Source organism: Panthera uncia (genome assembly GCF_023721935.1).
Source record: "Panthera uncia isolate 11264 chromosome C1 unlocalized genomic scaffold, Puncia_PCG_1.0 HiC_scaffold_4, whole genome shotgun sequence".
NCBI lineage: Eukaryota > Metazoa > Chordata > Mammalia > Carnivora > Felidae > Panthera > Panthera uncia.
In genome coordinates, this window is record NW_026057585.1 from 57,952,364 (window position 1) to 58,024,452 (window position 72,089).

The 72,089-nt window shown below is 39.3% G+C and overlaps 1 protein-coding gene and 1 long non-coding RNA gene across 4 annotated transcripts in view; both read left to right on the forward strand.

The window, feature by feature from the left end:
* Positions 1 to 6,470, forward strand: part of LOC125912548 (uncharacterized) — a 7,699-nt gene extending 1,229 nt beyond the window's left edge. The window contains exons 2-3 of the long non-coding RNA XR_007454775.1: positions 5,241 to 5,313; positions 6,308 to 6,470. This is a non-coding gene — a long non-coding RNA (uncharacterized LOC125912548). The remainder of the gene's footprint in view (positions 1 to 5,240; positions 5,314 to 6,307) is intronic.
* Positions 6,471 to 20,181: 13,711 nt separating this feature from the next.
* Positions 20,182 to 59,313, forward strand: MYSM1 (Myb like, SWIRM and MPN domains 1). Of its 3 annotated transcripts, none has more exons than XM_049617077.1 (20): positions 20,182 to 20,288; positions 25,066 to 25,141; positions 26,853 to 26,923; positions 28,742 to 28,819; positions 28,912 to 28,935; positions 30,036 to 30,114; positions 33,265 to 33,363; positions 35,150 to 35,922; positions 39,968 to 40,098; positions 41,203 to 41,306; positions 42,739 to 42,816; positions 44,521 to 44,606; positions 47,573 to 47,627; positions 47,972 to 48,022; positions 48,715 to 48,789; positions 49,418 to 49,606; positions 50,548 to 50,680; positions 52,347 to 52,452; positions 52,631 to 52,688; positions 53,747 to 59,313. In XM_049617077.1, the coding sequence occupies exons 1-20, from the start codon at positions 20,206 to 20,208 to the stop codon at positions 53,912 to 53,914; spliced, it is 2,517 nt and encodes an 838-aa protein (XP_049473034.1). In that variant the 5' UTR covers positions 20,182 to 20,205; the 3' UTR covers positions 53,915 to 59,313. The 3 variants fall into 3 exon arrangements, with proteins under 3 accessions (XP_049473034.1, XP_049473035.1, XP_049473037.1); XM_049617078.1 differs by having other exon boundaries at positions 52,634 to 52,688; XM_049617080.1 differs by lacking the exons at positions 26,853 to 26,923; positions 28,742 to 28,819; positions 28,912 to 28,935; positions 30,036 to 30,114.
* Positions 59,314 to 72,089: the final 12,776 nt, after the last annotated feature.

A 72,089-nucleotide genomic window follows, 5' to 3' on the forward strand; every position in this document is an offset into this window, starting at 1 on the left:
CTGGGTTCAAATCCAGACTCACACACATATAGTGGAAGGGTGTCCCAAGAGTCTTCTCATACACTTTTGATCTATTAGATGGTAAGTAAAACAAGAAAGAAAAATTATGTCGCCAAACCCAGGTGTCATTTTCCATGGGGGGGGAAGCATATCTCTGCAGGCAATTCAACCTGGTAACAGCACCAAGCCGCATGTTCAACTTTGCTGGACGTCTCAAACTGCTGCCCATGTGGCAACATGTCATAGGTTGGATAGCAAATATATCTGATGACACAAAATCTCAGCTATAATGGATGAGCCAGCACTTTAACTCCATCCAATTTCTGGATTTTGTCTGGGTCAAACATGTTCGCCAAGCTTGTGTATCACTGTGCTGGAGGGATCCATACTTAGGGTTGACCAAAGCTGGGCAGTGAGGTTCAGAAAACTTGCAACCAACTGAACCAACTGAAAAGATGGACCTCTCATCATTCCACGAGTCCTACACCTTCTCCCTGTGCCTGAGTCAGCCTTGGCTGATGCACCAAATGTGGCTTGTGAAGCATCTCACCCATTGTCAATCTCTTGGCCTTGGCATTCACAGATGTGTTCAGCCACCACCTTTACTCTCAAGCCTGTTTTCCAGAAGAAACCCAGAAATACTTGAATTTCATTTTCATCATGATATATCTGGAGGACTAAACAACATAAAATGTGCTCAAAGGGCAGATAATATGGACACCTTGAAACAAACTTCAAAATGATACTAAACCTGCTTAGATACCATTGACTCAAAATAAGTTTTGACACACGCCAGATTTCAGTCCTTAGGCAAGCCTCCTAATATCCCTAGGCTTCGGTTTCCTCACTATAAATTGTGAGTGATAATTTCCATTGCGAGACCTCAGTGGAGTGTATTAACATACCTAGCATATAGTAGATACCCAGTAAACAATGTCTACAATTATGTATCTCAAAGTTCTACCTTTCACGGAATATACTTTCTTCTTTGGTACCATGTACACAGAGTGTCCTCACCTACTTAGCGGGCAAAATAAAACCAAATTCACAGGATTTTTAGGGCTAACTTAGATAGGACACATAAAATTATAAGCTCATCACAATTCCCATTTGCATTATCCTAAAATGCAACATGCTTCCATTAGACTTCTAATTGCTCCCAAAGTGTTTATTATGTGTCTATATTGTTCATACAGCTACACATTCTTTGAGTTTCTCGTGTGTATCTTGAAAAAGGATGGTTGAGTGATATGTGTTGAGAATTTACCATGAGCCAGGCCCGCAAAGGGTGTTTTTGATCCACTGTCTTGTTGGTTCTTCCCTAGCCTCTGTAAGGAGGATGTTGGATCCCAACACAAGGTGGGCGTACTGATGCTATGAAGGTCAAAGTCCTCAGACCAGTGTGATGCCATGTTCTCTGCATCACTCTGTAGCTTAAGTGAGGCAAAAGCAGGCATTCAATAAATGTGGAAGAATTCTCCAGGTGATGAGGCACCTGTGCCAATGCTGAATGCTCGCTAAGGCTCAGCACTTGAGAGCAAGCACTCTAGAGCCAAAATGCCTTGTTTCTTTCACTTTTCCAGCTATCTGACTTTTGATAGGTTCTTAACCACTCCATGCCTCAGTTTAAATCAATTGCAAAGTAGAAATCATAATTGCATCTACCTCACATTATTGTTTGTTTTAAGAACAAAATATAATAGTGTATGTTGATTATTTCATACAGTGCCTGGCATACAGTAAGTGCTCAATAAATGTCTCCCTTAAATATTCAGTCTCAGAGCCTCTGAATGGCACCACTGGAGACACTCAGGAAGCTGCCCCTTGAGCTGTGGCAGGCCCAGGCCTCAGGAGCCTGCAGAAACGTGGATGCTGTTGCCATTGGGAAGTGAAGCCCATCTCCAGCTATAATGGCTTCACAGCTGACAAAGGGACACTGTTCATTTCCTTCAAAAGTTGTTTTGCTCTCTTTCCAAGGCTTTAGGGCAACTGCTGCTTCAATAGGAAGCTCTCTCAAGTAGTGAGTCAACAGACACTCATCCTAGGAGGTGATTCACACACCAGAGTGTGTGGTCCACAAATGGTGTGGGGGTGGTACCTCTTGGGGAGAGACTGACGTGCCCCTAAATGAGTTGTTTGTGATCGCAGGCTGCTCACCGAGCAGACATGGGAACAGATGCGCTAATTAAGTACTTGTCATGTCCCTCCGCACTCCTTCAGGAGGGGTGCAAATGGTCCTCGAAAAGATGCTGAACTTGGAGATAAGAAGTGTCATTGCCCCCCATCCCCCAGGCCTCTTCAAAATGAGGGCCAGTTAAGAGTCAGACAGAATGAGGAACTGGAGGCTTGCATGGTTTCAAGACTTGCACTGTTTGTGTGGAGATAAAATGAGAGAATTCCTGAAAAGCTGGAGCTGAGGGCAATTTCAACGGGGTGACAGTCTTGTCCCTAAATTTTTACTCAATGATAAAAATTTTATCAAGATAAAAAAGTAATTAACCTATTATTTATCCATTTCTTCCAACGGACTGCGCATGTTCTAGAGGTACTATAAATCTTATTCTGTATCCATTACAGCCAAGAGGGTTGCATGGACAGTGCCAAAATGCTTGGATCTGAAGCAGAGCACTGGGAAATTCCTAAATCTCTCAGTGCCTCAGCTTCCTAACCTATAATATGGGTACTCTGAATAATACCTACCTGATAGGGTTGTGAACATTAATTGATCTAATACAGTGCTACTCAAAATGGGATCCACCCACCAGAGCTCATCTACAAACTTTCTTGTCCTCTGTCAGTTACGTACAAAAAGTAATAGTAACTGGGGTGCCTGGATGGCTCAGTCCGTTAAGCGTCTGACTCTTGTTTTCTGCTCAGGGCATGATTTCACGGTTCATGGGATCGATACCCACATCAGGCTCTGCACTTGGGATTCTCTGTCTCCCTCTCTCTCTGCCCCTCCCCTGTGTGTGCTCTCTTTCTCTCTCTCTCTCTCTCCCTCTCTCTTTCAAAATAAACATTTAAAAAAGTAAGAGTTGGGTCGCCTGGGTGGCTCAGTCAGTTAACCATCCAACTTTGGCTCGGGTCATGATCTCATGGTCTGTGGGTTCGAGTCCCACGTGGGGCTCTGTGCTGACAGCTCGGAGCCTGGAGCCTGCTTCAGATTCTGTGTCTCCCTCTCTCTCTCTCTGCCCCTCCCCCGCTCACGCTCTGTCTCTGTCTCTCTCTCTCCTCAAAAAGAAATAAACATTAAAAAAAAAAAAAAAGTAAGAGTAACCTTTTGGGAACCTTTATCCCAACTGCCCATTACAGCAACTGTTTTATTATATTTTACAAAAGTATCAGTTTGAAGTAGATAAAACATTTTTTAAAAAAATACTGGCCCTTCATCACAGTTTGAGAACAACTAATGGTGTACATCTTAAAATGTAGATGTGTCGCAGTATCTACTTTTTAATTTTTTTATGTTTATTTATTTTTGAGAGAGAGAGACAGAGCATGAGCAGGGGAGGGACAGAGAGAGGGAGACAGGCATTTAAGGTACCCTCAGTTTTCTCTTCCATAAAGTGAGAGATTCAAAACAAATGTACGTATGATAGTGTAGTGTAGCAGAAGGAGCAGAAATTTTGGAAATAGGCGTAACTGTGTTTGGTCTTTCACTCCGCTGCCTACTGCTTGAGAGTCACTTTCTGGGCCTCAGCTTCCTCACTAGCAAAACGGGGATAGTACCACTGAACTTTGTTGGGTCTTTGTGAGAATGAGCAGTGATACTTGCAGTGTGCCCTTGACATAGAGTATTTCAATAATCGTTAGCTTCCATCTCCCTGCCCTCCTGTTGCCAGGAAGGAACTTCTGAGAAGTAAAAATTAAAGATGGTCACAAATGTTTTGCTATTCTCCTCACTGAGAGGTTTGGAATCTAGATCCCCCTCCCCTTGAATCTGAGCTGGGCTTAGTCACTTGCTTGACCACAGCATGTAGCAGAAGTCATGTTCTAGGACCTACAAAGCTAGGTCATAGGAAACCTTGCAGTTTTCACCTGGGCTTCTTGGAAATCTTGCAGTGGAGGAAGCCATCTGCCATGTAAGTTTCTGATTTCTCTGTTCTCCATGCTTCGAGGAGCCCAAGCTAGAGAAGGCAGTGGAGGAGAGATGCCCAGCTAGTTCCCAGCTGGCCCATGTGCCAGACATGAATGAAGAAGTCTTCTGATGAGTCCAATGCCAGCCATTATCTCTGACAATAGCCACGTGAAAGACTCTAAGCAAGAACCACCCAGTTAAGGCCGTCAACAGGCAGAACTATAAGAAAAAATACTGTATTGTTGTTTTAGCCACTGCATTATGGGATGGTTTGCTAAGCAGCAGTAGATAGCCAAAAACATTCTGCTGGAGTACAACTCCTGGTCTTTCCGCCCATTCCTAACTTATGAGTGGTTGCTGGTTTGCCAATAATTTAAACTGCATTAGTCCACAATCTTGTACTGGCCAGGAGTAAAGTGTTTAAGGTTGCTCTTCTCACATGGCCTGCCCTTGTTTCCCATTCTGTGATCTATGAGCATTCTCTTCCGTCTCCTCTGTGATTTGAGTGCCCGTTCTGGGGTGGGTGGGGAGGAGGCTGCTTGCCTCACTGATCTTGCCTGTCTATGACTGGGTAGGTAAGTGAGTGGAAACCAATTTGGCTTCATGCTGAGGTTACTTTCTCCAGTCTCGATCTGGTATTTTGACCTCCTTCTCTTTGACTCAACTGGGTTAGAACCACTAGTGGGGAGCATTGGGACTGGCACTTCAGAGAGACCCCCAATGTCCCTTATAGCTCTGACATTCTGTAGGGCAAATAGTTAGGTATGGAGCAGCTTCCTACTTTCCCTGTACCCTTGCTGATATGGAACTCTTGCCTACATTGCTAATAATGTGTTTAACTTCCTCAAACTTCCAAACAGGCTAAAGCAATTATAATCATGGTTAGTAAGTTTCTGGTTTTCTCTTGACACTTTTGATGGTTTGCTTATATTAGTTCCCACAAAGATCATGACAAAAACTTTCTACCAAAGCCAAGCTGATAAACAGAGCCCTGGAGACTGCCATCACATCCTGTACATGACTCAAATATGACTTCTAATTTCCTCAGCCCCTGGGAAGATGACAGTGTGCATCCACTTTATTAAATTCTGTTGGGCCTTCAATATTTATTTATTTATTTTTAGTGATTGTTGTATTGCTTCCAATCATTCTTGTTGCTCAGGACACAGAAGGAGAATGGAAATTCTGTTAAGGTTGCAAATATGGTGGTTTTCTGCCTTCTCTCCACGACAATGGTAAGTCATATTCGTCCAACCATCCATCCAGTCATTCATTCAGCATGTCTTTATTGGGAGGTTTCTCTGAACCGAGTCAGGTGCTGAGCCCTGGACATATAACTGTAAGTGAGATCCTTGTAAGCCCTTTCCTCAAAGGGAGTACATCTAGTGATGGAGCACCTGAGCAGAGAGTGGCAATGCTGTGTAATGCGTGTTCCAACAAGGAAATACATATACACATACACATTCTTCTGAAGGAGGAAAGCAGAGGCACTGAGGACACCATCCTCTGATAGCCATCTCCTCTGAGTATTCAAGTTTAAGCACAAAATTTGAACATTTTTTGTGACTCAGCTCATGGGCAAATTTCACCATTGCATTTTGCATCCTTCATGCACCTTAAGATTTACAAAATCTTAAGCAACACAATTGCTGGAGGTGGAAAATCAGTCTCTAATAAAATGCATTAACATGGTGATTGCAATATACATTAGCTTACTTAAGCCGCACCACAGCCCTGTGAAGCAGCCCTCTATATAGAAGCCTCTATAGGTTAAGTTACTTGCCTAAGATCACACAGCCAGGGAATGGCAGAAACAAGGTATGAAAACAGGTCTGTATGAGTCCAATTCCATCCTCTCTCTATCGTACTGCACAACAGGAAAATGTCTACAGAAAGAGCAACTCCATATTATTTTAAATAATAAAATAATTTAAAAATAATAAAACCCTTATTGGGGAAACAACAAAAGACAAATAGGAAGAATGGTAATGGTCTAATAATGTTAAGATACAAAAAAAAAATGCAAATGTTATGGGCTTAATGTTTGTGTCCCCCCCAAAAAGTCTTAGATTGAAGTCCTAGTCCCCAATATGATGGATGGTATTTGAGGTGGAGCCTTTAGAGGGTTATTAGTTTTATATGAAGTCAGGAGGGTGGGACCTGTATGATGGGATTAGTGCCTTTATGAAAAGAGGAAGAGAGAGAGATGATCCATCTCTTTATCTCCAGGAATATGAACCAAGGAAAAGCCATATGAGGACACATGGATAAGGTGGCCTTCTGCAAGCCAGGAAGTGTCTCTCCCAGTCACCAAATCTGCCAGCACCTTGATCTTGGACTTCCCAGCTTCTAAAACTGTGAGGAATAAATGTCTGTTGTTCAGGCCACTCAATCTATGGTATTTTGTTATAACAGCCCAAGAAGACCAAGACAGCAGAATACAAAATTCAGTACAAGCATAACAACGTAACACAAAGTGTACAAAACAGAGCAAAACAAAACAAAATAGAAAAAAAGCCTTAAAATGTTAACTCTGTTCTAAGTGATAAAAAATACTTTTTTCAAATTCTTCTATATTTTCTAAAATGTTTATAAAACAGCTCATATGAGCTCCAACTGCTCAAAGGCTAATGTTTATTGAGCATTTAACTCCATGCCAGGATCCATAATTTCAGTTGGTCCTCACAACAATCATATGGGGCAAGAACTACAGATTCCTCTATTTTACATGAGGAAAAAGTGAGGCCAAGAGAAGTTAAGTCATTTGTTAAAGATCACACATCTGGGAAATGACAGAGTAGGTATTCAAACTTCACTCTGTATGGCTCTACAACTAACCTGCTTATTCCAAAAACAATAAACTCTATGCTCTTCCTTGGCTTCATCCTAAATTTAGACTCCAAAACTGTTATGTTACTACAAAATTTTAACCTTCATTTGTACATTTATATTTTGACACTGGGAAGACAATAAGCCTGCAGAGGTGGCTCAAAAGTACAGACTACCCTGAGGGAGTAAATTCCTTAGTGTGAGGACATGAATTAATTCTTAAAGACCACTTAGTAATTTGTTTAATCTCAGGGGGCCTCCTTCATCCTTTCCAGCTTTTCCTTTCTGTTACCCTTCTCATTGGCTGACCTATTGAATCACAGGACCCTAAGGTTGGAAGGACCACAGAGACCATCTAGTCAGATTCCCCAGGTGATGCTGGAGGCCTTCTTTAACCTTCCCAGCAAGGGTCCTCTAACTATACCTTGAATACAGGTCTGTATGAGTCCATCTTGAATATATCTTGAAGACACCTCCAGGGCAATTGCCGCCTTTAACACCATGATCCCAGCATCACCCAGCTCTTAACTGGGACCATGTTCTGGCTTTCAGGGAATTTATAACAACCACATTATCTGCAGAGACAAATGAAGCAAATACAGTGCTGTCCTTGCTTTTCCCTCATGGAAAAGGAATTTTAATGTGCTGCAGTAAATTGCTTGTCCAGCATATTCAAGACATTAGTGCCTGACTATGGAAGAAATTGTTGTCTATACTCAGCCAAGAGGCATCTTGCATCAGGCCAGGCTGCCTCTGACCAAGGCTTCTTCTTCAGGCTGCTCCTGCTCCAGTCTTCCACATCTCAGTAAACGACACCTACATCCTAGCATCGCTCAAGCCAAAAACCTAGGAGTTATTCTTGTTGCCTCCTTCTTCCTCACCCCCACAGACAATCTGTCACCAAATCCTGTTGATTATACCTCTAAAATATAACTCAATTTCATCTACTTCTCTCATCAACTCATGTCCAAACAACTAACATTTCCCATCTGGACCCCTGGGCTCCCCCACTTTGGCAATACTCCCCCCCCCCAAAACACACACACACACACACACCATAATCCATTAACTGTCCAATACCCAAAGTGATCTTTTAGAAAAATATGCTAGGTCATATCACTTTTCTCCTTAAAATCCAAAAATGGCTTTCCATTGCCCTCATAATACCATTAAAAACACTTCCTGATACTTCCAAAGCCCCTATAATGGCCTCAGCCACCTCTTGGCTTCATCTCAACAGACAGCTTTCAATTCCTGCCTGCCTCAGGGCTCTCACCTCCTACCATCCTGGAATGTTTCCCCTGCACTGCCCATCTCCTTCCCTGACCTTTGTTTGGCTGGTTCCTATTCATTCTTCAAATGTCAGCTTAAATGTCACTTCCTCAGAGAGGTCTTCCATGATTTCCCAATCTATATTAGCTCCCTGTGGAGGTCAGGGCTCTTGCCTTGCAAATAACAAAAACTTAACTCTAAATGATTTAATTAAATAAACAGTTTTTCTTGGATAAATTAACATTTGACCCATGGAGCTGAGAAGTCTAGAAATGATCTTGCTTCAGACACAGTAGATCCAACATTCAAATGATGTCATCAGAACTGTGTTTGACTCCATCTTTTCATTCAATCTTATATTTAAAGAATATTTATTGAGTATCTAGTAGATACCAGGCACAGTTCTAGGTGTTAGGATGTATCAGTTAAGAAAATTACCTTCATGGAGCTGTTATGCTAACAAAAAAAGATGCACAAAGAATAGTAAAGATAGTAAACGAGGAGAGTATACTGAATATTAGAAAATGTAGAACAAGATAAAGTAGATTGGTAGTGCAGAGAGAGGGAACGGGGCTTGCAATTTTAAATAGGGTAGTCATAGTAGACTTCTATGATAAGGCGACATTCGAGCAAAGATTTGGAGGTGAGGAAGCAAGTCCTGTAAGTATCTGAGCTGGTAAGCTTTCCAGGCTGAGGGAATGGCCAGTGAAAATGCCCCACACAAGAGTGTGTCTGCCATCCTCAGGACCACCACCAGCAAAGGAGCAAAAGTGACCAAAAAAAGGAATAGGTGAGGGAAGAGAACAGGAGGTCATAGGTAGCAGGAGTCCCATCCGAGAGAGCCTCATGAGCCATTGGAAGGTTTTTGAGTAGAAGAGTTAAAAATTTGACTTCTGAATGAATCACTCTGTGTTGAGTGAAGATTTCAGGGGAAGGCAAGAGTAGAAGCAGGGGTACCAGTTAGGCCCCTATCACAGTCTTCCAAAGGAGAGTAACGGGGACTTTGGACCATAGTGAAAGCAGTGAAATGGTGAGAAGGGGCTGGACACTGGACACATTTGACAGATTGGATGTGGGGTGTGCCAGAAACCCAGGATAAAGGCTTCATTTTCCAGCCTCTCTGAAGGTAGGGGGAGTCACCAAATTCTAAGTTTTGGCTCGTGGGACATAAGCAGAAGGAGGTGGGCAACTTCTCAAAGGGAAGAGGCATGCCCTCCACTTTGCCTCTTACCTCTGCCTTGCTGGCTGACTTTCAGCTGTAACACGGGTAGCTGTCTTGTATGTTGCCATCTTGGATCCCTCCAGGGGAGCCACAGAGTGACCCAGGGAGGAGCTGTCACAGCAGCCCTGATCTGCCAATGCCTGGCGATGAGAAAGGAAGACATCTCCATGTATATGAGCCCTTCTACTTTAAATCTCTGCACAAGAGGGAAAATGCCTATCATATGTAAGACAATGGCCATGTGAGCTTCATCTCACATATGCCAACAGGACTTTATATTGAATGTGAAAGTCTAGGGTCAACCCAAGGGAAATGTTTTGATGGCAGAAATTTTAGAAGTTTTAGAAGTTACTAAAAGGAAGCTTTACTTCCCATAATGAACTATTTCATTCACAAAATATTTTTTTAATTGAATTATAGTTGACATACAATGATATATATTAATTTTAGGTTCACAACATAGTGGTTTGACAATTCTATACATTCACAAAATACTTTTAACTACATTATTTCCTTTAATTCTTGAAGCAACACTGTGAGCAGAGTGTTATTCTCCACTCTATTGTGATCACCCGGTGGATAGGGACTGTATTTTAATCATCTTTATAACCACATCCCCTGTATCTTCAGTCCAGGGTCTAGCATCCAAATGTGTTTAGTAGATACCTGATTAATAAATGGGTTTGCAAATGCTTGGATGCGTGAAAAATATGGTTCCCCCATTTTCAAGATATTCAAAAAAATACCAAGATGGTAAGTGACTTGCTCCGGGTCACACAGTTTGTAAGAGATCAAGTCGGAAAGCTAGGCTCTCTGAGTTGACACTTTGCTTTGGATTTTACCCAAAGAAGAGAGCAGGCAGGAGAAACATGGGGAAAGGGGGAGCAAGAGCTGAGGGAAGATAAAGGAAGAGAGAAGACGGGGAATAAGCAGGGACCTTACCCGTTGACTGGGTCATATTGCCTGAAGGGAAGAAAACAAATGCAGTAGGGATTTCCTCACTTGGAGTCCTGGGGTAGAGCATGACGACATGGTAAAGGCACATCAAAAGCCGGCCTCTCTCGGGAGGGAAGCACGCCTTCTGAGGCCCGCTTGGCGCTCTCAGCTGTCTGAACTCCAGAGCTGCTCTGAGTCACTTTCCCGCTGGCAGATTCCCGACACAGATACTCTCTCTGGGTAATGGATCCTTCTGTAAGAAAGATCATTTAAGAAAACCAGACCAGTAAAGCACAAGCTGCTTGTGTTTGCCGGGAACAGAAACAAGTGTGTCTTTTCCTTTAAATCGTTCTCGTGTGACTTTAAACCTTCCTGCTTGCACAACCTGAAAGGGAATTATGAGACCCAGATTTTTTTTTTTTTTAATCATTCTGCAGCTTTAAAGTTTGGCTGCCTTATTCATTTAGTGGGGAGAATGTGGGCAGGGTTGCATGATATAAAGTAAGCAACAAGGCCATGATATTCATCTCAGGCCACAACTGACAGCACGGAGCCATGATGACCAGAAATCACAGAGCTCTCCTCCCTGGGCAGGTGGCAAAGGCCGGTAGCTGGTGGTCTTAGCCACACCTTGCAGGCAGGCTAGTGCCCATTTGAAGGAGGAGCTATTTTGAGCACAGACCTATAGCAGGCGTTAGGGTCAAAACCAACCCAGTGGGTATGGAGCGCAGCAATAACCTAGACGGACTGTAGCCCGAGGCAGCCATGTTTGTTAAGTACCTACCACGCACCAGACCCTGGGCTGGGCTGTTCCATTTCCATTATCTTTAGGTCATTTTGTTTCATATCATTTCATCCTTCCAACAGCCCTCTGAGGTAGGGATGCTGACCCACCATTACAGATGGTGAAACTGGGTCTCAGGAACAAGTACCTTTCAAATGCATCCTGCTAATAAATGCAAAGCCAGAATTCCCTCCTGTTCACTTTGCACTCCACCGTTCGTTGTCTACCCCAGCAAGCATCACCTTTGCCATTCTGAGGATCCACCTAAACTCCTATGGGAGCAGACGAAGGAGAAATAAAGATGAAATCTCTGCAGCCTGGGAAGCATAGTGTGGGTGTGTGCCTGTCTGGACTCCCCTGGGAAGCAGTTCAGTGACTCTGTGCTGCCTTCCCAAGACCCCGCAGCCAGAATGGGAAGATGTAGACCACAGGGGAAAGGGAGGAAGGCAGCCCCTGCTCTGCGGCTAATGAGGTGTAACCACTGCACCCCAGGCACCGAGCCCTCCAAGGTCTCTGGAACCTCACGGCAGGTCCACTAAAGCTGCAAATCCGAGTGGCCATAGTATATTTTCAAAGGCTTAGCCAGCTCAGTAAGAAGAATGCCCTAGAATCTTCACTAATTCCGTGAGGTCTGTTTCCAAGACATGGGGCTTAGAGTCCAAGAATCTTACTGAATATCATCTGGGCTGCTTAACAGAGGAAAATCACAGCAAGTTCAAGGTGTCGGTGACTGTGATGGAAATGGGCTCCAGTGAGCATGAAATTAAATCAAATAAAAGCGTGGAAAACCTTGAAAAACCCCTTCCTGTCTTAAATGAAAACCACAGAAAATGTATGTGAATAATTCCTTGATGTCCAGTTTTTTTCTATCCAAGTAAATCCTTTCAAAGGGTTGGAAGAGTTAGGGATAGCATGTGGCCGTGCAAATACACCCTCACATGTAAATAATTAACACAATATCTCTACTTTCAAAATTATTTTTACTACCACATTTACCTAAACCATTTTTTTTAAAAGAAGTCCTTGGTTTTCTTATGAATGTGATGGAATATAATCCATGGCATTGAAACAAACATACATAAAACACATTATGGATAATCACACATGTTAAATCTTGAGTCAGTATGAACAAAAAGATGGTAATATGATATTTTTTTGATGCTGAATCGTAGTGGGTCTATTTCATGATACTTTGCAGGTTTCTGAGGTGGATGATGGAATTTCTTTTTAAAGATTTTATTTTTAAGTAATCTCTACCCCCAATACAGAGATTGAACTCACAACCCCAAGATCAAGAGTCACACGTTCCACTGACTGAGCCAGACAAGCGCCCTGGATGATGAAATTTTAATCCCATGAACTCTCCTATGCCAAGGAGGGTAAGGATACATAGAAATCTGTTCTGTTTCATCCAACAAACATTTGCTGAACACATATCAACCATACACGTATCAGGAACTGTATCAAGTATTAGAAAGAATCAAGGTTGAACAAGTCAAATCACTGTTCACCACCCTGGGATTCACAATCGGGGGTGGGGGTGGAATAAAATTGCAGGCATCAATTTTAAGTGATACATTTTCTCAAATCTCTGGAATCAGGATGCAATTACAATCCACAATATGTCAAAATATAATTGACACCACTTATTCTTTCTCAATGGCGCATAAAATAAGGGAATAGCTACTATCCATGATAATGAAGTTTAGATTCGATGAAATATGATAATTATTGCACAAGACAGAACATAGTGCTGAAACAAAGAGGTCCAAAATTTCCTTTCAAGCCGAAATGTACCATCCCGTCCATGGAAGAGTAGCTGTGGTTGAAGAACTTATGTCCAAGTGGGTAATTAAGGGTAAATAAGATAGACGTACTTATAAATTGTTTTGTTCATAATAACAAAACAATAAAAATGCACTGCTATTTTATGTAACTTTAATTAATAATAATGGGTATTACATAATTCATTTCTATTTACTTCACTTCCTTGAAATTTTTCAGGATCCCCTCTCCTTTGGTCACAATAAAATGGCTGTAAATTTGTTTTATGTACCTGCTGATAATATGCACATTGAGAGCAGTGTTAGTTTCCAGAATTTGGTCTTTCACCCAAATATTCAATTTTGTCTTGAGTGCATGGCTCACAGTTATTACTCAGTCCATGGGCCACTGATTTCCTAGAGATGAAGAATACTATTAATGCTTTTTTTAAATAGCATTTTATTTTATTTTTTAAGTAGGCTCCATGCCCAATGTGGGGCTCAAACTCACGACCCTGATCAAGAGTTGCACACTCTACTGTCTGAACCAGCCAGTCACCCCTAGAACCACGTGAATGCTTATGGGACAAACAACAAACACAACGTTGGGGTACCATTTTTTCAATATTTTCAGTCTAGTGTATCCGACAGGTATCTCTCAACGAACAAATCTTGCCACTTGCTTTCTTCTGCTCATGTCCTCTATACACCCCATGCTTTGGCCACAGCAGCTTGCTGCAACTCCCTCACCCTGTCTTCTTGTACCATCCATGCCTCCTTGTCTTCTCTTCTGCATTTTGTTTTCTTTTGCCTGGAGTGCACTTTCACTCTCTCTACACTTGGAAAGCTCTTGCTCAACTTTCAAAGCCCAGGTCTAACAACAGGGTCTTATCTTGGGCTTCCTGAGGAAAAAAGCCCTGAGATCAGGGCTTCAGACACTCATGTATTTGGGAAGTAGTCCCAAGGATTATGAAGAAGGACTGGAAAGAGCGTAATAGTAAAGGAGGGAAAGTCATGGCAAGGGTAAGTTATTGCTCTGTTCCACTCTGTGGCCAACTGGGGCTCCATCCCACAGGGATTTGCTCCCCATTGGTGATCTGTTGTCTCCTTGTCTCATGGGGTGTTAATACCCTTGCTTTCCTAGACTGTGCATGTGTGCACTTTCTGGTGCAGAGAGTGAGAGACGCACGGTGCTCTCAGGTTATATCTGTATGACACTGGTTGCCATGGCTAATATCTATCTTCAATCTCACTGGTTGCTACAATGACTTCTTGATTTGCTCGGAATGAAAAGTAACGTCCTTACAATGACACCTAAAGCTCTATAGCATGTGGTCCTGTTACCTGTCTGGCCTCCTCTCCTCCTACTCTCCCTTCGTTCATTTTCTCCACCCGGCTGGCCTCCACCAGGCACATTCCTGCCCAGAATCTTTGTGCTGGCCATTGCTTCCACCTGAACACTTTCTCCTGACATCAGTTTGGCACCTCCCTCAGCTTGGCAAGACTCTGCTCAAATGCTACCTTCCCAACAGCTCTACACTGAAAGTCCTATTTAAAACCTGCGCCACTCCACCACTCTGAGCACTTGGGATCCATATCCTGCTCTACTTTTTTTTTCTTGTTCCATAGCACTCAATCATCTCTAACAAATATATAATTAATTTATTATGTCTATTGTGTATTTTCTTTCCCCCTCTGCTAATATATAAGTTCTATCAGGGTAGGAACTTAGGCTTTTTTATTTATTGGAGTATCCCAAGCATGCAGAATAGTGTCTGGCACATAGTAGGTGTTCAATAAACATTTACTGAATTGAACGAAATATCTTGAAGTTTTGACATAACAAGATGCTTCATAATATAGAGGACATGTCGTTCATCCAAACATTGATAGGGCACCTACTATGTGATAGGTGTGGATAGCATGGACATGATCCCTGTCCTCAAGGAGGTCCCAGGCTAGTGTGGACACAGGCAGGCCCACAGACAATTACTGGCCAGAGTTATGGGCACTCTGACACAAGCATACACTTGTGGCTATAGGGTCACAGAGGAGGGGGTTTATGTGGATGGTCAGGAAGATATAAGAAAGGACACAACACTGAAGCTGGCTTTTCATATAGAAAGGGAGCTACCTAGGGGCGCCTGGGTGACTCAGTCAGATAAGTGTCCAACTTCGGCTCAGGTCATGATCTCATGGCTGGTAAGTTCAAGCTGCTGTGCTGACAGCTCAGAGCCTGGAGCCTGCTTCAGATTCTGTGTGCGTGTCTTTCTCTGCCCCTAACCCACTTGCGCTCTGTTTGTGTGTGTGTGTGTGTGTGTGTGTGTGTGTGTGTGTGAATAATAAATAAACCTTAAAGATTCTCTTATGATTTGTTTCCCTCTCTTAAAAAAAGAACGAAAGTGAGCTACCTAGACAATAAGGACATTGGACTGGATTTTATGTACACACACTCAATCATGTGTGAGCTATAGAACTGAGAGGTTTACACTTCATCTTAAACAGCCCTTCAGAATAAACACAGAATGAACTTTTCCTTTCAACTTGGTTATTTGCCTTCTTCCTAGCCTCAATTCCCTCCAAAAGTATAGGCAGTGCACAAAATAAATAGGCAGGCAATAGAACTTCATACATCTTCATATATCTCTTTCACTAATGAGAAAGGACTTTGGGAATCTATTTAAGTTTATAATTTTTCCTATCTCTGTTGGGATGTATACTTTTTGTCAGGATCATAATGCAACTGTTATATATATATGTGTGTGTGCATATATATATATGTATATTTATTTATATTGTTCTCATTTAAAATATCCATTGATTACATGTTTATAAAGTAAGTTTTCTGTATTCAATTAAAAGAAAAATCTCTGACTTTGTTCTTTGTAGTTGGTTTGCTCATTCAACAAAAAATTGTTAAGTGATTATTATGTGCCAGGCATTGTGCTACGTGTGAGGGATGCAAAGAGGAACAGAAACATGGGGCACCTGGGTGGCTCAGCTGGTTGAGCATCTGATTCATGATTTCAGCTCAGGTCATGATTCCAGGGTCATGGGATTGAGCCCTGCATCAGGCTCCCTACTGAGCTCGGAGCCTGCTCAGGATTCTCTCTCTCTCTTTCTCTCTCTGCCCTTCTCCCACTTGCATGTGCACACGCTCTCTCTTTAAAAAAGAAAAAAAGAAACATGTTCCCTGCCCTTAAGAAGACTTTAGTCTAGTGCCATACTCAGACCTGTGAAAAATAAGAACACTGAAATGTTACATGTAGTGCAAAAGAAAGATTTAGGGCAACAGTCACAAGCTGCAGGTCAGATGCAGCCCACATAAGTGTTTGTTTGGCTTAATAGTGTTTTGTTTTGTTTTTTAATTTGAATTGTTTTTCACAAATTAATCTTGATTTCTGGCTTGTCTTAAAAGAAAAATCAGAAGATCTGGTAACTCTGTTGCCAAAATGGCAACAGTTGACTAAAGCTGAGTCAGAACCAGCTCTTTCAGAGGGAAAGGGGGGGGGTGAGAGAGCGGCAGAGCGCCCCAGAATGTGGATGGGCTGGGAGTGGGGGAAGGGTTGCCGATTCCAGGCAGAGGGAATATTTTGTTTATGGCCCGTCCTTAACTAAGCAGCCAACCATACACAACCCCATGCAAACTTCCACAATTCCAACCCCGTTTTGTCTACAACAATGTTCCTACATGTCCATGAAATGAATAAGAATGTGATGAAAGAATTTTACCTCTGGAGGAGATTATTTCATAGGTCGTTTTATAAATGAAGAAGCAACAGTCTAGAGAGGTTGAGTAATTTGCCCGATGTAGGGCTGACATGAGCCTGTAGCTGTTAACAGATTGTACTAAGGGCCTGAGGAAACAGAGGGGACTTGAAACACAGAGCAGTATAGTGGGCATCTGTTGTTTTACTTACCCAGCCTCCATTCTTCCTCTCTCTGGAAACAGTACCCTTATTTTGCTTGGGGAGCCACCGCTCCTCCTTATTCCACGTGATGCTAGTGGAATTGAGTCCACCTGGCTTCTTGGATGGCACGTGACCCAAGCCTGGCCAGCTATACCCATCCTCCCGGAGCTGTTAAGAAAGAGGCATAATCCTTTCAGTGGGGGTTGCTGAGAAGAAAAAATGCAATTCTAAATGGTGCTATTAGAACCTAACCTAAGATAGCACGATGTCAGGAAAAAACGATAAGCTACCGTTCCTTGGGTAAATTGCTCAACTATTCTGAACCTCAGTTACTGCATCTGTAAGTGGAAATAATAATTCCTTACCTCAAAGAGCTATAAGGAAATAATGTATGTAAAATGGCTGGCACACAGTAGGAGCTCATTAATATTGGCATCTTTTCTTTCCCTTCCAAATAATGTCAGATGGATGTAACATTACTGTAATTAAAATGTAAGAAGTGCATTGGCAGACGTTCCTTACAACATATTGAGAACAGCTTTTTCAGTAGCTACCTTATGTGATTTCAGGGAACTGGGGAGGGAAAATAAAATAAAATGCAGCTTGTTTTCCTGGAACAATTCAAGCCATATCCACTGCCTGCCAAGTGTAGCCCATAAGTAAGTCTACGTCTGCATTCATCTATTATCTCACCTCTGTATAGATAAAGTGGTTTTCCTATCTCATCACTGGCCATTTTATTTTTCAAATGGGAACTCTTTTGAATCCCTGGCAGTCACTTAGCTGACAGCTCGGATCATAACATAACAATAACATTAGTGAGCAGTTGTGTGACTGCTTTTAAAAAGCACTTTACAAATCTGAGCTAATTAGCATGAATGCTAACATGCTAGCTTTTTACGGATTAATATTGCAATTATACTTTGCTTTTTCAATAAAAATGCAGTGATCTTTTTTCACCAGAAATGGGGAGAAACGAAACCATAAACTGCCTCTCCAATGGATTCAAACACAATGTAGTTAAAATGTGAGACACTTTATTGACTGAACGTTCCTCTAACAACATTTGTGAGGATTTGCAGATATGGCACCTCTTACTAATTCTGTTTTAGGACCAACGAAGGAAATAGAGTGTATTAATGGGGGACAGAAAAAGAATTTGTTAACCCAAGATAAGTTTCCAACCTTCAAAATATACTTTCTACTCACTTCTAGACTTAAGCACCTCAAAGAGATCAGAAAAAGTATCTGGTTATAATTTACTCTTAAACCAAATGAGAAGATACCAGTTCACATAGTATTCCAAAAGACCCTATTCTTTTTGTTGTGAATTAGAATATAATAGAGTGAGGTAGAGAGGGATAAAGACTTGGATTGAAATCTCACCTCTAGTACTCAGCTGTATAACTGTAACTCTATGAATTTTGTTTTCCTTGCCTCTAAAATGAGGTGGGGGCGGGGGGTAAGGGGTGATAATATTTACTTTGCAGATTTCCTGGGAAGCCCAAAAGTGATTCTATCCTACACAATATCTGGGATATGGGAGGTGATCATACTAGCCATGACCCATCCTCTCTGTTTGTAAGTCATCCTCTTCCCTTTCTACTCTAAAGTTATTCTGACATTCATTCGATTTCAGTTTATGGAAAGCAGAGCATCATAATGAACTAAAATGTTCTTCTCATGTTTGTGTTAGCTATTACAAATAACTAAATTTACAGGGATTGGAATAATTACAAAAGTTCATTTTGATGCGAAAAATCTAAACATAGGATAATTCAAAAACTTTCTTTTAATATACTATGAAATTGTAGAGATATGGCAGTTAAATTTTGTTATTTTGTCCTCTGTTCTTTGTACCAACTTAGCAAAAAGTGATAGGAGGAGGTATGACAGTGGAGAGGATGCCTGGGTCAGTTAGAAGGCTGTCTTGAGCACACTTAAATTGTTTCATTCATTCATTCATTCATCACTTCAATATTTATTGAGCATCTATGACGTGTCAGACACCATGCTGAATGTTGGTGGTATAGGGACTAGTATGTAGACTAGCAGATATAGCCTTTGTCCTTAAAGAATTCATAGTTCAGAGCTAGAAGGAGACAAGTGAATAAACAGTTATAGTAATGTGAGTTGATAAATGCTAAGGTACATGAATACTTTAAAAAAATTTTTTTTAATTTATTTTGAGAGAGAGAGAGCATGAGCAGGGGGAGGGGCAGAGGGAGAGAGACAGAGTTCAAGCAGGCCGCACGCTCAGCGTGGAGCCTGATGCAGAGCTGTAACCCACCAACCATGGTGAGATCATGACCTGAGCCAAAATCAAGAGTCAGCACTTAACCCACTGGGCCACCCGGGTGCCCCTAAGGTAGATGAATACTTAAGGCCAATATCTAATTTCTTGAGAAGTCAAAATTTCTTTGAGAGAAATGGTGTTTATCTTTCACAGTTCCTAACATGATTTGTAGAGGGTGAGCACTCAGTAAAGGGTCAAAAGACCCAGATTCTGGTCCTAGCTCTGTCTTTGACTAGCTATATATCCTTTGATAGTCATTTCAATCTTTTTTTTTTTTTAATTTTTTAATGTTTATTCATTTTTGAGAGAGAGAGAGAGAGACAGAGACAGAGCCTGAGTGGGGGAGGGGCAGAGAGAGAGAGGGAGACGCAGAATCCGAATCAGGCTCCAGGCTCTGAGCTGTCAGCACAGAGCCCAACGCAGGGCTCGAACTCACGAACCGTGAGATCATGACCTGAGCTGAAGTCGGACACTTAACCGACTGAACCACCCAGGCGCCCCAGTCATTTCAATTTTCTGAGCCTGTTCCTTCATCTGTAAAATGTGACTGATGATACCAGTCCTTACTGGGTTATTGTAAAGATCAATGGTTATGAATGTGAATTTTTAATTAATTGTAAAGATCTCTATAAAATCAGTTACATTCTTAAATATTTTTTGAATTTTAAAATAGAAACTGTTCACTACTTCATATAATCGCTGAATGATCCTTTTCCTTAAAGAAAAAAGAAAAGGAAAGGAAAGGAAAAAAAGAAAACCAGCAGCAGGTAAGGGTCTTTCATTGTTGTCACCTTTCATTGTTCAAAGCAGGTCTGGTTTGAACTTTTCAGCACTCCAGATACTTACCATTATTCCCATTTTACCAATGAGACAAGTGAGGAGCCAAGAATTTGTCCGAGGGCACAATCTCTTCAAAGAAAGCCTAAACTGCTTCCAAAGGACTTTACACACTGGGTCCAACGAACCAAGGTGCACATTACTGTGGTCCTTTTTTTCTCTGGAGGCCCCGCCTCCACTGCACGGAAGGGGCTGGACGAGGCTTCAACTCCGCCCCGTGACGCCTGAGACCCCACCCCAATCCTTCCACCTCTCGCGGGATCTCTCGGGAGGACGGATGGGTTTAGGTCCCATCATGGCGGCTGAAGAGGCGGATGTGGATGTTGAAGGGGACGTGGTGCCATCCACGGCACAGCCAGGGTGAGGCGTGGAGACCGAGTGTCGCTGGGATGGGGAGGAGCGCGGGTGCGAGGAGAGTAACCTGGAAAGGCTGCGGGTCCGTCAAGGAACAGGGAAGCGGAAGACCATCCGCTGGGCCAGGGTCTCCTGGTGGCCAGGGAGGCGCCGCGCCCATCCCGCCTGTAAGATACACCTGAGCTCCGCGGGCGGGGACCTGAGGCCAGTGTCGGACGGCTGTTTAACCTTTTACCGGGATGTTGCGAGGGCTCCGACTTTGCCTAGCACATTGCACTCTCTGCAACAATTAGATTCCTTCTTCCTTTAGCTCCACCGCAGAATCTCGCCAGAATCCGCCCACTTGCCCCCTCCGGACAATAACTAAAACAAGGGCGAACTCTGGGTGGGACCTGAGCTCTAGAATCCTTAATTCTGTCGCTTGTAAGCCGTGTGACCTTGGGCGTGTCGTTTCATCCCTACTGACCATAGGTTTCACTTGGGGTTAGTTGTGAAAAACTTCCTGAAAGGCAGCTTGACTTGAAGGGATAGGACTTTAGGACAGCTCTGGGTTCTCCTGCATCGGCCGGACTTGCCAGTTGCTAGCAGTGTGACTGACCTTGTGTAAACTGACAGTCATGGTGTGTGCCTCATGTGGTTGTTCTGAACATCAGATGAAGTAATCATGGGATGTGCTGTAGCATACAGTACAAGCTATGTAAATGTTTTATTCTTCACTGTCTCCTTACCCCCGTGGAAGGTACTATGTGGACCTAGTGAGGGGTCACTAATACTTGCAGATTCTTGGAGAACAGGCCAATGTGGTTTTAAGCAACAATCTCCAGCTTGAGAGATCTAGCCTTTTGGCTGCTTGCTTTCCAAGTAAGAAATTGATACGTACTATTTTTTTTTTTCAACGTTTTTTATTTATTTTTGGGACAGAGAGAGACAGAGCATGAACGGGGGAGGGGCAGAGAGAGAGGGAGACACAGAATCGGAAACAGGCTCCAGGCTCCAAGCCATCAGCCCAGAGCCTGACGCGGGGCTCGAAATCACGGACCGCGAGATCGTGACCTGGCTGAAGTCGGACGCTTAACCGACTGCGCCACCCAGGCGCCCCGATACGTACTATTTTTAAAATGTGCTTCCCCAGTCACCTTTTAGAAGTGGAAGAGGCATAGACAGGTCGGGAATCAGGTCAGGAATAGGAAGACCTCAGTTCTAAACTCAGCCAGTTATGTTGCTTATAAATGCCAACAGCCTCCTTAGAAGTCTGTTAGGTTGAGTGAACCATGTGGATTTGCTAGTCTTAGACCATTTCTTGACTTAAAAAATGGCAATTTCATATGGTCCAAAGTAATATTAGGGCCTCTGTAAATTTTGGAGAACAGTACCAACCTTGCCAGTGAGGGATTAAGATAGTGCGTCTAAAATTCTACTGAACACTAAAGCAGTATAAAAATGTGAGGAGTAATTAAATTCATATAGTCATTCTTTTCCAAACTATTAGGCAAAACTGTACAGATGAGTAAGGAGCCTTTAATAACAATCATTGTTCGTATTTGTGTAGATCAAGTTAATTTTGACCAAGTGCTCTTGCATGGATGACTTAATTTACTTGTCCCAATAAGTCCATGTGATGAGCAAGGGATACTTATCTGCAGTCCATAGAGAAGTGAGTTGGCCTCGGAAACTCAAAATATCTGAGAGCATTGGCTCTACCCCTTTACCATAGGTTCTTTATTTTTCTGATTGTGTTTAATTTTTCTGCCTTTTTCCTTTCTCTTGCTAATGTGCTTGAGCCTTGGGTCTGCTAGTGACATCTATGATCATCTTAGATTCATGCAAGCAGGACTACAAAAGTTACTGGTTCCTGATGGTCAGAGCCATTGCCTTACCCAACTCCAAGGAGCATCATTAACATTATATTCTGCTGAGTGGTGTTCCCTGATGTTGGAGCTCCAGGCGTATGGAATGTAGTGTGAATGGTGCCCCTTGAAGTATGTAGTTACAGCTAATGACAACGTCTGTGGAACCGTTGAGGTTTAATTGAAAACACACTTCTTTTTTTTTTTTTTTTTAATTTTTTTTTTCAATGTTTTTTATTTATTTTTGGGACAGAGAGAGACAAAGCATGAACGGGGGAGGGGCAGAGAGAGAGGGAGACACAGAATCGGAAACAGGCTCCAGGCTCCGAGCCATCAGCCCAGAGCCCGACGCGGGGCTCGAACTCACGGACCGCGAGATCGTGACCTGGCTGAAGTCGGACGCTTAACCGACTGCGCCACCCAGGCGCCCCTGAAAACACACTTCTAAGTACTTGCTAAACTCTAGCTACCAAAGTTAGAAGGTGGCATTGAAACTTTGGTTTCCCTTTTACTTCTACCTTTCGTTTTCATCTTCCTTTTCTTCTTCTTCTGCTTGTCCTTAAAGTGTTCCATGGGGTTTTGTCATCAGACAAAACTAACAAAAACTAACACTAGCCACGCAGCCCCTGGTTATGCCATCTCTCAAGATTTAAAATTGCTCTCTGGTAGATTGGAACGTGTAAAATATTGCCAATGTTCAACCATTTTTTACCATAAAAAAAAAAAATGACAGTTATTTCAAGTTACACCTTAAAACATGCTGATGTTTCCCAAATCCGTCACCAACTCACATCTCTCCTGAGCTTGAGATCCATTTATCTAGTTCTCTGAATCTGTTTTTGGATGTTTCATAAGCACCTCAATCTCAGCTTACAAACTTTTCCCAGCACACCTGCCATCTGCCTCTCCAAGTTCCCTAGTTCAATAAATGGCACCATCCACTCAGTAATTCAAGGCACAGACCTAGACTTTATCCCTTTTCCTTACCTCTCTTCTTTCACTCCTTCTGTCCTGTTGGTTGCTAAAGGTCTGTTGATTCTAAGTATCCTCTCAAGTTTATTCACTTCTTCCTGTTCATACTGCTTGTTCCCTAGGTCTAAATTACTGTCACCTCTCTTAATATTTAATCACTCACTCTCAACTTGTCTCTTTGTCCCCCTTCTATTCCTTACTGAAGTTAGATCAGTCTTTCTTACATCCAAATCTGATCATGCTGTTCCCTTCAGTCCCTAATTTGGTTTATGATAAAATTCTCATTCCGTAACTCTATAGACCTGGGTGACCCATGTTCCACCTATCTTGTTCATTCATTCAACAAATCTTGATTGAGCACCTTTTATATGGCAAGGCCTACATATATAGCAGTTATCAAAGTAACTCCTTGCTCTCCTAGAACTAACATTCTTATTGGGTGAGAGACAGTAAAACTTACATATGGGCCAGATGGGGATACATGGAAAAAGATAAGGGGAAGTGGATGACATGTCAGCTTTATCTTATGCACTTACCCAGGAAAAGTGGGTCTGAAACTACAGGACCTTAAGAGGTCAGCGTGGATATAGTGGAAGGACTGGATTTGAAAAGGGAGGAAGCCACAGGGTTGGCAACGAATTGAATGTCCATTGTGAGGAAATAAGGGCAGGCTCAGATTTCTGGCTTGGGCAACTAGGGGAATTAATATGTTTTGAGATAGGGAATAATGGAAGAGTAGCAGATGTGGGTGGAATTTCTCAACTAAGATTTAAACATGTTAATTTATGCCTACCTGTGGAGATTCAGGTAGGTGTCCAGATGTATACACCAGAGGTGTGGAAGTTGGTAATCCTTATGGAGGAGCACTGTAAAAAGATACCTGCATTGAACCTGAAGTGATACTAGTCCCACCTCCTGCACCCTTGGCAGACTTCCTTACGCAAAGGTTTCCTTCTGCTGATACAAGTCTCAGAATCCTGTGGAATGCTACCAAATCACAGTTAACACCTAAGTTAAAACCTTTTTGCCATCAACAGCAGAGAGAAATTAATTGCTTTTAGTTCATTGTACGTAATCCATTAGTCCCACAATTTATAACTACTGTAGAACTAATTGAGGATTCAAAAGTATAAACCTGTAGATAGGTTTTTGCAGCCTAAGGTACAAAATTCTTACCTCTAGAGTAGGTCTGGGAAAAGTCAGTAATTTTCTAGGAAACTATAACTTCAAGACATAAAAAAGCAAATATTAAATTTAATTATATCCTAGATTGGGCCTTCTAAAATTTAACTGTTTGGCTTTTTTGCATAAGAAGTGAACAATGTGACTTCAGAGAGTTTTTAATAGTTTGGTGAAAGGAGTGAGAATTAACAGTTTAGTCCCCGTGGATGTAGAAAAACCCCCAGATAACCCAAGTTAATTTTTTTTTTATTATATAAGTTGTTATTAAAACATCAAGTTTTCTGTTCTCTTTACTGTATTTTCTATTTTGGTTCTTTGATCCACTGTTTTGTTGTTTCATTTTGAGGATGGTGCTGCTGTTGATGGCCTTTATGCTTTAGATATAACTAAAAGAATTAATTGTAAGGTTGAATTCCTGTATTCATATGCATGCACATCAAAAGAACTCTGAAGTGTTAGTTCATAGCCATAGAGCATGTTGTGGTTGCTGCTGCGGGGTATTTGTTTTCTCTTGAAGTTGTTTACTCTTGGCAAACAGAAGTGAACAGACTAGCTGCTTAGCGGTTGAAATAGGGTGGCTTAACGCCACTGTATATAACACAGGTTAAAGAAATAGAGCAGGCATTTCTGCACTGGTAAGTCTGTTTGTTAAGGGAAGAAGGGAACAAAATATTTGCGTAACATCTATACCCTGCCAGTCACTGTGCTGTGTAAATTATTTTCATTAATTGGCATAATATCCCTTTTTTTTTTTTTTTTACCCATTTTCTTAATTATTACAGAAGCAATGAAAATACAGCGTCTGTTTTACAAGATCACTATCTTGATTCATCATGGAGAGCTGAGAATGGTCTTATTGTAAGTATTTTATGAAAATATCAGGTGCATTAAGCTACTACTTATTGCCCGGGCACCTCTTTTCTTGCTTGGTGGTTCTCAGCAGTTGCAGAGGTAATAAACATTTTTCTTGCTTTAAAAATAGGGGCACCTGGGTGGCTCAGTCAGTTAAGTGTCCAACTTTGGCTCAGGTCATGATCTCACAGCTGAGGGGTTCAAGCCCCGCTCGGGCTCTGTGCTGACAGCTCAAAGCCAAGAGCCTGCTTTGGATTCTGTGTCTCCCTCTCTCTGCTCCTCCCCCGCTTGCACTCTCTCTCTCTCTCAAAAAATAAATAAACATTAAAAAAGAGAAAAGAAACTTAGTCTTAACTTCTTTTGACTTTGAAAAATGGCCTGTTGAGAAACAACTTTGGAGCCAGCTAGATTTAGGTATATATCCTTGCCCTACCACTTACCAGATTTTTGAACCTCAGTTTCTTTTAAAATATGGGGATCGTTGCAGGGTTCATTTTTTTCATTTAGCAGTTATTTATTGAGTACTTACTGTGTGCCACACACTAGGCCAGGTTCAGGGGAAACATAATTGAGACATAGTCTTGCTCACAAGAAGCTTGTATTCTAAAAGGGAGTCAGGTGATAAATAAGTAGGCTAATTAATTATAGACTGTGAAGAACATAAGATGATGGCTGAGAGTAATGGGGTGAGCCTATTTTAGATGAAGGTGTCTTTGAAGGAAACTGAGAAGGTGACAGTTAAGTTGACAAGTAACAAAGAGGAGTAGATACATGAAGAGTTGAGGAAAAACATTCTAGGCGGAAGGAATAGCAGTACAGAGGCTCTGTTTGAAAGCCAGTATCTAGAATGTAGTGGGAAAGCGGGGAATGGCAGGGTTGGAGAGGCAGACCAGAGCTCTGTCATGTTTGTATGCAGCAAGAGTAGCACCAGAGAGACCAGTTGGGAAACATTGGTGGCAACCTAAGCAAGAGTAGATGGTGGTATGGCCTGAGGTTGTGGCAGAGGTGTCAGATTTTAATTATGTTTTGGACATAGAACTGCTGGGTAGATCGGATATGGGATTGAGAAAAAAGGAAGGAATCCAGGATGATTCCTAGGTTGAATAAGTAGGTGACTAATAATGCTGGGTACAAAGTTGGGAACACGGGAGAAGCAGGTGAAGGTATATGTTAGTGAGTTTTGAATATGTTAATTTTGAGAAGCCTGCTAGATATCCACGTGGACATTTTGAGTAGACAGTTGAATATAACAGTCTAGATGGAGCCTGGAGAAGAGACCTGAGCTGAAATTTTTTAAGTTTTGAGAGTTGAAAATGAGTATGATCCTTTAAGGAGAGATTGTGGCGTAAGGGAAAAAAGTGTGGTGAGTTTTGGAAATAGGTGAAATATCTAGCAACATGCTTGCTACCTGATAACTTTTCGTACATGACAGCCATTATGACTTTATCATGGGCAAGGAGCCTGAGCCTTGGAATCCAGCAGTCTTGTGTACCAACTCTCTACTCGTCCACTTGAAACATTAGCGGGGCCATGGATGCATCAGTGAAGTAATAACACCTATCTCACAGTGTTATCGTGGGAATCAGAGACATGTCTGTGCTTAGTAAATGGTAGCTTTTATTATTTGTAATCCTTGTATCATGTATTTCATTTAACAAGACATAGAAGATAATTTCAAAAAGCGTAAATAAAAAGAAAAATATTTATTTTTTAATAGCCTTGGACTCTGGATAGCACCATCAGTGAAGAGAACAGAGCTGTCATTCAGAAGATGTTGTTGGAAGAAGAGTATCCTTTAATGATCATGAGGAAAGTAAAACTTTCAGGGTTAAAAACCTGTAAATGCAAGACTTACAAAAGAGACCACTGTTATTACTAGATGGATCTTGTTTGGCCCCAGACTGCAGTTACATAATGTGTTATCTACCTATGCAAAAAGCCTCATTTTATTCCTTTGGTTCTGTTTTACTGCAGAATTTGAGATCTGACTCAGTATGTTTGAGTTTCTTTTGTCAGCCAACTCTTTATACTATCTGAATGTTGAATAGAAATTATAGGATGTTTTACGTCAGCTGGAACCTTTAATCCATGTCCAAGATCATTGAGTCCAGGCCTTTATCTTCAGTTATAGAAGCTAAAACCCAGAGATGTGAACTTACCCAGGGACACAGAATTAGAATATGTAAAAGTTCTCACTTCTTACTCCACCAATTTACAGATGTTACATGGTAGGAATCTAAGTAAAAAGCAAAAAACAAAAAACTGCAGGTTGAAGATTTTTTTTTCCCTCAGAAGTCGTAGATCTTTATCCACAGTTTAGCCACTAGCTTCTTGTCCGTGGTTAAATTTGATGATGGCAATTTAACTTCTTTGGGACTCTGCTTTCTTGTATGTAAAATGAAAGGATTGAACAAAATGATTTCTGGTTTTATGATTTTTAAAGATTATTAATAATAGTCTGATAAACAGGTTTATTTTTAACTCTCTCATCTGTATTTTATGGATATCTACCTCCTTGTTAAGCCAGAATTTCTCTGTTCCCTTTATTCAGTTATTGCTATGTTGATTTCAGAGTGTCTGTGTACCTTTAGTTATCCTAGGTTAACTCCTTTTAGGCTTTCTTATTCTCTTACTTTCCCCAACATCATAGCTACAGCCTAGATCATTGCCTTTCAATAGAAAAATAGTGCAAGGCACATATATCATTTTAAATTTTCTAGTAGCCACATTTAAATCAGGTAAAATTAATTTTATTAAGATATTTGATTTAACCCACTATATTTAAGATAACATTTCAGCATTTAATCAATAGAAAAACATTACTGAGATATTTTACAATCTTTGTTTATATGTGGCTATCGGCTAATGCATTGAACCTTGCAATTCTCAATGAATATTTAAGTGGTCATTGGCTCACTTCCAGATATGGAAACAAATAATGAGAGTGAAAGCTGTGTGAACTTTCAGAGGACAGGGATGTTTGTTTTCTTGTATCTTGGTCCTCAGCTCCTAGTACCTAGTGTAGTTCCTGACATACAAGATACATAGTCCATATTTGTTAAGGGAAGAACATCTCAGACTAATCTAAGAGTATTACAATGGGCCAGTTTTAAGAAGTTTGAGAGGGAGGGTCCATAGCAGATTTGACCTAAGTTATTTTAATTAAGGTAGAGAACAACCCTGAATTCTGTTCCCTTTAGAACTATGAAATCATACTCCCCAGTTAATCCTGGACAACCAATCAAATTCATCTATTACATTTCCCATATGTTTTAAGAAAAAATTATTTAAATGAAACATTTAAGGCTACATTCTTCTCTTAGCCACTTCTATCTAATAGGGAATATAGGAGAAGCTAATATTTTTGTAGCACACATTTTGTGCAGGTGCTATGTTTGATTTCACATGTAATATTTAATCCATATAACAGCCTTGTGAGGTGTATTTTCATCATAATTTTTGCAGACCTGGAAGGGTTTTAAGAAGAACTAGTTTAGCTAAGGTTCAAGTGTGATTTTCATGATAATGAGTGCCTACTTAATATAAGTCACCTAAAAATTACATGATTTTATTATTGTTTAAAAAGTTTCTTTAATAATTACACAGGTATTACTTATCTAAAAAGTCACTTCCAGAAAATTTCTGGCTTGATCAAAAGGAAAGTGATAAAAAATACATGAAGAGGTAAAATTAATTTTTAATACTCTTAACAGTATGAACTGTATTTTTAAAAATGTGTTCCTAAGCTCCCTTATTTTCTTTTTCATGTGGTGCAGTCTACAGAAAACAGCAAAAATCATGTATGTACTTATATGTCTTATATTCTAAAATTATAGGAGAATTAAATAAAAATTATAGTTGGCCTGTGGAAAAACTCTTAACCTTGGGTTGTACAAAAATATAAAATCAAAATTTCTTATACAGATGTTGGAATGCCACAAGATAGTTTTATGATATTATTTATATGTCAGAATTTCTATTATGGTCCTGCATAAGCAATTCCTTTAGGTTATGGAAAAGATGTTTTCCTAGGGATATGTGGGTAAATGTTTTAAAGCTGCTAATGTGTTAGGAATTGGCTTGATTTCTATTGTCCTGTCAGTTAATTTTCACTCATTTCAAACAAAAATTTAATTTGAATTTGTGGCCTTCAAAAATTATCTAGAGAAATTAAGTATTAATATTTTATAAATATTCTTTCCCTATAATTGAAGGAAATTTGATGTTATTTATTGTTTATAACCTTTCACGTTTGTGGTCCCTCAAAGGGTAGACTTACAAAGGGTAGATTTACAATTGCCAAAGGTTTGAGCACTGAACAGACTTTGGCTTTTGTATTTCGCTGAATAAATAACAGAAAAATAATAAAGATTAATGGTTTGCTTGAATTAAATTAATGAGCTTCATCACTATTTTATTTTTAATTTCTTAAGGGACTGTGTTTCAGAAGTAATAAACGTAATGCCACAGTTTCTTCTTTTCTTGCTTGATATTTACATAGATTTACATGAAAGAATCAAAGAGATAATATTTCTGGAGCCAATTTAAACACTCATATACCTTTTGGGATTTGGAAATTTATTAACGTCTGCTGCTTTGTGTCCAGTGTAAGGAAGCCTGCTGGCTACCACATTGACTTCCTTTGATGTCTTTTAGTGTTATCTTCACTCAGACCCAAGGATTATGTCTTTTGAGGCTCCTATCATCCTGGGCTAGAGAAGTATACAAGACAGGGTAAATCTGCCCCCAGGTAGAGGCTGCAGCCTTCTTTTTCTTCTTCTTTTTAACTCTTAGACACAGTATTGAATTTAGCCTATGGCTATCTGTGTAACCTTTAGCTGCATAAATATGGAATGTTCCATTTCAGACTTTTTTTTGCAATTCCTTTTTTTCCCTTCAGGGCACACTCTCCTACAAAACCAGCCAGTTACTCAGTAAAGTGGACGATAGAAGAAAAAGAGCTGTTTGAACAAGGGCTGGTAAATAGTGCAATTTTTAATTTATAGTAAAATAATTCTAGAAGCCAATATTAATAGAATTATAAGGTTAATTTGTAGAGACCAGAGATTTCTTTTTAATGATCACATCTTGAGTCTTTCTGTAGTGGCGATGTTGATAGTATAGCATGAGAGAATTCCTTTTAACTCGTGTCTAGATTACTAAAATATTAAAATAGATTTGGATCAATATTTTAGATAGTTTTCATCCTCCCCCCACTCTTTTTTGGTATTAGTAAAACCCAGGAAACTGAGCTCTGTCTGTATACATAACACCAACTACCTAGATTAAAAGGAAGAAAATACTTATCTGATGTTTTCTCTTGGGGGGAAAAAAACCCAGAAAAACAAAAAAACTTGTATATTTGGAACGGTCTGCATAATGAGCTGAGTTCTTTTTTATTCAGATATTTGGCATTGTGCACACAGTCCGAATATTTTTTTAGTGGATGTAGTGGAAGACCAGAAATACTTCTTTTGCATGAATGTTTCACTGAGATTTAAATGTCCACAGGTTACATAATAGAAAAAAAAAAAGTACGCCAGTTTCTAATTCTGAAAATTCTCCTACTAACATGAAGAAACTTTTAAGAAAATATTTGGAAATTTTTTTCTATTAAGTGTAGGTTGTATCTTTTTCTTTAAGGTACATGTTACCCCATATGATGCTAATTTTGAAATGATATATACTTATATATAGGATATTTATGTAATATTTATGTGGGACTTATGAATGCAAATTGAAATGTCATTGTTAACATTTCTGCAGATGAGGGAAATAAAATGTATTTATATTTTTACAGTTATCACCATGACATCTATATATTCTGTGATGTCTTTGTATAAATAAATAAACTATCTTGAAGGTTTTATCTCCTCCTGAGGTTTTTATCCTGTACTGTTGATGTTTTTTATATTGGTATTTCATTCTGTTGCATGATTATCATTTTTATAACTGAACTTTAATTGACTAGTCACTTATTTAAGATTGCTGATTGCTTTGGTGTTTTGCCCCTTACTGAAGACTGTGTGTGTGTGTGTGTGTGTGTGTGTGTGTGTGTGCATGCACACATATACACACCCAATAATAGGTTGTAAATTTTTAGATTATTGTTGACACTGGTGGTAATGATAGTGGCTTCATCTGCATGGCTCAAAATTCAAAGGGTATCTAAAGTTACAGGGTGTTAAGTCCCCCTATCACTCCTGTCTCTGCCTTTAGTTCTCATTGCTGGAGGCAACCATTGTCATCTGTTCTTTGTGTATGCTTCCAGAGATATTTTGTCCCTATATAAGCAAATATATATTTATTTATATAGATAGATAGATAGATAGATATCTACTTGTATACATAAACATATTTTAAACTTAGAATGTTTTCCCACAAAACTACATGGAACTATTGGTTGTATTCCCAGCCTTTTTAACCTGTTGATATAGTTTGTTTATACACTGAATTCTCTCAGGCTTTAGGGAAGGGAGTTGTGTGGTACTGAATGATGAAGGAAGATTTTTCTTTCCCTTTTTTGGGCATAGAGCTCTCTTTCTTCTCTATTTTGAAATTGGTGAGTTTTTTCTTTGTTCCCCTTGTTAGTGTACCATCTCCAGTTTTCATAATGCCTAAGCTCCTACAGCCCCAATTGTCCAGATCTTTGCTGCCTCTAGAAGTGTTCCATGCTACGAAGTTATTCATTTGCCTTCATCCCACAATAAATATAACTAATTTTGCAGTAAGTTGCCCTCAGCTAGGTGTTAAGAGAAAAATTATTTAAGATAGTTGTTAATTATTTAATTTATACTTACTAAGAATTATCCTAGAAGTACGTTGAGTTTGGTTTTTTCTTAAGTTTATTTATTTATTTTACGGAGGGCGGGGCAGAGAGAGGGAGAGAGAATCTTAAGCAGGCTTTGCACTGTCAGCACGGAGCCCAATATGGGACTCGAACTCATGAACCTGAGATCATGACCTGAACTGAAATCAAGAGTCAGAATCGTAACTGACCAGGCCACCAGGCACCCCAAAGTACTTTCAGTTTTAAGAAATGTTCATGTGTCAGATTTTCTCATGAATATCAGAAATAAGTATATAATTAATTTATTATTTGGGTCAGGTCTTGAAGATGATTTGCCACTGTAAGTCATGACCTGTAAATGTCATAACGTGACCTATAAATCTGGCCCTGAGATCAGCTTACCTGAGTTGTAGAACTACTGTGAAGATTTATACGTCAAGTAATAGAGTTGACACGTAAAAATTCCTTTTAGCTTTAAAATTGTACTGCATTCCCAGGGGCATCTGGGTGGCTCAGTCGGTTAAGCATCTGACTTTTGGTTTCGGCTCAGGTCATGATCTCACACAGTTCATGAGTTCAAGCCCCACAGGCTATTAGCACAGAGCCTGCTTGGGATTCTCCCTCTCTCTCTGCCCCTACCCCCACTTGCACTGTCTCTGCCTCTCTCAAAATAAACTTAAAAGTTAGAACACCAAATCTAGTTTAAAAAAAATTTATTGCATTCCTTTCTGTACTTCAGAAACCTCCAGATCTCCCCCCTGGGTCTCATTTTTTCTCCCGTCACAGCTTCATTGCTCCCAGGCACACAGCCTTAAACAGTACAGGGCTACAGGAAGCTGTTGGTTGCAGGTCCTATCATTTGTGATTCAGTCTTGTAAGTCAGTTTACTGCCATGCCATGTAGAGTAAAAGTACTATGGGATAGGTAATGGGTATTGTAACCCATGGATCTGGGTTTAAAAAGAAAAAAAAAGATATTTTGAAATCAGTGTCAGAATATAATCAGTTGATTCTATAAATGGGAAATGTAACCTCCCTTTTTTGAGGCATTTGTTTTTTAGATTGGGAACCTCATAATGTGCAATATGAATACATAGTGTTAAGAATATATAAGTGGTGCATCTTCCTTTCGAAAGCTGTAAAAACTAATTTTAAATCATTTTGGTCAGTTTTCAGAAGTCTAGATTCTAATGAGTTTAAGAATCTTAGCTATATATGAGACTTCATTGTGTGCTTTAGAAAATAAAGATGGGTTGTTCTTTTAGGTTTTTCTTAATGTGACAGTTGCTTGGAATATTAAGTTAATCAAAATCAATTTCTTTTCCATTTTGATAATATAGGCTAAATTTGGCCGAAGGTGGACCAAAATTGCAAAGCTAATTGGAAGTCGCACTGTTTTACAAGTTAAGAGTTATGCCAGGCAGTACTTTAAAAATAAGGTAAGCAGGATATAAATATCCCAGTCAGTAATAATAATTGCAATAAAAATTAGTAAGCAAAAGTAACTTTTTAATTGAGGCATTAAAGTCAATGTCTGAAGAAGTTTTTGTAATAAAAGTATTTTTTATTCATAAAGTACTTAACACATGTTTATCTTCTAAAATCTGAAAGCATATCTTTAGTTTTTTGAGTATTGCTATTGGAAGTCATTGTTTCCTGGAAAATACCTTTTCTTCTTAAAGATTGGCTGCATTGTAGCTTTTAAGAATGATTAGAGCTTAGGGGCCATAAATGTTAACATGATGCTAAAATCTGTTTAACAGCAGTGAAACTTTTATAATTTTTATGTAAAATTATCTGAGAACTTCAGTAAGTTGCAGTGTTATGGTCTAGTGCTTTATCCTTTCAAGTAATCTATGCTATATTTAACCATGTAGTTTTGATGTTTAGAAAATTGTAATATGTTTTCTGCTTGAGTTCTGGGAACACAATTATACAGAATTTGAAAGGGTCTTAAGTGATACTTGGCTGTTTTCTTTTAATGCAAATAATAGGTTTTACCCTGTATACAAGATTTCTCTTAGTGTCATTTGAGCATAGGAAGTAGGTAATGGAATGGATTCATTATACATCAGTCATGTGCTCCGTCTTTAACCAAACAAAAACATTTACAGGGCAGCCCACCATGGCCAAGGTATTATGGAAGAGAATAAAGATTAACTTGGTTATTCGCACTTCCATGCTTCTCAGACTCAAACATGCACAACATCTTGTAGTGTTAATCTTTCTCAAAGATTTGGGGTGAAAGGATACACTGTGATGTTAAAAGAGACATTAATATGTTATGAAATATAAAATTTTATCTGAATTTTTAGGGTAAAAACAGGAGACTTCGAGTAAATAGCAAGATTGTTAAAAGCTATTCCAGGCTATATGTCCACATCTGTTTTTCTCTCCTCCTACCCTTTTGTTCTTTACACAGTAAGCCAGTTAACCTCAAGTACTGGATCCTGGGGTTCTATTGTGATACAGAATCACAATAAGCTCTTTTTTAGGAGCTGTCATCCTTGGGAATGTCAGTCATGTACAAGATTTTTCAAAAACCATTTATGTAAAGATTTTATTTTAAATCCTTTATATTCATTGACAATTGTTTTCTTTTCCTTGACTAGATATTTATGTCTATAATAGCAGATATGGAAGATAATTTCATGCTTTAAATTATAAGCTGTATAATGCTGGAATTCTATTAAATGAACCTTTGAAAAATAGTTGTTTCTATTATCGCTGTATTTACCTTCAATTTACTAAATAAAGATATGTGACATAGATTCCTTTAAATAATGAGCTGTTTAGCTTTATAAAAAATGATCAGTGGAAGTATCTGACATTCTAAGAATTAAGCCATTAAAAATATTTTAATATCTTAAAGAATCCCTTTGTATGACAGTTTTTTTTGTTTTTTGTTTTTGTTCATTCTCTGGTTGATCTACACCAGATTCCTGTTTTAAACTTAAAATGGAAAAACAAGTGTAGTTATACATAGGTCATGATTATTTGATTAATAAAATCACCAGACCATAAATGAGTCAAATATATTTATGGAAATTTGAAATGATGATATTTTACATTTAAAGTGCAGTTGTGAATCAGTCCTTAGAAGAAAAGCACAATAAAGGTATGCCATTGACATGTACTCGGTTTAATAATTGTATTTATCATATATGTACCAGTGGTTAAATTTTTAAATGTTAATATGGGGGTTTTATCTTGATTTTTAATAAGGTAAAATTAGATGGTCCAGAGAAGGGAACACCACATCAGAAGAGCAGCAGTGGTCTTCAGATTAAAAATGAAGATGAAGGCACAAAGGCCTGGACGCCATCAGGTTTAAGGGGACATGCTGATCCCAACTTGAATGCTATAAAAATTGAAAAGTTATCTGATGATGAAGAAGTAGACATTACAGATGAGGCAGATGAGGTGACTTCTCAAGCTCCTCCCAAAATTCCTGGCAGTGATGTCTTATTAAACATTCCTAATAGTAAAAGTCATGAAACCAGTCAAGGAGAATTTATTGCTTCTTACAACCAGGAAGATTCCATATCTAAATCTTCCAAGGAATATTTTGAGAATACAAAGCAGGGTGAAATGGAAGTACTTTCAAGCTCAGGAATTACATTTTGGACTGAAAAACAGAGCACTAGTGACAAAAAATCAGTTGAATTAAATGATCAGAAATGTAATAAACTGGTGAAAAGCTGTGAAAAACATGATGGAAATGGAGTAATAGACGATGCCAGGCAGCTGCCTTCTCCAGAGCTGTGTGAAGTTCGGGAAGATCTAAGTGATGAAGAAATGCTTTTTCATTCTTCCTGCCAAATGGAGGGGGAGAGCCACGAGGAAGAAGAGCTTAAGCCACCAGAACAAGAAGTGGAAATAGATAGAAATACCATTCAAGAAGAAGAAAAACAAGCAATTCCTGAGTTTTTTGAGGGGCGCCAAGCTAAAACACCAGAACGCTATTTGAAAATTAGGAATTACATTTTGGATCAGTGGTAAGGAAGAATTCTATTTTAGATACCGTTTTAAAACTTCTGATACTCTAGGGTATTTTAATGAGGCCTATTGAGGTTTTAGTCATTTACATTGCGAGTGATGCAGAGAGCTTGAACATATGAATATATTTTAATAGGCAAGACTTCAAATTTCTCATAAGGAAGTTTTCTTTGAAAGCTTTGGTACATATTGTCATCTATAGCTATTTCATCCCATCTGTCTGTTCATTAAGGGTATTTGGTCCTGGAAAAAAGGGATAATTTGCTTTAAGAAGCAGTTTCTTAGGACAGTGTTAGGAAGATACAGAAAGAAAAAAACTTGAAAAGGAGAATGTCTTTCCTAGTTTATCATGTACTTGTAAGTACAAAGAGAAAATTTTGGTAACAAAAGGATAGTGTCATTAAATGTGGCTAGATTACAGAAACCTTTTCCTTAATTGCTATAAATGCTTTCAGCTTTGAACTTGTAACATAATGTGAAAGTAATCCCTTCATCTAGCTTCATTAGGATACAGGAATTTTCTGATAGATAAAGTTCATCTTTTGAATTGTCAATACCTTTTATTTGAATTATTTAGTGTTGGGTGGGGCGCAAACCAAAAAACTTCCCACCTTATTAGCCTAAGTGCTCTGCAAATTGAATTTTTCGTGATAGTTTAATTAAGACATTACCAGACATTCATAATTGTTGTTACTGCTTTTGGAGACACTGAATTGCATAGAGCCATCTTTACAGAGGACTTCTGCCATAACCTCGGAAGATTACCAAAGGAAAACAAATAATCATGTGTATTCTGTCTGTAACCTTCAGTACTCACACAATATTAATTTGACTGATTTTTAAAATAGCTTTGTCAGAAAAGAAAGATTTTTGTTCTTGACTCGTGGTTGTCTTGCTGATGGTTGAGATGGCTAAAAGTAAAATTTCTGGGCAAGGTGGTCTCAAAGGAAAGAATAAATATAAGGAACAGCTGCTATTCGCATAGTACTTAACGGTTTACAGAAAGCTTTTCTATGTTGTTTGATTCCTCACAACAGTCCTGTAAAATAGGCAGGTGATATTTTCTGTGTTTGGGAGATTCTAAGGTCAGGAGAGGTCTAGGGGCCTGCCTTTGATTATATAACCAGCCACTGACAGAAAGAGGACCTGTGAGCAGGTCCTAACTGTCAGTCATTTCCTCCATTATTTCACATTGCCTGATTGACACTATTGAAAAAGACCAGTCAGATTAGATCTAATTTTGTTTTGGGAAATAAGAGGATGAATGGCCAAAATGGAAGGACTTCAAAATAATAACTCAAAAAATTTTTTTACCTGTGTGAATCATCAGTGAGTGACTTAATGGTACTTTAATCAAATTTCATTTGTTTGAATTTTGAATTCTCAATAAGGCAGAATAACTTATGTAGATAGTATAAATTATATGGCAGTAGTTTCCTAATGACATTTGCCTTAGTCATAACACCAGTTAAATGTTGTTTGAGTATGTGATTTAACAGAACAGTGTGAAAGGAGAAAGAAGTGTTTTGAACAGGAACTCCAAACTATTCTCTTCGGAAATAGAAGAGGGGACTGGAGGTGGTGTTAAAAAAAAAAAAAAGTAGAAGAGTTAAAGTTTTAAAAGAAAAGACCTGATTTGTTTGTAGCTAAAGGATCTTTTCCATAAAAACACATGCAACTGACCCCCTGTTTATGGGAATGTTTTAAGATAGTTAACACTGTTATTGAATGCCTCCCGAATGCATTTAAATGTATTTAAGTCATCTCCAGTTCTGACAAACTTGTCCTCATTCTACAGATGAGAAAAATGAGTCTCAGAGAGGAAAAAGAACTTGTTCCAGGTCACATTAGGTGAAGGTGACTTCAGGGTCTGCAGTCTTGACTTGTAATTTTCACACTTCATCTCAGGTCCTTGACTCAGACTTTTTCAGTCTGCCCTGAATGCTTCCCCCATGCTGCCTTCTAGATCTTGGTGAACCATGCATCGTTGTCCCCTCAGGTCTGCTCCAGGGAAATTAGAGGACTTCACTGACCACCCTATCTAAAATAGCTCACATCTGCCCCTCACTCTCTTAGTTTGTATTCTATCTTCATAGAGCTTACTACTACTGAAGATACGACGTTTTTATTTCTGTATTGTCTTCTCTTCCTTCCCTCTCCCTCCCCATGATAATACAGACTTCATATGGACAGATTTTTGTCTGTTGTGTTCATTGTTACACCTCTAGTGCTTAGGGCAGTGCTTGTTCTAAGCAAATATAAAAGGCACTCTTTGTTAAGGGGAAAAGTTGGCATGATGAATCACTAACAGGGATCTTTAGAGGCCTTACCGTTTGTTCAGCACCAAACTAGTGCTGAGCTTTGTTTAAAGTCTTTCGATTTGGGCAGTCTTTAATTAAATCAATACTGTTTTTAGATTGCTACAGATTTTTGGTAGCTTGTTACACCGTGCTCATTCCTGTTTTCTTGCCTTCATTTGTGCAATTTGTTTCCTTTGCTTTCACACTGAAGTGAAAACACTGAAATCTCATCTTTTCAATGGCATTTCTGATACCCTGCCGTATCACAAATTACTTCTTGCCCTCACTGAATGTCTGTAGAATGTATGGTTTTAAATTTGGTTTCTGCTTAGGCAGGCCTTCCCTAAACACCCTCTCTGAAGTAGTCTGTGCCTGTTTGTCTCTCTATCCCTTTATCCTTCTTACTGTTTCTTCCTAGCACTTACTGCTATATATATAATTAATTATATATTAATATAAGATTACAAGCAATATATTAATATGTAATATATATTAGTCATATATATTCTCCCATTAAATTTTTTTTAAATTTTATTTTTGAGAGAGAGAAAGAGACAGAGCAGAGGAGGGACAGAGAGAGAGAGGAAGACACAGAATCTGAAGCAGGCTCCAGGCTCTGAGCTGCCAGCACAGAGCCCTACATGGGGCTTGACCTCATGACCCATGAGATCATGAGCTGAGCCAAAGTCAGATACCTCACTGACTGAGCCACCCAGGCGCCCCTATATATCCTCCCATTAGCATGTAAGGTCGGGAGCTTTATATTCATGTCTGTATCCTTAGTGCCTAGACAGTGCCCGGTATGTAGGATGCAAAGTAAATATTTGTGGAATAAAATAAAGATTCAATAAGAAATCCTGTTACATGATAATGTCTGAATACTTGGTCTATAATGTCTGTATGTAGATCTTGACTTTAACTTCCTCAAATAAGTACTTTAATTCCTTTGACTTTTTGCTTCCTTATCTCTAAAATAAGAATAATAAAATCTACTTTGTAGAACTGTTGTGAGGATGAAGGTTGTGTAACTGTTAGTACTGGCATAAGCACTCGGGAACTGTTTGCTGCTATTATTAAGTTCTCCACTACTCTTAAACTCTATCTGCCATGGTACAATAAGTACATTCAGTAAATATGAACTGTATTATGTAAACCTTGTATTTTTTTCATACTTTGGGCATTTCTTGATTTCTTGGAAATCCTCTATAATATTAATATTTCTGTTTTCCACTGAGAGTGCTTACTCTTATTTATTGGCCTAATGATTAAAAACCGGTATAAAACTTTCAAGCATTTATAAGATAGCTTATAATTAAAAGATACTGCCCAGCAAAGTGAAAGTGGACGAACCTTAGTAATATATTAAAAATTAGAAAAGTTTAATACCAAATACTTTAGATATGTTGTCAGAGTGCCCTTTTTATTCTTGAAGCTTGAATTTGGATCTGTTGACAAAACCTCTAACTTTAAAATCCTGGAATAACTGGAATCTATGGCATTTCATATGGGAAAAAAATAATAGTTAATAAAAATCACATTATACTTGTAAGTTATTGTATCATTTAAAGGTAATTTCAGGAAAAAGTACAGTTGGGTATTATGTATTAGCATTGTTTTTACTACACATTTACAGATTGAGAGGGGGTAAATTTTTAAGATATTTCAAATATTAAAAGTTTTCCCCAGAAATCTTTTTTCATGTTTTTATTTATCCAAAATAACTGTACTTCCATCTCTTAATTAGGGAGATATGCAAACCGAAATACTTAAATAAGACCTCAGTACGTCCTGGCCTGAAGAACTGTGGGGATGTTAATTGTATTGGACGGATTCATACATACCTCGAGTTGATAGGAGCAATCAATTTTGGATGTGGTAAAAATAAAAACCCAACAACATCTTTTACTCAACATTTTTTATCCTTAGAGCACCCGTTAACTTCCTTGATGGTTAGAATTCACGCAGATTTAGTATAGATGCAGAGTTCAGAAAGATGCTATAATATGGAATAACTGTATTACTAAGTTTTTTTGTAAAACAGATTTCTGTTGATTAAGCTACATTTTCCTGTAACCTACAGTGAAAATTGGTGGTATGAAAAGGAAAAATATTCTCTAAGTGGGAGAAATAATTTAACAATGAAGCTCTTTGTCAAGTACAAGTAACGTCATTTTAAGAAAAGTCTGATAGTAGCCCATTCAATATGCAAAATCTGTATTAATGCTAGAAATACTGTCTAGCAGTGTTTAAGTAAAGGAAATAATTTATGAGCCTCTACACTTAAATGTAATAAAGGTGCCAAAATATTTTTCACGGAAGAAAGTTTCTTTCACCCTAGTTTTTCTCAAATATGCATGATTTTGAATGTATTTTTCACTTTTATTGAATTAACTTGACACAAACATTTTGAAGAAAGTTAATAACCATAGTTGTGATAAGGTAATTAGATAGGTAATTAGAACTTTGTAACCCATGGTTTCAGAAGAATATGTTCTGTCTTTGAGAAGACAGCTAACCAGAAAATCTCCTATCAGAGATTATTTATTTATCTCGTAGAGAGAATTTACAGTCTGCCCTGTGGTCTGTTTTTCATTTCAGTGTCTGTGTTTCCCCAGGCACTGTATCTTGGGACTGGCTGCTCAGGAAAACTAAGGGTTCGCAGCTTCCACAGCCACTAAAAAAAAATGAAATCACGTTTTCTGTGTTAGACCTCTGAATTCAGCAAAGTGAGCTTAGCAGTCATTTAATTAGAAATTAAATTACCCATCTCCTGAATATCCCATTTTACTGAGATTTCCTTAAGAGTGTTATTAGTTTTACGTGAGACTGCCAAGTAATTGCAGAATTAAGATAGAAGCTTAGGTATAACAAAACTTAGAAATTGGCTTACAACTTCCAGTCAGTATAGGTGTGCCTTCCTATTGAACGAATGAGTTTCAGAAAATAATAGACTGTTTTATTTTTCCTGAATTCCAATAGAACAGGCTGTGTACAACAGGCCACAACCAGTTGACAAAGCACGAGCCAGGGACCGAAAAGATGCGGCGGAAGCATACCAGCTTGCACAGCGTCTGCAGTCTATGGTAAGTGTTCACCTGTCATCTAAGGTGTGCCCCCTTCTAGCCACCTGTTAAACACATGGACAGTGAGTGGAAGAACGTGTTTTCTCTTGTATGTCACCTTAGCCATTTACTTTTCTGGTTTCTATTCAGTGTCATGTTAGTTTATAAGGCAAAAACCAAAAACACCTCGTAATTCGCTGGCAGACTTGACACGGAAGCGTCGTACTTTGCTCGCGTGGCCTTAGAATTCTTGGTTCCGGTTTCTAAGTCTAGTGTGTCTTTTACAGCCATACAGCTAAGCTCCTTTTTCTTTCAGTTACTTTGTTTAGCTAAAAAGTCTTAGGTTAAGATTCAGCTTCTTGGAATAGCTATCTAAACTATTGTAGCCTTTCTTTTTTAATTCTTGAAGTTAGGGAGTTTTACAGTATCTTACAATTTGTGAATCTTATTTTAAAGGTGAGTGATCTACAAGTCTCTTAAAAGGCAGAGTCATAGTGTGATCTCGTTGGTTTTACTAATAAAGTAGATTGGTAATAGGTGAGGTAAATGAAGAAACGTATAGATAATAGAGTGGACATTTTTCTTAGCGTATTTAGGCTGTTAACCATTTCTGCCTACCTAGATTTACTTTTATAAGAAAGGATGTATTTAGATACAGTTGCTGGAAAAGGTGCCACTCAAACACTGGCCTCTGAGCCAGTCTTTTTTGTTTGTTTGTTTGTTTTTTGTTTTGAGAGGGAGAGAGTGCAAGCTGGGAAGAACTGAGGGAGGGAGAGAGAGAATCTTAAGGAGCCTCCACCACGCCCAGCACAGAGCCTGACATGGGGCTCAGTCTCACAACTATGAGATCATGACTTGAACCGAAATCAAGAGTTGGACACTTAACTGACTGAGCCACCCAGGCGCCCTTGAGCAGTCTGTTTTAAAGGCTTCAGTATTGGGGTTTATAAAACTAGATATTAGTAATCTTGTCAACTAATTTCATAATGTTTTATTGTTTTTATTGCATCCACTAGGCAGTCTTTCCCTTTCTGAGGCTGAGATGTAATTTTGCTTCTAGTTTTAATATTCTACCTCTTGCTACGCGTTCTTGCAAGTTTTCTACCACAAGTGGTTGAAAGGGAAGTCATTTTCTTGGTGGTTCTTTTTAATCTTAAAAATATTTTTTGTCCTAGTATTTTAGTTTCTAAGTGGCGAAAAGAAATGAAAATTCAATAAGAAATCCAGGTAAAATTTAGAAAATCATTACTGATTTATTTCTGAGCAGAGTGTAAACTATTAAACATAAATTAATAAAATAAAATTTAGTCAGGCAATGCTGATCAGGGATTACAATATTTTAATGGAGAAATTAACTGATTTTTTTTAAATAATCATTTTGGCTTTGTGTATTGTGCTGTGATTTCCCCAGGTTAATCTTGTTACCTTTTGCTTCATTTTAATCTTACCACAGCGCACAAGGAGACGTAGGGTCCGAGACCCATGGGGAAATTGGTGTGATGCAAAAGACTTAGAAGGACAAACCTTTGAGGTAACTTTGACCTTAGCAGATATGTCATCACTAAAAGTTGTTCCATCATCTATATATGTATGTCTTAATGTCACATATATTACACTTGTTGTGTGTGCGTGTGTGTATCCGTCCCATGTTAATTTGTCTAGAAGCCACCAATAAACAAAAAACTAGAAGGCATTGGTGCAATTAACTAGGAGTTGGATTCGTTTTCCAAATTTTGTCTAATCTCTGTATTCTGGTCTCTAGCTCAAGAATATCTGCCAAGGTGCCAGGAAGTTGGTATGCCTAATTCATTTCAGTAAACATTTATTTATAGAATGATGTTCTGATATACCAATTAAAATATTGTCCCAAGCATTAGACATAAATTGAATTACAAATACTAAAGTGTCATTTCTACCAATAAAAACTGTGGTTCTGAAAAGAAACATGGGTGACGAATGTGTGTGTGTGTATAAGTTCTGTATCTATAGAATTTATTTGTGAACACCCAGTGCAGTAGAATGGAAAGAATGTGTGAATGTGTACTTACTGGCTTTATTACCTTGAGCAGTTTCTTAACCTCACTGAAATTCAGGTTTTTGTCTATGGAGTGTGAATAATACCTCTGTCCAAGAATTGTTATGAGAATTAAGTGAAGTAAATGGAATAAAATGTATGAAGATTCTAGTACTAGGTTACTTAATAAGCCTTGCATATACCAATTACTCAGTAAATTATAGTTTTCCTCTTGAGTTTCAGTACAAAAACAAAACAAAAAGAAAACGTTCTCCTCTTTTTCTCTTCCCCATTCCCTGTCCCTAGCCTCACTTAATCTCTAATCTAGGCACAACATTAGTAACGCATGATTCCTGCCTAGAAAGAACTTCTATAGTTTCTAGTAGGAAAGATGAAACCTGTGTTAAGTTCCATAAGGTTGATCTTAAGAAATGTCAGGTCTTCCCCAAGGGGTGTGTGTGATGAGAGAAGGTTTCACAGAAGATGTGACTTGAGGGATTAGCAGGACAGTCTCAAAATGTAGAAAAGTAGGTGAGGGCATTCCAGGCTAAGGGAGCAGCATAAACAAAGGTAGAGATGTGGGAAAATACCAGACATATTCTGGAAAAGGTGCCTAGTTATTTGGGCTAAAGTGTAAGAATGATAGTAGAAATGGAATGAAAAGATTAATTTTGTACTTATGTAGGACTTATTAAGTATGTGTCCAACCCTATTCTAGTGTTTTATAAACATTAATGCATCATTACGATAACATCATGACACTGTTATTATTACTATTTTTGTTCCCATTTTAAAGATAAGGAAACTAAAGCACAGAAAGCTTCAGTAATTTGGCCAGGGTCATCCAGTAAGTAGCAGAGCGAGGCATTCTGTCTCCAGAATCTGTACTCTTTATCATTATGCTGCGCTGTCTCCCTGTTGGGAAAGAAAACAACACAATAGGATTTGATGACTAGAAATGGGAAATAAGTAAAAGGAGGGACTCAGGTGATTCTGAGGTTTTTAAGTTTGGTGTGGCTGTAGATTTTGGAACAATTTTTTAATATATTATCTAGCATTGCAATTTGTTAGTAGAAAGAAGGAGGTACATCTCTATCAACATAGTCTATCCTGTTCTCACCTGCCTTTAATTATGGTGTTAAAGAGTATTCTTTATTACTATTGATTCTGCCTGTCAGTGGCTGATGGACTGGTTGATCAAGTGGTTGTTTTCTGTTTTAGCATCTCTCTGCCGAGGAATTGGCGAGAAGAAAAGAGGAAAAATGTAAATCTGTTAAATCCTCAAAAGTACCAAGACCAACAAAAAGGTATAGTGTTTTACACATGTAATTTTTTTAACTTATCACCAATGATTAGGAATGTATGGAAAAAATACCTGATTAGCAACATGTTATTCATATTAAGTTTAAAAATACTACTAGATGGGGCGCCTGGGTGGCTCAGTCTGTTAAGTGTCTGACTTCAGCTCAGGTCATGATCTCACAGTCCATGAGTTCGAGCCCCACGTCGGGCTCTGTGCTGACAGCTCAGAGCCTGGAGCCTGTTTCAGATGCTGTGTCTCCCTCTCTCTGACCCTCCCCTGTTCATGCTCTGTCTCTCTCTGTCTCAAAAAAATAAATAAAAACATTAAAAAAAATTTTTTTTTTAAATACTAGAATTTTTGAGATTTTTTATTTCACTGATTACCAGTTTGGAAGAGCTTGAGCAAAAGTTTTGAATTTATAGGTTTAGTGACTATAGGATCCAACATATGTTGTAAACGGGCCTTGATTATAACAGGTGGTCATTCAACTCCTTAGACATTATAAATAGGTAACCTCATGAAATGACTAGTGCTTTCTTTGGTTGGTGCTGATTGTTAGCAAGGTTTTTGGGGATTTTTCTGTGTGTGTGTGTGTGTGTGTGTGTGTGTGTGTGTGGTTTTGTTGTTTTTTTTTAATAATCTGTTATTTGTAACATAACACTTAAGAGTCACCAAATAAGTTAAATGTCTTGGTTTTCTGGACCCTCACTTTCTGTAGATGCAGAAATAGATTATGGTTTCACCAGTGTCCCTTTTAAAATAAGATATCTAGGAATGTCCCCAGGTCATTTTCAGTGAAAGAGCCCTGATGTTTAACCAAGTGTAAGTCCCTAGGTAAGTTATGTAAAGCCTTAAGCCTTCAGTGCTCATTCATAAAATAATAACTATAATAGCTAAGACTGTTGACTATGCTTTAAGCACTTTGTATATATTAACTCATTTAATCCCCATAACCACCCTGTGCAGTAGTTAATAATATCATTCATGAGGAAACAAACTTGCTCATGCTTGTTAGTGATGGAGCTGTGATTTAATCCAGGCAGTTAGACTTAAGAATCCATACTGCTAACATTACATTATATATCCCCTCTCTAAAAGAAAAATTAAAACCTACAGTTGTTGTGAGAGTAAAATAAGATAAACTATGTAAAAAAATATCGTCATCCATAAGCTAGGACTCCTTATCTAGTATCCAGACATTTGCTTTTCTGAATCTCAGCATGAGACATATTTATTGTGATTTCCAAGTCATTGTTCCAGTTTGTCACAATCTGAATCCAGCTCCACTTTTCTTATACTAGCCTTCATAGATTTGAGTCAACATTTCAGTAAGCTTACCTCTTCTGCCATTGATCACTGCTTAAAATGTTTAACTGGAATAAGGGAAAGCCTCAGACATCATTGTTCCATCAGCCATACATTGCCACAGTTGACTCATGATTTTTCATCTTGTGCAGAAGAAAAATCATAGTAGATGTCTTGCTTACATTCAGACAAAATATATTTGAATCTTTATGAGTCTGCTAGTTTCTAGCAGATCAGTTCTATCAAAAATGAAATTTAGATTTACTTATCATGACATATATTTTCATGAATCCATTATTACCCTTAGTAGTCCTCTCTTCACTTGCTAAAGGCTCAAAATCAGCTGTTGAATAATCTTTTCCAGAATTTTCTCAATATTCACATTTAATTCCTCTGCTCCCAAAGTCTGCTTTTTTTAAGAAAATAAAGCCCAAAATTGCCTATTTGTAGCCCTCCAATAATTTTTCCATTCTGAACAGTTCCTCCAAAAAGGTCAGTGGGTTTCACATCATGGTTCTTCATTGCTCTGGGATGCATATGCCGTCTTTGTGTTCTTTTTTTTCGTGTTGATGAAGCACTTTTTTACTTGAAGATCTTTCCTCTTCATTCATCTTATATTTCTGAAAAAATGCTTACTGTGTGTCAGGCACTGTTCTAGGCACTTGGAGTACAAAGTGTCTGAATTGCTGACACTAACAGTCTCTGGTAGAATAGGAGCTAAATAGTCCTGCTCTTTTCTGGTTGTGTTAACATGAACATATATTCCTTGTTTTTTTCTTTCTCTGACCATAGCCTAAAGAAACCTTATTCTTGATATCTTCCTCAGACTTCAGTTCTTTACTGCTTAAAGCCTTTCTAATATTGCTCTCAGATTAATACATGCTTTTTTATCTACCCTTGCTTACATGCCCCTCTTTTTTTTTTGTCTTTTTTTTTTTTAACTTTCTCATTTTTTTTTTCATTTTTTTTTAATGTTTCTTTTTGAGAGAGAGAGACAGTGCAAATGAGGGAGGTGCAGAGAGAGAGGAAGACACAGAATCTGAAGCAGGCTCCAGGCTCTGAACTGTCAGCACAGAGCCTGATACAGGGCCCAGACCATGAGCCATGAGATTATGACCTGAGCCAAAGTCAGACACTTAACCTACTGAGACAGTCACCTGCCCCTAACTTTTTTATTTTAAAATACAAGTTTATCATTGAACTTTTCATATACATTAATTTCTTTAGTAGAACCATTGCCATTCATTCAATAAATATTTGAGTCCCTACCCTGTGCTGATACCGTACTGACAAGTGTTTTTGAGAACTTTCTTCTTGAAACTTTTTTTACCATGTCATGTCAGGGAGTTGTTTACATTTTCTTCAAACTTTTTGAAACCTTTCAGTTTAGGACACATGTGTGGGTACAACGTTCTTCTCTTTGGGTGTTAAAAGAAACTAAGGCAACAACTACTTTCTCCCAAAGGCCTTGTGATTTCCCATTTTTTTTATCAAGTCCAAAACTCAGCAGAGTTATATGGGATGTCCTAAGAAATTCCCCTCGCTTAGTATTTTTCTGAGAATCTAGATTTAGATTATTGATACACATTTTCAAATTTAAGTGAATGTTGTTTTCCTGATCTTGTCATTGAGATTATATTAGAAATGATTTTTTTTCTTTTTCAGCTCATTTGATCCCTTCCAACTGATACCTTGTCATTCTTTCAGTGAAGAAAAGCAGGTACTATTTATGCATCACTAAATGGCCATAAACCATGCCCTTCTGTCAGACAGGAAGTATTTCTTTTCCTTTGTGTGCAAGGCGTATATGTATGTGAAAGATTGGACGAGGCAAGGTACACTATGGGTCAGATGAGTGATGCAGATGGGAAATGAAAGAGAATTTCTCCATGCTAGGATTTTGAATGATAATATTTGTAAAAATCTCTGATTTGTGCTGAGCCTTGGTTGGTGATGAGAACTTGGTGTGATAGGTAAAGAAGAAAAGGGTGGACATTCCAGTGAGGAGGAATAAAATCTCTATTTTTATGCTCCCCCATTTTTTTTTTTTTTTTTATATTTCAGGAGCCATTTCAGGTGAAAGTGGCTTCAGAAGCACTTTTAATAATGGATTTGGTAAGGATAATCTATTGTGTTTACTTACTCTGATTTCTATTCTTGTGTATTTTTATTGCAGGCTTAAGAGAGAGTATGGAAGACGTGTATTTTGGATCTTAACTATCCTCTTTTACAAGGAGTCTAAAAATAAGTCTTTTCTTTTGGAGAAAAGCCAAACAATTGCATGTTTCCATATTTTAGAGAAAATAAATTAATGTGAGTTTTTGCAGACTGTTTATCATCATTAACCCTGTTTTAATTTCCTGGCATCCTTTGTCTGCTGCCTTCTAGATAACTGCAGCAAAGCACAACTCCTACCACTTGGAGGTTCCTTGTTTGCACTAAGTTACTGAGACCTCCAGTAGCTGTGTTGGTTTTGGATGTTTTTCTAGAGGATGTTTTTTGTAGGACTACCAGGAGTGACTTTTACTTTTTATCTTTAGGGTCCTGAGTGAGGAAAGCAAATGGTGTCTTCATTTTGTAAATTAAATAATGACATCTTTGAGTGTTTGGTTCAAAGCTTCTTAGCTGGCAGCGCAGATAGATTGAAATCCCAAGTCTTTGTGTAGTGAGCCTAGTGTCTGATTCCTCTGCTATGCCCGGTTACCATACTTACAAATGATTCTCCTATGTATAAGTGAGCTTTATTCTGATTTTTTGTCAGATGGATTTGTATGTTTGGGCTAAGTCTATTTTGTATTTCTTTTTAGCATGCTCATGTTTCTATGGCAGAAGTGATTGGTCTATTAGGAGGAAGATACTCAGAAGTTGATAAGATAGTTGAAGTAAGTTCTTGCTCTTAAATATTTTTTAAAATCATTTAGTCCTGCTGCCATACCAAATATTTTTATAGATTTCAGTGGATATAATTAAAATAGAATTACCTGTGATATACATGAGAATATGCCAGTGTGGGCTGGATATTCCCAGGAGTAAATTAACATCCCATATATTGAGTACCTGTTTCCTTTTACCATCAAGAAAGAGGGAGCACGGCCAGGCCTCGCCTCCTCGTTGCCTTCACCAGTAAAATGCTACAACTACTCTTAAGAGGCCAGGAACCATGCAGCAACCTTATAGTTGAAACTCGGCATGCATCACTTTGTTGAAATTATTATCATAAATAATAGGACTCATTGAAAGACTTTGTATGTGCAGGTATTATATGGGCTGGTCTGGAAAACTAACAATTATTATGGCCTTGTCTGAGTGGAAAAGTGGATTCTGAGTTCCTACATTGAATCACACGTTTGAAGTGTAATTCATTTGCAGGCTAAAGGCTGCCTGTGATACTGTCAGATAAAAGACGTGGCCTAAAAAAAGCCTCTGTATCTATGTATGAAAGAACTAAAACATTAAAGTGATAGAATTAACAGGATTCAGTGTAACCATGTAAGGATTAATCTTTTATAGGTCTGTGCAGCAGAACCATGTAACAGTCTGAGTACAGGACTGCAGTGTGAGATGGATCCTGTGTCACAAACACAGGCCTCAGAAACCTTGGCTGTGAGAGGCTATCGTGTAATTGGATGGTATCATTCTCATCCTGCCTTTGATCCAAATCCTTCTTTACGAGATATTGACACTCAAGCCAAATACCAGGTGTGCCTCTAGGTCTTGCATGTATGCACGTTTTCTCTCCTCTCGTTGCTTTCTATTCTATTATATAAATATACTTTTTTTTTTAATGTTTATTCATTTTTGAGAGGCAGAGCATGAGCAGGGGAGGGGCAGAGAGAGAGGGAGACACAGAATCTGAAGCAGGCTCCAGGCTTCGAGCTGTCAGCACAGAGCCCAACGCGGGGCTCGAACTCACAGACTGTGAGATCATGACCTGAGCTGAAGTCCGACGCTTAACCGACTGGGCCACCCAAGCACCCTCTATAAATATACTTCTAACATTTCTAGCAAAGTATTGAATTTCTAATATTATTTACATCTGGAGTTTTGAAATAACTTTGCATTTTTTCTGATTACAGGGGTAATATATGTTTATTTAAACATTTGGAAAATCAGCTATTTTGTTTAGTACAGACAAGCCATCTAAGTGACAGTGATAATTACTCCCAGAGCCTCTAAAAATTGATGGGAACAACTAGTACAGGGACTGGGTACAAGTGAAATAACCAGAAGCAGTCTATTTTGCATCTCTGGAAAAAACAAACTTTTGTTTTGTTCCAACATTTTATGTTTGATAGGTGTATGTTTTTGCTATAGGCAGCTATTATTACCATATTGATAAAGATTATAGCTGAAGGGTAGTGAAAATAATTTGTAGACATATTCATGGTAAATACAGATTTTCAGGCCAGGTCATATTTTTAAGGATCATTTCTGGTTGGGTTGGGTACATTTTGACCTGAAAAATTTAGAGTGTGGAATGATATATAGTGTATTTCATTTAGTTGCTGTTTGGATGTGAAGTTTTTAACACACTTTGGTGTTCCTTTTTCTCCATTCGTTATTTAAGATGTTGCTATGGGTAAATACTGATTTTTAAATTTATGTAGTCAAGACTAATTTTACTTTTCTTTGAATTGTAGAGTTACTTCTCCAGAGGCGGTGCCAAGTTCATTGGAATGATTGTTAGTCCTTATAATCAGAACAATCCTTTACCTTATTCCCAGATTACCTGCCTAGTTATAAGTGATGAAATTAGCTCAGATGGCTCTTACCGTAAGTTTTCAACAAAAACAACCTCATCCTATTTCTGCCCACGTTTCTTTGAATCTTTCATAGCAACGAATTTACAACTATGTGAAACTATGTGATGGAAAGCTTTGCACCCTCAACTAGAGAATTGCTGTCTACATACCATGTAGTGCGGCCTCCCTCTTTCCTTTAGTGATATCCTTCTAGATTCAAGTCCCCACTGTGTTACCATGGCCTCTGGGCACAAGGGTTATATTGTGCAGAAAAGTTAGAGCCAGGCAGCGTGCATGTTAGTTACAGGCAGGCGTACCACGGAGATACTGCAGGTTTGGTTCCAGACCACCACAATAAAGCAAATATCGCAATAAAACTAGTCAAATGCTTTATTCTTAAGTTTTTGGAGGGAAGAAATGAAATAGAGGAGAACTAAGAAATGAAAAAAAAAAAAAAAATCCACCTGGGAAAAAATGGGGAAAAAAGACCATTTTAGAGCATATTGACAAAGTATGCTTATATTGTAAGGAAGGACAATCATAATGTTTTCCTTCATTTTTTTTCATGCCTTTCGATTTGCTGGCATTTTATTTACCTGAAAAGTCTTAATATTGGCAAAAACACAGTTGAGAGGCAGTATAATGTAAAGTTAATAACATAAACTGGAGCCAGACTGCCTGGGTTCAGATCCTGGCTCTACTTAGTAATTATGTGTATGCTGATGAACAGGTTATTTAACCTCTCTGTGGCTCTGTGTCCTCATCCAAAAATAAATAAATAAAGGACAGTACTGGCAGCTAGTGCATTTAAGTGGCATTCCATGTAGTAAGCATTGTATAAGTTCTACAGTTAATTTTACGGTGTTGCCCTCTGCCAACAAATCAACTCAGCTTTTCTTTTAATACACTACAAATATAATTACAGGGGGATCTTGAAGGCCATGTGAAAAATTTCTAAGTAGGCTCATCCTTTGGTCTTTTGCCTTTCTGGCTATGTACATGGCATCCACCCCTTGGGCTCCTGTCTCTGGAACTGAGCATGACCATTTTGAGAGGAGTGCAGTTGCTGCCCTTCCAGAGTTCATCCTATTCCCTGACTGGTTAGGTTAGCACCTGTAGGCAGGTCAAGTGAGTGTGGGCCCAGAAGCCAGGCAGACCTGCTGGGGCTTAAAATCCAGGCTCTTCCACTTCACCAGTCTAAGCAGGTTGTTCCACGTGTCTCGGCCTTCGTTTCCTTATCTTTAACGTAGGAATAATGCACCTGCCTTATAGCATTGCTGTAAGCTCAATGACCCGTGTGAAAATAAAAATAACTAGGATGGAATTGTCTTCGTTTGCCTACCTCGGTGTCTGTTTAAGCCGTAGTTCTGGCACCGTTTTTAACAGTGCCCCCTTTCACTCAAAAAGTCTCTTGATTTGGATATAAGTTATGTGATCATCCTGCTTCTCCGTTCCTTACATAGAATTGTCATGCAAATGGTACGTGTACTCTTCTTTATTGTTATTAATTGCTGAGCATTAATATGCTCGATGGGCCAGGTTCAGCCAGGCAGTAAATATTTAATGAATGCCCACTATGTTTAAAGTGCTGTTCAGCTGGTCTGCCAGGTTGTGGTTGTGAGGATTCTTGGTAATTAAAAGGAGATTGGGGATTGAAGCGATAGTTGATGACAGTCTGCTTCATTATGCTTTTCTAGGTTTACCTTACAAATTTGAAGTACAGCAGATGCTAGAAGAACCTCAGTGGGGATTAGTGTTTGAAAAGGCAAGATGGATAATAGAAAAATACCGACTGTCCCATAGGTATGTGCTGTGGTTTGAGGTGGCCGCACATCTGCAGCGCGTCTCATTAAATGATGTTTTAGAGAAAACCCAAGTTAAATATAAAATTATGATGTATGGCGTCAGTGACAGTTTATTAGAAAACAGATTCGTTTGTGGTATTTGTTTCATCAGTTTGTCTTCATATTTCTTCCAACAGCAGTGTCCCTATGGATAAAATCTTCCGCCGGGATTCTGACCTGACTTGTTTGCAGAAAGTAAGCTGCCTTGATTTTAATTGGTTCTATTGTTCACAGATTCTAAAGCTATTCATCTCGATGTGGTTTCCCATGATGCCTAATGCTTTGTGGATACATTTTCTTTGTATTTTTGTTATTGCCGTTTGCTATCTAAAATTAATTTCTAGGAGAAAATTAGTAACGTATTTTGTTGCCCACACTTGCATATAGAAGTAATACTAGTTTAGAATAAATTTGTCAGTGTTGGCTGATAAATTTCCTAGCAGATTATTATTATATACAATGGAGAACATTTTTCTCATTTTATTAAATTCAAAAGTCTCATGTTTCCATTTAGCCTTAATAATTGTTTGTTTTTAAGATTGGTAGTATAAATCTAATAAATAAGTTTAAGTGTCATTTTATTTAACTTTCTGGTCGGAAATAAAGAGTCCTGAATATTTTTATTTTACTTCTTGTTTTGCTTCTATGAGTATAAAGAGTTAAAGACCCATAGGCTGGTAACATCTGTCTTTTTTTTTTTTTTTTTTTTTTTTTTTGGTAGCAATTTAAGAAGAGAAAACTGAAACATACTGAGTTTCTTTTTAATGTTTTTACCCCCTTGTATTAAAACTTTCTTTTTGTTCTGTTGGAAGATTAATGTGCGTGTTTCTCAGGAAACAGCTCTATCTACCACCCTGATGTAGCGTCCTTGTATGTACATAGATTTTCGTTCTACAGGATTATTTTGCTTTGTAAATGTAACTACTAAAAAAAGAAGCAAAGTCACAAATTTGTCCAAAGTAAAAAAATCACACTTAAAATCTCAAGTGTGTCTCCTCATATAAAGTCATAAAGGAATAAGCCCAAGCATTTCTCAACAGTGACTTCCTACACTCTAGGTACGTGATTATTGATCACAAAACTGTCTTCAGCCACATTTAAGGAGACTGTTTCTCTTTTGCTTATTAGAAAAAGATTTGGAAAGGGATACAATAACGATAGTAGTGCAAACCCTCTTCTTACCCTTTTTAAATATTTAAAACTGCAAACCCTCTTCTTACCCTTTTTAAATATAAAACTTTTCTCTCCAATAGCTCTTGGAGTGTCTGAGGAAAACTCTGAGCAACGTGACTAATTGCTTCATTGCCGAAGAATTCTTGACTCAAATAGAAAATTTATTCCTTTCCAATTACAAAAGCAAGCCAGAGAATGGGGTGGCTGAAGAGAACTGTGCTGTGGGTCCAAAGGAATTGTTAATGTAATTATTTTAAAGTAAGGCATTCTAATCTGGACACAATAGATCCTACTCTCAAAGTAATAACCTTGAAATTGTTGTAATTTAGCTAATAGTGGCACACCTTTAATATTTTGTTTCTAGTTCACAGAATCCAAGTTGGTCACATAAATCATGTGACAAAGAGATATGGACTTGTTTTCCTACAGTGATTATCAGAGTGGTGTGTGAACCAGGGTCTGCTGCGGTGCTCCAGTCCGACCATGGCCAGTAAGCAGTGCAGTAGACTCTGAAGGGCTGTCTTCTGTACTGTTGTATTCAGGTCGATAAATGGCGTGTACCTGTCATATTTATTTCTTCCCCAACTAGTCATTCCATTTTTGGTACTTCATGTCTGTGTCTCCTTAGGAGCACTTCCATTTTTTCCATGTGTTTTGGTGAGATTTGCTTATGGTTGCAACCGAGACATGGATGGATGGTCACTGAGGCAATTAATAACATGGTTGACAACTAGTGGTCTAATGAATCTAGCAACATGCTATAGGAGGCCAGGGCAGGCATAAGAGACCCAAAAGAGAGAATCAGCTTGCCAGTTTTCCCATTATAGGTATTTGTTTCCGTTTTATTTTATAGCAGTAATACTACAGGATATGGCATTTTCTCAGCTATCTGAAACATTTTGTATGGATTTCAGATACATGAAATAATTAGCTTCAACTGTATGTCCACTTCTATTAGTATGTGTGATAAAACCTCATTTAATTGGAAGATGAGTAATCTTCACCCTCAAACTAGGTTTTTTTCTACTACCTGTTCTCAGAAGAGGCAAATTATAATACTGCTTAAATATTAAATCAGAGATTTAATTTTAAAAACAAAAAAGCCTTCCAGGGTATATTACATATCTAACCCAGTTTCATATACTTTCTAAATGTAGAACATAAGTTAGTAAACTTTCTTTTTTTTATTTTTTTTTATTTTTTTTTACATTTATTTATTTTTGAAAGACAGAGACAGAGCACAAGTTGGGGAGGGGCAGAGAGAGGAGACACACAATCTAAAGCAGGCTCCAGGCCCTTGAGTTGTCAGCACAGAGCCTGATGCGGGGCTGGAACCCACAAACCGTGAGATCATGACCCGAGCTGAAGTTGGACGCTTGACCAACCAAGCCACCCAGGTGCCCCTTAAGTCAGCAAACTTTTTATGTAAAGGGGCATTTAGACAATAACTTAGGTTTGTAGGCCACATACTGTCTCTATCAGACGTTCTTCTTTATATTTTTTTACAATCCTTTAAAAATGTAAAACCATTCGTATTACCTCATGAGCCTCACAGAAAACGAGTTGCTGGCCATTATCGTCCAACCCCTGCTCTAAAGAATTAAAAACATTCATAATTTATTTTCAGATGCATGAACCTGAGAACCTGAAAGCCCTTATTTACATCATCTTCCATCATCTTTGTTCTTCCAACAAAACTTAAAGTTGTGATTTACATTTAAGTACATTTTCAAGTAAAATTAGCAATCATGCTGCCTGTTTACTCAAATAGATTTTATTTCTATTAGCTATAGAACTGATTTACACCCATTCTCCAAACATCCTTATTAATTATAGTTTTATTACGTCTTATCTGGATGTGATTCTGTATTTTTATCTCTTTTGGTTGTAATCATTAGCTACAGAAGAATATGGCAGTATTTGAGAGAACAGCGAGCCAGTTTTAGATGGCCTGGGTCTTGGCTCAACCTTGTGACTTGGAGGTGGGGGGTGGAGAGATGGATACAGTTGACCTTCTCTGGGCCTAAATTCTTGTGTAACTGAGGTCTAAATGACCTTCCTAACAGCCCTGCAGGTCTAAATGTATTCCTCTATAGGTAGTTAGGATAAACAATGAAACAATGTATAAGGCAATTACTTTTGGGACTGAGGTTTGTAAGAGCTATAGACCAAAAATCAGGAAACCTGAGTACTTATCCTAATTCTATTATCAGCTTTGCTCTGTGACAGTGATAAAATCACATAATCTGTCTGGACCTCAGGCCCTTCACCTATAATCCACGGGTCTGAGTTTTATGACTTAGTTTATCCTTCCAAGCACACAAAGTCTACGATTCTGTAAAACATAGTAATTGCTTCCTTTGTGCTCTTCCTTTTGACATATTTTTCCCATTGTACATTGGGAACAGATCCTAGAAAGTGGTATTAATTAGCTCTTGATTGATATTTCTGTATAAATTGATGAATTCGGGTGATGGAAAATAATCGAAATTGTTAACAGTTCTTTTCTCAAATCCGGTTCCTCTGCATGTCAAGTTAACCATATTTACCAACCTAAGCCATACTGTGAGGAAGTCAAAGATGGTAATCTTCAGAGTTTAGAGTTGGAGAACACAATTTTTTAAATAATATTTACTGAGCGTTTTTTTTCTGATGATAGAGTGTGTTTTATCATAAAATATTTTTTAAAAACAAAATGCATAAAACAAAAATACATAAATCCTGTTATCTAGAAAACCACAGGTAACATTTTAGTATATATTCTTCCCCCCCTTTTTTTTCTTGGACCGTGTAATTTTGGAACATTAAAATCTGTAGTTTTTTCCTCTCCCTCCTCCTTCGTTCATTCTCCCTGTTTCCTTTTGCTCTTATCATATTCTTAAAACATTTTTCAACTGCAGGTGCCCACATTCACTGCCGACTTGGGCTACTGAGGGCAGTCAGAGCCAGGGCCTTGGAGAAGCACAGAGGAAGTCTGTTGAGGGGCAGTGTAATATAGGAAATTCAGGAGGCAGAGACCCAAAGGAAAACCTCCCTCTGGTAATGTTTACAGGAGTGGAGACCGCATCTGAAAACATCCAGATCTCTTCATCCTGATTTGATTCTTATAGTTGCCCAATGACAGTAAAATAATGAACTTTTTTTTTTCTTTTTCCTGCTTGGCTAGCGGAAATTGACAGTAGTACTTTGCCAGTATTAGACTTAGTTCTCTTTAAAATCTAATCTCAAAGTAGCTTTCAAAAAAGAAAAATCAGTGGAATAAGATCGACAAGATCAGAGTCTCCTTCCTCCTCCATTATTTTATCCTTGAACTATGTTCAAAGCCACATTAGGACTTAGACACTTTTGCCGCCTTTGGATGTCTTCTTCCATAAAAAATTAAAAATAAATTCATTATAATTGCATTTGTATAAAATGAATCTGATATTGTATATAAACATGTCCTCAATCTAAAGGATTGATTTTTTTCCTTCTAAATTGAAAAGAAATTAAAACATTTTATGGGCCTTAAAGGTATTGTGGGCTGGAGGCATGGTGCCTAATAGATAGTAAGGTGGTCCTGCCTGTATTCTGAAGAGTATCCTTGGGAAGACGGTAGTCATTGCCCTCTCCCTGGAAAGCCTGTCTCACCGACCCTGGGGCAGCTTCTTCACCCCAGCCAAGAACACTGCAGTTCCTGGGGCTTTAGATCTATAGATTTGCACTTCATTCTTCACTCACCTGACCAAAACTTAGGAATGTTGATTAGGAACAATCATCCTTTCAAAAAAAAAAAACATAGGAGGCGGTGATTAGTTTTAGCTGTCACGTAGATATTTTTGTTCTGATCCTGAATCTATAGTTTTGAACCTCATGCCACGTATCCTACCACCTTTCATTTCTTCATTTCCCTCAAGCCCTTCTCTTCATCCCCACCCCCTCTACTTCTTACCTCTCAGCTCATAGGTACAAGGTGGTTCGTTTAGCATTTGTTGAAACCGGGCCTGAAGAGCAGAGCTAAACAGACCCGTTTGTGTTTTGTGGAAGCTCATGCTGCCCCCGCCTTCCCTCCACAACTTTGCTGCCCCACGGGAGTGGGGTGAGGTCTGCGATGTGCAGACTGGAAGCGGGTCAGAGCTTCGGCAGCAGTGTGGGCAGCAGGGAGACTGCAGGCTCAGCAAGCCCACCTGAGCAGGCCTCCTGCCGTGCAGTTTGCCTGCTTCCGTTGGTCTCTCTGGGTCCCGACAAGGGGAGCTGTTGGGCCTGCGGGAAGTGATGTGGGCAGGCCACCCCAGGATTGAGGCTTTGCCTGTGGACACAGAGACCTATGGACACCTGACCCCCTGACCTATGGCTGCCTATCCCCACGTCATCAACAGGCATTCCACCCCAGTTGTTGGGTTTTTCAGTAGAAATTAAGGAAGGGCAACTCAATTTTGTTTTGTTTTTTTCTCTTTTAACCTACATTCTCCTCTACCAGTAGCCAGATACTTAAGTCCAGAGTCCTACATGATGGCATTTAGGAAAACTTACTTTATCCAAGCACAGAGGAAAAAGCACATTTTTCTCATCATCTCTATCAGGATTAATACAAAATTTAATAAATTTGATCAATATCCCCAGTTTACCAGCAGTTAGTTTTCTTACAAATTAATACCCTACTTTGCAATATTTCCAGAAAATCACTGTGGAGAATAATATACTTTAATTCCTGACCTTTCCTTAAATGGTTTTATATGTGCTTTTCCCCCCAAACTCTATTTTCTCTGTTTTGTTTTGTTTTTTCCATTTACCCTGTAATTTGTGCTTTCTGGCCTTTGCTCAGTCTTTTAAGCGGCCTTAAATTCCTTCTGGAACAAGGCAGAGAATAAATATGTTAGCTCCCTAAATATGAGGAGAAAGTCAAAGTTGCCCAGAGAAGCCATGATTATACCAGATGGTTGCTCTATACCAAACTAAATCTGAGAAGGTAAAATTAACCTAGGATATCTGGGTTGTTTGTATTTCCTTCCTTCGACTATATTTATGAATATATTCATAAGAACTTTAATTTCAGGGAAAAATGCCTTGTGTGCTGTCTTTGAGGTTTTCTAGAGTAGTCTTTGAGGATTTAAGAAGAATGTTAAATGTGATTTCATAGTTTGTACTCCTGTTTCATAGGTTATCACAGAACATTTGTTTAAGCTATGAACTATATAATAGTATTTAGATTCCAGCATGATTTAAATAGACTGATCAGAGATCTTTAAATTTGCGGATTTGATGTGCAAATTGTGTATTATGTATAAGTTTACTCTATTGATAAACCTGTTGCTGTTGTTTTCCCCAAATGTTATTAGTGTTTATGGATTTCTTTTATTACTTTGAATTTTGGAATGTTCTGTAATGAAAGATAATGACTTAAACTATTTTGTACATTTAAATATGCCATGCTGTCTAAATCTGTATTAAAGAATATTGTAAATATTAACGTTTATACAGTTAAGAAAGCTTTTCCTCGAAATGGTTGAACTCTTCTCCCTGTACTTAACAATGACATATTATAAAATATCTGATTTTAAGCTTTGAAATTTTAGCTTCTGGTAAAAATTAAAGGGAAACCTTCTGAAGATTCTATATAAATAAAATTTTGAAAAAAAAACCTGGTGAATCATTTGGTATTTCTCAATTTTTAACATCATATACATTGAATTGCAAACTATACCCCATTAATTCAAACACTGATTTTCTATTATGTTGAACATTCTAGGGGACACAAAGATGAGTAAATTTTGATTTTTTTTTCCCCCATAAGAAGCCAATTTATTACCTAGTACATGGGAAACACATAAAACCAACATGAACAGCGAGGATACAAACTGGAATTGATTATAAATGCCTGTAAAAGACTTCAAGGGTAATAGGTGTTTAGGCAATAAGAAATAATACTCTAGAGTGTGAGTGGTGAGATTGATTTCTTGGAAGAAATCACCTTTAAACATCCTGGCAGGATTTGGTTAAATGATGTTTGGGGAAGGATGTTCCAGAGAGAAGTGACCTTAGCAAAGGTATGGAGACAAGAAGTGGGAAATATTTAGAGAATGGTGAGTCTTTGGCCAGAAGGTAGGGTAAGTGAAGATGTTAGGTAATTCACATGGAGACAACTAAGGACACAGAAGGTATAAAGTGAGAAAAATCTCATCTTGAAACCAGAATTCATTCATGAACGGTCTTTAACTTTCCAGTCTTTTTTTCTAGCATAAACAAACTCTATTGAAAGAGGACTTCCATTTTTAAGATTTTTTTTTAATGTTTACTTACATTCTCCTTGATGAAGTTCTCTCCATTTATTTACTTTCTCCTTGATGAAGTTCTCTCCAGCTTAACTGTTAACTCAGGCAAAAGACCCTGCAGGCAAAGCATCCCCTGATGGGGGTTGAAACTACCCCCTCAGATAAAAGGGACTGCCCTGACAGCAGCAAAACCCTACGTGACTTAACAGGAGAAAATGATGGACTTGACCTTTACTCCCCACCTGAATGTATCCACCCACCATTGTCCCACATTTTCCCAATATAAGCCTTAAGTATTTTCAGCACTTTGGAGACCATCTTTGTGACTTCAGTCCACTGGGTTCTTGGTGTTGCCTCACTGAAATAAATTTTCTTGTTTTACCACCATTCGTCTCTCTGCCTTTGGATTTTGTCAGTGGCGAGGGGCCAAGCCTGGTCTGTTGGGGACCCCCAGAACCAGGTGCCCTTGCACCCCGCGCCCCAGTTGCAATTCTTGGCAAGCTAGCCAGAAGCTGTACTTTCAGTTTGTCCAGCCCCCACTCTAGAGACCCCTGACGGTTGCATTTGGGCCTGGCAGTGCACCTGGGCTCAGCCATTCCTTTACTGAGCCCGTGGCTATGATAGGTCAGGGTCAGCAACTCGTGGTTAGTTTGCCCCGGATGGATGGGGAGGACCAGGAAGTCCTGTGCAGCTGCTGACACCTTATGATGTTTTGAGGACTTGCCCTGAACTGCATCAGTCCACTGCCTTAACTGCATTTGGGGAAGCAGAGAAACTGACAAGTTGCAGAGTAAGCAGGTGCTAGAAATTTGGCTCCTGGTAAGTTCGCCCCCATAGGTGCGCGCCCTGGAAACCATCCTTCCTTGTTACCCTGCTGTTGGGTTCTTTTGAACCATTTGTTTCAGGTTTTCATAACCCATTTGTTCAGGTTTGTTTCATAACCCATTTGTTCAGATAGCTGGAGTTGTGGCAGGGGGTGCTGTAATTTGTGAAGGTATCGTGAGGTAAACGGGAATCCAGGGTATGCATTTGGGAAGATCTCTGTTGGAAATTGTGTGTGTTCAAGATAGGGAATGCTAACTATCCCCTCCCAACCCCCACCCCACCTCCCCCACCCCCAGGCAGAGTACTAGCTGACTGGTCTACTTTTAGTTATAAAACTAAGAAGATGCTTGTTTTTGTTTCGTTTTAAGTTTATTTGTTTTGATAGGGCACATGCACGACGGGAGAGGGGCAGAGAGGGGGAGAGAGAGAATCCCAAGCAGGTGCTACAATGTCAGTGAAGAGCCTGACGAAGGGCTCAAACTCAGGAACTGTGAGATCATGACCTGGGCTGAAATCGGGAGTCCAACACTCAACCAGCTGAGCCACCCAGGCACCCCTAAGAGGATGGCTTTTTATTCTAATTCTGCGTGGCTCATATATGTTAAGCTCAGAGGAAAGATGGCCACTGAATAGCTCTCTGGGATTCCTTCCTCTCATTTGGTTGCCTCCAAATACGGGGTTCCTTTTGGCTCTCTTAGTTTGTCTGGGAAGCCATTTGGTTCAGTGGGCGAAGCTGACTTTTGGGGAAGAACGAATGCAAATATAGGCACTCTGGGCTTCATTCAGTCACAGCTGTGTTTTTCTGAATCTTGTGTCCTTTCTGAATTTTGACCTAGGAAGATGGGGGAATACGCCTTCTGCTCCCCCAAAACGGTGATTAGAACGTATGTTGAATAAATGGTGCAAAGGGCTGAAAAGCAACCAGAGAAAAAGCAGGAGGAGAGACAGGAGACAGAGATCAAGGAGTGTTAGTGCACACTTTGAATCCACCTCCTCCTGTGTCTGCACCACTGCCTGTGCCTCTCACGCAGCCAGCTCCTTTACCGTCCTCCGTGCCTCCCGTGCCATCGCTCCTGCTCTTCCTGCCCTCGCTATTGAGAAGCGAGAGCACCCCAAGCTGTCGCCACCTCCTTATGAGGTTCAAACTAGAGTGCCTCCCAAGTCATCGTGAAGGGGCCCAGGGCCTCAGACTGCCTATTTCAGATTTCCCCACAGGAGGCCCAGGTGAAATTGACAGTAGGGAAACAGGTTGATTGACTTTGGACACAGGTGTAACCTATCGGTATTAAAGCTAATTTAAGTCTGGTGGTTTAATTAAGATGGGCATGTCTTGTGGAGTTAGCAACATCAAATACAGTTCAGAGAATCAACTTCCACCTGAATTAGTTAAATTCATGTGTTATCTGTTGCAGTTGGACTTAAAAGGACAGTTAATGTTGTCTGTTTCATAAAGCTTTCATGGGTAATTGTTAAGAGCAAGTAGGTTGAATGACAAGGTTTATAGCTTTCGACTTCTTTGGTAACCTAAATCTTTGAAGTTTTGCTAGGTTAAGTAATAAATTGGTTTGAACTCATTGGATATCTAAATCTTTGCCAAATAAGATCAAATACTGAAACATTAATTACTAAATATAGACTTATCTACTATTGGCTTCTTACTATAGAGAAGCCAAAGATACTGGGGTCTGCTTTATGCTTTAATTGAAAGATTCTATTATGGAAAAGCACATGTTTCTAGAAATTATGAAATGTATTTGTAAGCTTCTGATCTAAAGAATTCTGGTGTAATGGACAGTTTACAGTTGGCTACTACTTAGTTTTCATTGGAAACTAAGGTTTCTAAGAGTGGGAATTTTGATAAATGTAATTAAGACTGCTAGAAAATGATAGAGCAACTTTGTATGCAAGAAAAATAAGACACGTTCTTGATAAGAAAGGCATGAGGAATGGGAATACATTTTTGTGGAAAAGAAAGTAATTTTGTCCTAAAATGAGACTGGTTTATTTGAAGAGAGAAAGCTTAGGAGAAAATAAGAATGAAAAAGGAAATTGTAGAAGGTCTGTAAGGGGAATCTTTGGGAAAGAATTCTATACATGGTCAGGACTAAGATTGATATGAATGGATTTTTTAAAATATACTGAAGATTGGGATTTGCTTTTTCTCTTTGTTAAAAAGATTATTGGTCTACTCTTGATAAGAAATTGTAAACAAAATTTTTTTCTTTATCTGCCCAGAAAACCAAATTTTCTCTTTTTTTAAGTTTTTATTTTATTTAATTTTGAGAGAGAGAATGCGAGTGTATGCAAGAGTGGGGAAGGGGCAGAAAGAGAGGGAGAGAGAGAGGGAGGGAAAGAGAGAATCCCAAGCAAGATCCACACTGTTAGTGCAAGCCCAATGTGGAGCTCAAACCTATGAACCGTGAGATCATGACCTGAGCCAAAATCAAGAGTCAGACCCTTAACCAACTAAGCCACCCAGGCGCCCTCTCAAAAAAACAAAGTTTCTATGTTGCCTTTATCATGTTGTTGATTACTTTAAAAAGTTAAAACTTCTCCATATTAAAAGAGCAAAGTTCTGCTAACAACTGTGTAATGTTCTGTATTTGTCTTTAGAATCTCTTATTGGGGCGCCTGGGTGCCTCAGTCTGTTGAGCGTCCAACTTCAGCTCAGGTCACAATCTCACGGTCTGTGAGTTCGAGCCCCTCGTCGGGCTTTGGGCTGATGGCTCAGAGCCTGGAGCCTGCTTCCCATTCTGTATCTCCCTCTCTCTCTGCCCCTCCCCTGTTCATGCTCTGTCTCTCTGTCTCAAAAATAAATAAATGTTAAACAAAAAAAAAAGAATCTCTTATTGCCACTTTAGTTAAATATTGAGTTTTGTAATGATCTATAATCCTATTTAAGCATGTGCTTAAAGCCTTCTGAGGTTTTTAACAAAGTTCCCAAGATTCAAATTGTAAATGGAGTCTTTTTGACAAATCAGGCTTCTTTATTTTGTATGTTAAGTTACATGGAAGCATTGTTAAATGATGATAAACCCAGCTGGGTTATATTGTATGGGCGAATGCTATAACTGTTCTAGAAATTATATGAAATCCCTAAGGTTTCACTATGTCCAGATCTAAGGTCACTTGGCGCTCTAATTATTGACACGTTGTGTGTCACAAAAATAAGTGGATTTCCCTGTCAAGTGCGTTACAGTGAACTCTCATCACATCTTTAACCGGACCCGTTTTTAAGTCTCTTGTCATTTCTAGTTCTTGTTCTGAGGCTCTTGCAAAACATGTTTCATCTTCAGGGAGATTCACGAAAAGGGCTTTTGACAAATACAGGCTGCTGATATCTTTAAGATGGTAAAACTCAGCTGAGTAGGAATTTCCAGAACTAACGGGAAAGCCGCATTCAAACAGAACAGGAATTAGTAACGTGGGACTGAATAGATTGAGAAAGATGATTGTAGTTTTTGTGACTTGTGTTTGAAACATTGCTGGTTCTCCAGTTTTGCTCTCCCAGAGTCCAGCTTTAGGGAAAATTTTTATTTTAAGATATCTATGATTTACATCAATATGATAAAAGATCCCTTTGTAAACAAAATGAAATACTTAACTTTTCTCCCTACCTGAGTCCTCTAGAATTCAGAAACTCTTAGTGAGTATTCTTTCTTTCGTGGCCATTATAATTATTTCCATAAGTTCAATAAGAATCTTGTAACAGGATACCATTGGAAACACTGGTTATATTACCAAGGCTTTGACTGGAAAGGCATATTTGAGAGAGGCATGCACAGACAGCCATGACCAGACAGCTTTAAGGAACTAAGGTGGACTTTATGGAGCCAACAGAGCCTCTGGAAATGTCAGCCTAATACCTTGCTTACAGAGTTCCCAGCAGCGTTACCAGGTGAATAAAAATGTCACTTCCCAGCAGGTGCAGGGACCGCAGGATATTTGGGGGACCTCAGCATATTTCGAGGAGAGGAATTCACGCAAATCTACAGGCATTGCAGGCAAATCTGATGACAAGTATTTGGCGTGGCTTCTGGCCTTGAGAGCCTTTAAAACTCCAATCATGGGGCGCCTGGGTGGCTCAGTCGGTTGGGTGGCCGACTTCGGCTCAAGTCATGATCTCATGGTCCGTGGGTTCGAGCCCCACGTCGGGCTCTGTGCTGACAGCTCGGAGCCTGGAGCCCGTTTCAGATTCTGTGTCCCCCTCTCTCTCTGACCCTCCCCTGCTCATGCTCTGTCTCTCTCTGTCTCAAAAATAAATAAACGTTAAAAAAAAATTAAAAAAAAAAAGTCCGATCAGAAATTCCTTATGAAAAGTTCCAGCAAAGCAGATTTTAAAAGAACATACATGGTCAATCACAATTCTTGCTGAGCTTAAGTAAATAATTAGGCCACATTTGTTAAAACTGGACTTGTTTTTACAAACAAATCAGTCATAATTTGGCTATCTTTGAGGGAAATGGGGGTGATTTTAGAGAGAAAAATTATGTTTCAATAACACACACCTTTGTGGAATTAGATTCTAGTTCTAATTGTCTTTGACTGTTGTTTGCCTAAGGTAGACAACTTGGGGTAATTTCTTCAGAGAAATTGCCACAAAAGCCCATGTGTAGTCTCCATGCCTGTTACTCTGTGGGCATAATAAAAGGCCTCCATGGGTTTAGGATTATTTCAACAGCTGGACAATGGGATGGACTCTCCCAACAACTGTGTAACTCACCTGTCACCTTGACAGATTCTATGTGCCTGGGATGGCAGATTCACTCCTTAAAAGCCAGAGCATATCCCCACTTTATGGGGTTACCTGCGGACTCGTGAAAATAGTGGACAGATGACTGGATTGGATGGTGTACTTGGGGAGGCACATATCTCCCGAGATGAGTCACCTCCCACTTGCCAGTGATTCATAACTGCGATATTGTTAAAAGCTACACACCAGGCAAGGAAGCCTTCTTGACGGTCTTCTCCCTTAGCCCTGTTTGTCCAGGGAGCCCCCTCTACTGATGTAGCATTACAAGTAGAGGCTTTAGCCACACATACAGCGGCTGCCCAGCACACACTCACCCTCCAAAATGAAGAAGCCACACAAATTTGAAAACAAGTCCTTCAAAACCAAATGGTCTTCGATGTCTTGACTGTAGCCCAAAGAGGGGCCTGTGCCCTCGTTAAAACAGAATGTTGCGTATATATTCAAAATTACTCCAAAAATGTAATAAAGCCATGAAAGATTTAAACAAACACATCACTGCTACAAACGTCCTAGCCCTAGATCCTTGTAGCAGTTGGCGACATTAGATTTTTTTTCCAGATGGAAATATACCCCGCTATATTTCTTACTCTTTTTCTTTTCGGTTGTTGTTTTGGTCTTTGCATTTGTCAAATGACAGCCTGCGCTATTCACAAAAGCTTGGAGATGCCCTAGTGTCTATTTCAGGAGAGACGCAAGAAATGAGGTTCTCCTACTTGTCAAAGTCTTCCATTCCACAATCCCTACATCATCCCGGGCAGCGGGAAGTAGCTAACAGAAGGCATGGCCATCGTCCGTTTCCCTTCCGTAGAAATGAAACAGTGTTTTGACAGTGGGGATTCGAAAGAGGACTTCAACTCTCTCCATTTTGACCTCAGTCTGTGCTTTCTACTTGATGAAGTTCTTCTTGCAGCTTATCTCTTAACTCAGGCAAAAGACCCGGCAGGCAACCTACCACCTCAAATAACAGATACTGCCCTGACACCAGCAAGAGCCCTCATGACTTACCCGGGGACAGTGATCTGCTTGATCTTTACTGCCCACCTGTGTGCACCCACCCACCCACCATTGTCCCACATTTTCCTAATATAAACCTGGAAGTATTTTCAGCACTTTGGAGACGATCTCTGTGACTTCGGTCCACTGTCTTCCCGGTGTTGGACCCAGAGAAATAAATCCCTTTCTTGTTTTGCCATCACTCTCTCTCTGCCTTTGGATTTTGTCAGCAGGGAGTGGCCGAGCCTGGTCTGTTTGGGGTCCCCGGAACCAGATGATCTTGCACCCTTGGCCTCAGTTACACTATCAGTTTGAAAAACAACAAGGACCAACAGGATCGTATAATATAGCCTCAATTTCTATCCTTGCACTGAGGACTCCTTCCTCCACCAGCATATAAATACCTATTCATTCTTTGCAAGAGGTACCTAGCATTCTATGGTACAGATTTGCCACAGTTTATTCAATCAGGTTTTTAATTGATGAACTTTAGGTGGTTTCCAGTTTTCTACGAAAAATAATTTTTCTTGCACACTTAGTATTTCTCTGACTAGATTCCTAGAAGCTTAGCTGCCAGATCAAGATCTATGTACCCTTTCAATGTTGTTACTATCTGAAGAAAAATCTTCAATTTCTATAAGCTAATTTTCCTCATAGTAATACAGCCACATTTATCATCTTGTTTACAGAACCAATTTAAACTCCAGGCTCCTAAATGATATAATTTAGGTGGCAAAGTACAATAAAACCCTAAGAGTTTTACTTCCACAAGACATTTATTTCACTGGAAGTTCATTCCTCTCTACAGCTGTTCTGGAGGCTTGCTAATTAAACATTTGCTGTAATTTTCGGATTGTGACCAGCATCATCACGCTCAGCGGATAGTTCCAGACCAGCGTCGTGCCACAATCCTATTTGTACCGTAATGGTTTTTCCTACTGTTGCTGATGTGTTTCTACATCACTGATTCTCAATTATCTTCCTATAGAATGCTAGCTTAAATAGAATATTGTCAGTGTTTGCAGAGAGATACAGCTGAGTAAAAACCCTGTTTTTGTCCATGTTTTTCTCACTATCAAAACGAGACTTATGATTAATAACTCTGATACCCATTACTGGCTATAATTCCTTTCCCACCTTCCCCCGTTAACAAGGTCACTTCCAAATGCAGACGAATTAGAAAGTTTCAGAAGGCTCTTTAACTGCTTAGTTTATTTTATCCAGATCAGCAGTTGGTGAACTTTGTTTTGTTCACCTGACAGGTATGACTCAGCAGGTAATGGTAGCGTCTATACCCATCCACAACCCGAACAACCAGAGATCGTCTACTTCGCATTCATTTTGTGTAACAAAGTTCGAAGGAAATCTTGATAAGACCTTTTTGAGAATAGAACCATTTTCCCAATCAGGAAACGAACATTGAGTAAACTAATTCTCTCTCCCTCTCCTAACCCCTCCTCCACCCGAGAGAGAGAGAGAGAGAGAGAGAGAGAACTTGCTTTGATGAAATCAGTTTGCTTTGATACAATGCTCCCAATTAGATTTCAGCATCATGCAGTTGGAGAGTAAGTTCAGATAATGAACGCTAGCTGCTATACCAAACCACCCCTAATTTTCAGTGTCTTAACATAGTAAAAGTTTATTTCTCACTCACACAAAGTCCATTGTAGGTGTTCTGATTGGGTGGCTCTCCGGGGCAGCCCATCTCCAACAGGTAATTCAGGCACCCAGGTACTTTCCCAGGTGGCTCTGTTTCTCATGACTCCACGTGGCTCAAGTGTCATCTATTTGAGGACAAGGGGAATGAGAAAGAATGGGGGAACGCACACTTGGTATTTAACTACCTTGGCTTGGAGGACACACATCTTTTTCACTCTTATTTCTTTATCAAAAACTAGTCATACGGTCCCACCTGGATGCAAAGAGGGACTGCTAGGGGCACGTGGGTGCCTCAGTCAGTTAAGCATCCAGATCTTGATTTCAGCTCAGGTCATGACCCCAGGGTTGTGGGATCGAGCCCCATGCCATCTGCTGAAGATTTCCTCTCTCTTTCTCTCTCCCTCTGCCCCTCTTTCTCACTCATGCTCCCTCTTTCTCTAAAATTAAAAAAAAAAAAATTTAATAAGGACTGCCAAATAGGCTTCTGCACAAAATCCTACCCTACGGAAGGAGAACATGAATCTTTATTAATGCCCAGCCATTTCTGCTACAGATAGCTAGAGCTGATTTTACAAAATGTTACAAACGCATCTTAAGATGGGCCTTAAACTACTGTCTGAGGCCTCCAATTCGTAAAGAAAAGTTGACATCAAGTTTCTTTGAAGCCAGAGCCCTAATATTAAAAGAAAACGGAAAATGTATCCCCCGCAAATCAAAGAATCTGCAAGCTGGAAAGGACCTGGAAATGTTCGGGTATAGAGTCTTATATTCTAATACGAGGCAACAGGTCCACAGAAATAAAGCACCTTGCCCAAAGTCTCCCAGCCAATTTTGTAGCCAGGCCACCCCTAGAAAACCCCAGTTTTGAGTTGGCATCCTTTTGAGTGATGCCAAATTATTTTCAATTTCATGGCATAAAGAACTACTGGGAAGATTTTATGTGCAATTCAAATGTCCAATATAATTTATGTTTTAATTTAAAATGTAATTTTGTCTTTTCGAACTGCAAGATCTAATAAATGCCTGGAACATGACTTTTATGGAAAAGTTGACTAAAGAATTGCCAGTAGAAGGGATATAATTAATGGTACTTTACTAGCTTTATCTAAGATTAGCTATATTAACTTTATCTAAGATTAACGAACCCCCAAACCCTTGCTGTTTGCTTTATAAATCCACAAAGCTACATTTGTTCTTCGATCATCTTAATGAAAATGTTAACTCTGAGACCACCAGATGGCGCTCTGTCACAGTGGATGAGCACGATGATCTCAGACCTGTAACGTTGCCGGCATCGCGGTCAGAAAACATCTCAGAGCTCTGAATTTGTAAACATTGTGAAACATTCAGTTGTCTAGTTCCTTGACAATATGTGATCTAGGGCTGAGTTTCCTTGTTTCACGGCCTCTCCGGGTTAGCCATTTTTTTCTGTGTGAAGGTATTTTCTAATAACGGCATCCCTCCATGTCTGGATAGATACAGTGCTAAATACTTTATGTTAGTATCACATTTAATCCCCACAACGACCCTGCAAGAAGCCTTATTATCCCCATTTTAACCTTAGCCTTAGAGTGTTGAAGTAACTTATCCAGGGTCATGCAGCCAGAAGTGACAGACACAGCATTCAGACTGAGATCCACAGGATTCTAAAATCAGCTCACCAAGCTGTCCACGTTAGGAGGTTCAGAGCTGGAAAGAACCTAAGGAGCCATGTAATACCACTTCCTCATTTTTGTCCGGGAGAACCGATACCCAGAGGTGAGAAGTGATGCATCCACATCGCAGACCCAGTCAAGGCCAGATTGAGAGATCACAATCTTCCCATTGCCAGTGCTCCTGGACCACAGCTCACGGGAATCCTTGCCTTCTCCGGACAACCAAGAAATCCTGTGCTCATAGATTCTGCACCACACTGTACGCCAACGCAACCCCATAGATGAAGCTATGGGATTATTAATCTTGTTATCCAGACAGAAGAAATGGACCTTACAGAAATGTTGCTTCAAGATGGTTCTCTGCCTTCTCCATCATGGCCAAGCCTGGGAAAAGTGAATTCTAAAAGAACACCTTACATTCTCAAAAGTAGTCTCTCTGCTTCCAGTAGGTCTCCCTCCATCCTCTATACTGCAGCCAGACGGGTGTGTTTTGTTTTGTTTTATTTGTTTTATGAAGCACAAATCTTAGCATGTAAGTCCTCTGCTTAAAGTTCTCCAAAGGCTCGCCAAGCTTTCTGCACCAGGTCCAGCATGGATGCTTAGAAGACCCTTATGATGTGCTCCTGTCCCTTTCTAGACTCTCTTATCTTGGCTTCTTTTCTCCCCTTCCGACACACACACACACACACACACACACACACACACACACACATGCACTTTTTGCCCTAATCACACTGAACTATTTGGTGAATCCCAACATGTGTAGCCCCGCCCAGCAGGCCTATACACATCTCCCCTTTCCCATGGAACAAGGTTCCAATCTTGTCTTACATCTGTGTGACCTTCTAACTTCAAACGTCCCTTCCACCTAGAAGCCTGCCTTGATTTTTCACTCCAGACTGGGTGAGATCCCTCCTGCTGAGCCTTCTGTCACGGCCCCAGTCACAGTGGCTTTTCCTGGTCTCTCTCCTTTTCTGCTGCCTTCACTGGACTGTGAGCTTCTGAATAGCTTGGATCCTGCCTTTTTAAACGGTATATCCCCAGTGCCTAATATAATACCTAGCACAGATTAAGAAGGCATTTAATGCCGGTTTGATGAATGAAGAAACAATTGAACGTAAGAAAGAAAACAAAAAGAACAGACAACAGTTCCTTTGTGGGGGTGGGGGAGAATCAGTTCTATTACACTCAGAGGCCAGATTTTCTTGTTTCCTACCAAAAGGAGGAGAGAACTGAAGCCGGACTCTCTGTTCTGAAAAACAAGCCCCGGAGTCAGGACCAGAGAGGAGAGTTTCTGAGAAGCAGCAGATCTTCCTTAGCCTAAGTGCAGCGAGATCTTCTGAATATGAATCAGCTGGTGAGCGAGGGCAGCCTGCTCCAGAAGGGGTGTGCTCCTGCAGTTTTCTCAAAAACACAAAGGCAAGCGAGAGGGTAACACTATAACATAACTGCGCGTTCCAATCAAAAGTGCGACGCGAGCTGGATCATCGTAAGGCTTTTGCTGTTTTACCGCTCTGCGTCCTGAATGTTTTTATCCGTGCGCGCTGGGGGAGGGCGGTGCTCAAACATTTGCACCCATCCCCTTGTGTCCTTTCCTGTGCTACCTCCAGGCAGAGAAAACAACTCGAAATTAAAAGGCAGGCAATGAGGTAGCATGCATTTTAAGATGACAAAGCTGCCTCGGTCATCTGAGGTCAGGCAGTGAAATGGGCTCTGCATTCTTTGAGCACGTGGGCGAACAGGGAGCACGAATGTGGCACCCTCAAAGCGGGCCGAGCAGACCAGGAGAGGCAGCCCCAGCTCACTTTCAAGTCCCTTCTCCACCTTGAGAGATACCCTCGAACACCACCTTTTCACCCAGGGAGTCGACACAGCCCGGCTTCTCTGCCCAGGGGCAAGCGGAGGGCATACGAGTGCTGTGGGCGGACCCGGCTCTCTGGACCCACAGGGAGTTCTCCTCCCTTCCTTAGGAAAGAGAACAGCAGCAACAAAAACCAGAATAACAAAACAACCAAACGAAACCAGGCCTTTGCAGAACTGGAGGGCTTTCTCCTGACTGCCTGGGAAGAAGAGGACCGTACCCCACCGCATGGTTTGGGCTGCAACGGTTCTTCCCCCTGGCCGACAGACACAGAGCCCCGCTGTGCACCTTGCAAGGCTCCGTGCAGCCGGCAGGGTATTTTGGTTTCACAGTAGCAACCCCGCATTCCTATGTAAGACGGAGACGCAAGATGTAAGATGTAACCCTGCATTTCTACGTAAGATGTAAGATGTAAACTTTTCCCTG

Coding starts and splice junctions, on each gene's coding strand:
- MYSM1 (XM_049617077.1), top strand. CDS start 20,206: ATGGGTTTAGGTCCCATCATGGCGGCTGAAGAGGCGGATGTGGATGTT. Junction 25,142..26,852: donor GAGCTGAGAATGGTCTTATT/GTAAGTATTTTA, acceptor ATTTTTTAATAG/CCTTGGACTCTGGATAGCAC. Junction 40,099..41,202: donor AGCAATCAATTTTGGATGTG/GTAAAAATAAAA, acceptor GAATTCCAATAG/AACAGGCTGTGTACAACAGG.